Genomic DNA, 63,769 nt, shown 5'->3' with positions numbered 1-63,769 from the left:
CACAAGGGGTCATTAAAGACCCTGTGGATTACAATAGAACCCTCTTAGTTGTTCCCCTGAACCTTCTTGGTCGTTTCCCCGAACTTCTGTGCACATGCTGATCAAATAAATTTAGCAAACTGACCAAACAGAACTGCTACCTTCTGAGACATCGTTTTAAACAGATAAGGTAGAAATTTTCGGTTTTCAAAACCATATACAATAGTGTTCTCTTTCTAATTTTGAAGACACATCACAAATATAGACATGGCATCTACTCAGTCACATTCCTTATTTTCAAAGAGTTGAGGACACGAACTACTATTCATGAAGAATTCAACATTAAATGTTTCATGTCATATTCGTTTCTTTTAGTCAAATTTCAGATCTATAATTATCCAATCTAAAAACTGCTAAGTCATCCTTCACATAATTCCAGGCTGGGTCTCATATGCAAAACCCCTTCCAGTGAAGAGAACAAGTAAGAAAACAGAGAGGTAACACATCATATATGAAGATCTCATAGAAGAAACACCTAAATTCAGTTTAGGGAGATACAGAAAGTGGGGTATGAACTGGAAACTGAACAATGAGAGGGGAGTAGCCAGATTTTGTCAGAGGTTGGGGGAAAGAGGAAATTACCAGGTCAGAATTTTCCACAACCTACAAGTGTGATGAATACTGTGTGAATAGCACACCTTCTGTGTGAATAAGGGGGAAAAAAACTGATTAGGTTTCTCTTCATGCTCCAATTTTATACCTTGGAAATATTTATTGTCACCTCTGGCTCTTATACAAGCGAAGAGGGATATATGGCCTTGTTAATATAGGAGTGGGCCTGGGATATCTTTGAGGCCTGCCTTTGCACAGTTCAGGTGAGGAAACTGAGGCCCAGACAGGAGCCCCTCCAAAGGTTGCAAAGCCTCCAGAGAAAAGAGAAATTGGATAATATTTTGAGTTAAATACGGAGTTTGGAGGGGTGTGGGCAGATAATGGTAAAAGGGAAGACTGGAGAGGTAAGCAGGACCAGATCACAAAGAAAGGACACACTTGTTAAGCCTTAATTTCTAAACACTCTCCACATATATATTGGTTCTTCATCTAGTCTCCACAACAAACATGCTTAATGTATTGTCATTTATATAAAGAGAAATTAAGGCTCAGAGTTAAGTGATTTGTTAACATTTAATAAATGTGCTCCATATTCTGTTCATGAGACTGTTCCCTTGATACTAAAATGTCGGGTGGTTGGGGGAGGAATGTTAACAGCAGGTGTTTTTCTGCCTTTCATTCCGCAGCTCTTCGGTTGCTTCTAAGCCACAGATTTCCACACCCCTCTGCATAACATGTTAGGAAATTCATCCATGACTCTTGTATTTAGACCTTAGACTGATTCCCTAAGGGGTGGTCGGCAGAAATAAAAAGTGACTCATTCAACAGAATTAGGATCTTAGAATTCTTCCTTCTATTTTTAAAGGTATTAGATCCGGAGAATTCAAGTTATAATGACAAACTTTGTGGGTAATAAGGTAACCAAGTAAGAATGACAAACCAAATTTCCCTGGAGTGTAAGCCGCATAGTCACAACAACTTGGCAAGGTTAGGAGCAAACCTAGCACATCGCTGAGTAATGTGGCGACCTAGCTGTCCCCTCCCTATAAGTGACCAGTCACCAGGTATGACATGGTAAGCTAAATCCAGATGAAAGAAGCTTTTCAGTAATATAAAATTGACATGGTCTCTGTCTGGGTCTTTGCATTTATTGCTCATTCGTTCAAGTGTCTTTGCTTCATCCTTACAAAACAATACCCAACATTGTTAATATATGGCAACAGCAGGATTCCTGCTTTTACATCAAATATAATCCACTGCTTTATGCTTTCCCAGTTCTTTTTAGGTGCCTTCAAATTGGGAAAAATAAAACACTATTGAAAATAGTGAGAGAAAAAAATCTGGAAGCAGATCCAGATATTCAGGTGTGTTGAGATTTCTTACAGTGATCTGGGCTCTGTATCACAGTTCAAACATAGCACAGCTGTGCTTTTGGCAAACTGGTGGACTTCCCATCTAGAAACATTCGGGCTAGGGGAATGCAAAAACAAATAAAATCATATTCCATCTGAGAACAAATGTGACTGTGTGAGGCTGCATTTCAATAAAGAATTAATAGGCATGTTGGAACTTCTAGAAAATTAAGCTATAAAGCTGCCATAAACCACTTTAAGCAAAAAAACAAGCAAGCACACAAAAAGGAAGAAATTTATTGTCTGAAGTAACTGGACAGTCAGCAGGTCAGAGGAGAACAGACTCAGGAAAGGATGCAAAGTCACTGGGCTCTTTTTTCCATCTCTGGCTGAGCTTTTCTTTGCATTCTCATCATTCTTAGGTTCTTTCCAAGTGATGGCAAAGATGGTATCACGATTTGAGGCTCTGGTATCCTCATGGCTGCAAATGCCAGTAAAAGGGAGACCTTCTCTTCCTTACAACTAGAATTATCATTAATAACTAGTTTGAGTGACCTGACTGAATTACCATGTCAAATGCTTGACCTGATTGTTATGTGCTGAGCCAGTACACACCTTAACACCTAGGTAGGAGCACACCACCTTGAACTCAGATGAACGGTGAGTGGGACATTTGTTTTCCAGAAGGAAAAACTACAGAAAGAGTAAATAAATAAATAAGTTAGTTGCAGAAGTCCTCTCCTCAGGCAAATCAGAAAGCTTTTTTATTGCTAGCCAAAATATAGAAGCATCTCTAGAAAATACATTTTTACAATGCTGTTAATGCATTTGAAGAATATGTTATAAGGCTGTTAGAAGAAAAAGATTACATGTCTTTCTCTTCTACAAAGATTGTTTAAAACCATCAAAAAAATTTCACAGTACACTGTATTAGAACATTTTTAAGTTGACCTAATTAAGTTCAAATGTCTATCAATTGATGTATTATTTGCAGTGAACACAAAAACAAAAAGAACTTTCCTTAGAAGATATCTTAATGGAAGTTAGTTGGCTGATATAAAGGGTGAAAAAAAATCAAATGTGAATCAGAATGACATTTCAAGTATTGGCTAAATTAAAAAGCTAGTCTCTGTTTCTGAAATTTATACATTATGCTCTATGACCAGAACCCTTCTGTTCACAGAGCAGCCTATGGTATTATTAAGGGAAAATTGGCTACTATATGAGCTTATTGCTGAAAATTCTTAGGATTAGTCAAAACTTTATGTAAGATACTTTTAATAAAACATTGACAAATATATCTTTATATATAACTTGGGGGGGAAACACCTTTATTCCATTACTGTTAAATATTTTATTCTTAATCTTTTGTTCTTTGTAGCCAACTTTGAGAGTGGAGGCAGGGGGAAAATAGGAGTGGCAGGAGGGGGCAGAAGAGACTGCAAGATAGAAAACAGCTAGTATTTCATTTTAGGCCTGAAAGAAAAAGGAAGGAAGGAAGGAAAAAAGAAGAGAAAGAAAGAGAGAAAGAGAAGGAAAAGAAGGGGAATTCATGAAAGCTGGCACAGTACCAGACCATAAACAACATGCCTTCTGAAGCAGATTGGGTAAAAGGCATTTCAAAAGTTAAACCCCTAACGGTCAAGATGGTGAAAGAGACTAGAGACAAAAAGGAAGCAGTCTCTCTTCTGTCTTCATTGGTTAAAACAAATGCCCAGAATCTTGGAAGCTGAATCTCCGTCTTCTCTTGAGTTTGATTCTGAGACATCCTCCCAACCACTCATTCCATCTGCAAATGTGATACACTGTTTCTTATGAAATTAAAGGGAATTTTGTTTTTAACAGGTTTTATTCCAGCTTTTTATTAATGGGGCTATATTGTGGACTCTCCCCCAGAACTGGGCTTCACTGAGCTAGAAGGTGAGAGCTGCCAGGAAAGTAAGAAGAGTGTGCCAGGAGGGCTCACCCTGCACCCACACCTTCGCTGGGCAGGGGTAGTTACCATACTTCCCTCTACCTGAACTTCTTAGTCAAAGGCTGGTTGCTGTGTCAGAACTGCAGTCTGCGTATACCACTGCATCTTCAGGAGGATGTTTTGCCCATATGAGCTTTGATGATTTTATTTTGGAGAAGAAGACAGTTGAATGTTTTGTATAAAAGGACCACAGTACCCTTCTGCTCACAGAGCTGCCTGTGGTGTTATTAAGAGAAATGTGGCCAAGAACAGAGAAAGCAGGAAAAGTAAGGACATTGTCTAATGGCTCAATATCTGCTCATGCTGGTTTGCCTTGAATAGTTTTTAATAGTACCCCTTTTTACTCTCAGGAGAGTTCTGGTGTGGACAATAAAATACATGGTCACCCCACAAATAGCCTGTCTTTCTGCGGTACTGCAGTAGTATGTAGACATGGTTATATACTATGATGTACACAAAAGTTCCTCGGTAATAACTGATTAATGGAATTGCAATGAATCAAATGACTGGAAATTTCGTGTTAAATAATTAGTGGTCCATTATTTTGTGTAGTTCTAGAATTTCCACTTTACTTGCATGTCATTCCCCTAGGTCCACTACAATGGACAGTGGGCACTCAAGTGCTCAAGGAAGACAGGGCTGTTTGGGAGCCAGGGGAAAGCCTTGCACCAATCAGAGGCACTGGGGGTGCATCAGCCCTGGGAAGGAGCTCACATATTTGGGAATACAGAGGTCATTAAAAAAGTAATGATCCGGGAGGGATGGGAAGGGACAGTAGGAAATCAGAAGTTGCCTTTGCCTGGCTCTACTGCCCGTGTTGTCACGTCTTGTGGTGAGGGGTGGGGAAGTTAAAGTTACAGGTGTGGCCTCAGTCAAGCTTAGGATATAAACTTCCGTTCTGCCATCACACCAACCGTTTAGGGCAAACTTTCCCCATGTGCCCATCCTGCTCCCTCCATTTGTTTACTTCCAACAGTGGAAGGGGAGCTGAGGTGCAGTCATGCAGGTGGGAATCCTGGAAATGAGTTCCTGATAGAATGGTGGTCATGTCAGTGCATCTGTTCTGTTTCCTACTTTGCAATTGGGACACTAATAGTCACAACTCAAGCCTTGAGAACATTTAAAACCACAGTCAACACTTAAATTGCAGCAAGGAGAAAAGTATACAATTAATAAACATTTGTTAACCTGAAGAAAAGTACATCGATCAGTAAACCTACAGTTATCTGCTCTATAACAGAAATACCTAATTTTTTGAATAAATGATTCCTGGCTTTAAACTACTTTTCGTGGGGTTGAATATATTGTTACACATTATGAAAGCAGATCAATAAAACGAAGAAATCTACCTGGCATCACTCCTTGAAGCTATTTGGCTATCACACACCAAATGGAATCAAGGCCAGACGTTCTTCAAAGAAAAGAGGTTAATGACAGCCTCAGTCAGTGTAGAAGATGTAAATTCTCTAAATGTCTACTGCGTGTCCAGCGCCAGACCTGGTCTTCCTTTGTCTGGTGTTGCTCTCGTCAGTGGACATCCTGAACCAAGTTAAGGAAATGCTGTCCTCGCGGTTCTTCACAGGGGGTAGGCAGTAGGCTGCATGGAATATGGGGTCTGAAAGTCAGAGCACCTCTCACAAAGCCAGATGAGAGTGAGAACAGGAGCTGCCACCTGAAGGGCTGTTTTCAGGGAGGCTGGAACAAGTCATCCAGCAGCTGTCAGGCGTGAAGGCTGCTCGCCTTGTGCTCCTGGCCCGGCCATTCTCCATTTAAGGGTTGCTAAAACATTAACAGCCTTTACGGCATGCATTGTTCATGCTTTTGCCTACTTCGAGACATGATTTGAGAATGCTTATTTACAGAAAAGACACCCATCCATTTTAATCATTGAAAGGATAAAATAATAAATATTAAGCAATTAAGAAGGTAGTGAGTTGTTTAACCTAGTTTTATGCAACTGAGCATTAAATTTAGCTCTCTTCTAGCTCATAGTGAAGGGGGATAAAGGAAAGAAAGAAGGGGATGGTGAACAAGAGGAGTTCACATAGTTTCTGTCATTAGACAAAAAGAAAAACAGCCATTCAGAGATGCTTTATTCTTTCTCTAGTACAAAATCTTAAGAGGGATATATTGTAAAGATATTTCTATAAAGGGAATTCAGTAAGTAATCACTGTGCGAAGGACACAGATACATACACACAGCTTGCGGGTGTGTGTGCGCGTGTGTGTGTGCACATGTGCATGTTACAAAAGCTGAGGCAAATTGTTAAAGCTCTCAAAAGGTTTTCCTGTAGGGAGCCTCCATAGTGGTAATTGCTCCCACTTATATGTCAACACCATACTAAGGTTTTACATATATTTTCTCCAACAACACCGAGGGTAGATATTACGGTTCTTCCACAAGTTACGTTAAAAGGGAACTGAGAGGACTGAGGAACTTGGCCACATTGTAAAGCTGAGACATGAATCCAGGCCTGTCTAACCTAAAGGGCATATTCTCTATGCTCTACTTACCCAGATACATAGAATTCTGTTGATTTGATATATAGAGAGAAGGAGAACAATCTGGGAAATTCTAGGTATTATGTCCCTGCATCCCCAATAACCATCGTCTGAGTCCAGCTTTTGACACAATCCAGAAAGCAAACAATTTGAGTTTGAGGTTGCTGACAAAACCCCGTGATTCCGGAATCTTGCAGAAGAAAATCCAAATGTTTTATACACCAGATCTAGAAGAGGTATAGCTGAATTTCTTTTAAATAAAAATTAGAATCAAAATTCTATTGTGTATATCTTTAAATGTACATTCCAAAAAAACATAGTGCAGATGTGTGGAGTTTCCCTTTTTGACTGCCTGCCTGGGTTAAGTAGGCACAAAAATATCCCAGACACCTCACTGTGTTGCTGATAAATATATTCATCAAAATGGAGCTATATAGCATTATCTATACACCAAAATGATAGTTTGGGTATCATTGGTATTGATCAGGGGATATTATTATTATTATTATTATTATTTTACTGTCACCAGTCACTAGGTTAAGCTGGTCTATGAAACTATTCCTGTATTTTCTATAAGGATGTATTCCTTATTATTTGTTTTGTCAAGAGAGCATGCTTCTTATTAATACAACCATTGTGCCAATTTACTGACACCATTCAGGAATGAAATTAACCTATCAGCTCCTACCTACTCTTATTTTTGCATATAGTTTCATGATAAAGTCTCTAAATCTATATCAAAAGCCTGTTATTTTTATTGAAATTATAAAACTTGGTCCATGGATCCGTACAAAGTCAAAAGATGACAATAAATCAGAAATTAAGCAAAAATTCTGACCTTTTTTTTTTTGCCAAAAATAAGGAAGAGCCTACAGGAGCGACCCAATGGTAGACCAGTTCTACCTAACGGTGTCTACTTCTCATAGAGGAAAAGTCTGAGCCTAGCATTGAGAAGGAACTCAGTAACTGTTGTTGAATGAACTCCACTGAGCAAATGACTATAATTTAAGAAGACGGAGGGTTTCCCCCTTGTAAATACAGAGATAATTTGAGCACTTGCTGCAGAAATAAAGTAACTTATTAAAAGGAATTTTGGCTTTGAATTGAGTTCCCCAGGGGTCTATGTCAACTTAAATTGATTAATCAAATGCTCTAAGAAGTATCATTGGTTCTATTTAGAGATGATTCCATTATAAATTTCCAAAGGAAACTTGACCATCCAGAAACCTCTGGGGATTAAATATTCTAGAAGCCAACTAATGCAGTTAACTAGGGTTTACTCTTTTTAGCTTGAAAATGATTTTGCTGCATTTTTGTTTTAACCATGTTAAATATAAATTTTGATAAATACACACACTTCTATTTTCTCAAACAGAATTTACTGCACATGTCCACTTGTTCTTACATGACAGAATGTTATTATGAACATCAAGGATAGCACTCCCCTCAGCCAATCAAAACCTGTAGTCACAACACATACATTTTTAGTTTTTCTGTCTGAAATTTTCCTACCTTCTCCCCTTTCACCAGACTCCCAGGTAATTTTACACCTTGCTGATTTGTGTGTATGTGTTTATTTTGATCCTTTTACCGTATTTAAATTTCTGACCTCTATTCTATGACAGGTTAAGACATTAAAAGCCACATTCAAAAGCAACTGGGTATAAAATAAGAGAATTTAGGTTTAAAATGGTTCCAATGGCATCCCCTATGAACAAAATATGTGTGTTTTTGTTCCTGAGCATTTTGACATATTTTGAGGATTCTTTGGCCTTCTGTTTTAGTCTTATTTGGCTTCTGGGATATTAGCTATTTTCCTGGAAATCCATCACATGTGGCATCAATTTGTACTCCCAGACACCTGCTCCGCTGCTAATCTACTTCTACCTGCATATTGAGTATCAAGTCATAAGTTTCTGAATCACCACACAGTCTTACATTAACCAAAAAAAAAATTTAAGGTGTTCAGTACAAAACATAGGCCTTTGTAAACTTCTGCCGTTTGTTATTTCTTATTAGAAATGTTCATTGCCATTTGGGCTTAGATCCCTTTCTCTTCTATGTAATATGACTATACCTATTGCATGAATTTTATTTCATATAATATTCTTTCAAACTCTTGGAAATGCACATATATTCATAGGGGAAAACAGTAGACACATATACAGGATCTTATTTCAGAGTACTTAATAATTTAATAATTTTATGCTGCAGGGTCCTTATAACACAGTCACTTTTCCTACAAAAAAAGAATCTTCCCAGAGCATGTAGTCTTCAGACTTCTAGTATGCCTCTGTTCCCTATTTCCAGGGGAAATGAGAGAGAGAGCCAGGGCCAGAGTGGAGTCAGCACGCCACTGGACCAGGACCTGGCTCAGGCCAGAGGGGGGGCAGCCGGCAACTACCAGGCCAGATCGAGCCCGCAAGGGGGCGCAGCCGGAGGCAGACCGATTGGACCCCTCAGGGCAGAGGTCTTGCCCTGGCCCTGCCTTTCCAGGTGACCGTGCATTCTGAAAGTGGTTGTGTGTCAGGTGCCGACCCCAGTGGCATTGCTTTTCCTTCCCTTCCTCCAGGGCTTCTGAATGACAGTAAATTCCTTAGTTTTTGCCCCTTCAGCAGCTCATTCTGAGTCTAAACTTAATATTGATCAAACATTTCATGTAAGTCAGGGCAAACTGCACGAACACGATATCAGTAAGCAACTTGCATCAACTTCTATGAGAGCCGTGGGATTTCTTTTTTTTAAGCTTAAATGCCTTACCTTCCCAACATGATCTCAAACATTTTTTTTCTTTGATTAAAAAATAGTTAAGTCATGTTTCTTTCCTGTGTGATTTTTAGTAAAACCTTTTGTGGCATGCTTTATTATTGAAATGGGTTTGTGAATGAAATGGGAGACAAAACCATTATTCTCTAAATCACAAAGACAGCAAGATATTATAATATGCATGCTTTTTGAGATGTCTCTCAATCCAACTTTGGAAACTAAACTGTCTTCTAATCCACCTCAGTCTGAGTACCACTGTGAAAACATGAAGGGAGTGTGTTTCATTTCTCCTTCTAGGATCTCAGCTGGGGCCTCTCCCGTTTCACTCAACACCCTTGTCCTTGACCCACGAGTCCCTGATGCCTCTAAGGATGGGTTCAGGATACAGTTCCTAATTTCATCACCAAAATCCTCTTGATCTTTACCTTTCCTCTTCTCTCCATGTACCAGAGACTCAAAGTTTTAAATGATTTCATTGCCACCTGAGAAGTTGCAATTTTACATAAAAACAAGGAAATTTGATATTTTTATTAGCCTGTATATAATGTGTAGCAACTATGCAGAAATAGGACATAATGGTCCACCTCACTTAGAATTATAGATGGTGAGCTACACAACTTGAGAAAGAAAACATTCTAAACATTCTGAAAAAGGACATACTAGTTTCACATGGTATGTTGTTCTTTTTCATCCGAGGTGCTGCATCAAAGTGGTACAGGTGCCACACAGTCGGTTTGCTAAGTCCCAGCTGTTCTCACTCTGCAATCATTAACACCATGGCCTTGGACAAGCATTTAGTGTCTGCATTTGGTGTTTTCATTTATGTAATGATGGGTTAATCCTCTCTAAGGTCCAACTTATTTGCTCATCTTATTCCCAGAAGAGGACAAATACAGAATCAGGGGATATACTACCAGTTCTGTGTTGTGAGACCTGGATGAAGGGCTTGCTTAAATGCCTTTTGTCCCAATTTCCCCAAAAGCTAAGTAGGGATAACTAGCGTATTCACAGATTTATAGTGAAGTTACAGTGATTGGTTATAAAAATTGTTTGAAGAAATTAAAAATGTATTATACAAACATAGGGGCTCTTCACCTAAAATTAACTTACCTCAGTTGCTTTTATCAAAGATGGATTCCCCTGGCTTTTGGGGAGCAAGAACCCGCCTCTGGCAGTCAAAATAGCAAAGCAAAACAATGGTGTCCAAGCCTGAACTTCAAGAGTGAGGGAAGAGCAAAGACTCGAAAGTAAGAGTATTTTTCCTGACCTGGGGTGTGGGCCAATCCCATCCCTTCTGGCTTAGGGCACCTGCTTGCCTGAGACTGGAAATTACTGTGGATATTCCCTGGTTTGCTTGTGCCTTGGAATAAAGAGGGAATAAAATGGTCTTTCTTGACCAGCTCTCCCCTCAATCCATTCTTTTACCATATGCACCCCCATACCTGATTCTGAGATCCATATCTTCTCAGACAGCTTAGGTCAACTCAAGGCCCTCTTAACAGTGAACTTATACAACACTTAGATCAGATACATTGACTTTGATAGATTCACATTAAGGTCAGCCCTGAGCAGTACTAGCTTCTCTCTTTCTGAAGCTTGCTTTCTCCTAAAAAACAAATGTTTACCTTCTTTAATAAACATTAAAAGCATTTAACCAAGTGTGTGAAGCAGTTGAAAGTTATTCTTAGTGCTGAGGCTTCAGTCAGCTCTGCTTCTCCAAGGAACATGATTATGTGACCTCACTAAGGAAGCATATATTGCTATAATGTTTCTCTGCATAAGAAATGCTGGGAAATGGGAGAGCAGAATCAGGGTGTGGCCAGCTCACTGAGCGCTGCAGTGTCTGCGAGAGGCTCGGGGACTGAGCAAGCACCCAGAGAACATGATGAGGCATTTGGGTTGTAGTGACATAGGCCTTAATGAATGACCTGTGTGGGCTTGTTTTGAATCTTTCTATTTCACACTGGAAATAAATTAAGGATTTGATAAGTGACCTGCAAGCTAATTTAGGGTTAGTTTGGTTTTTATATGAGGGTGTTTGTTTTCAATATCTTGTTGATCAAAACACAGTGTGTGGGATTCCGGTCCTGACTAGGGTCTTGGCTCTGAAACTGATTTTACTGTCCTTCCTACTTGCAAAATATGGGTGATAGGAAAAGTCATATTCCTTAAGGAACATAAAACGCCAGTGAAGCTGGCTCCAGGGTCTCCGTGAAATGGATATCAAGGGCAATGAAACGGTTCTTCCTTTGTGTCCAGAAACTCGGTCAAACACAGAACAAAATTTGCCCAGGAATGTTGAGGCAAATCGAGCATGCTGATGTCAGAATTGTATCTTATGTGGTTCTGATTGCACTCCTTAGTGTGCAATTCAGGTGAAAAATAAAAAAGAAGAAACAGATGCCAGCCCAGACTTAGGATCATTGGGTTCTCACCAGAGTCCATAGGGAACAAATAGAAGGTAAACTTCCAGAGCTAAATTTAGAGGCTTTCACCTCCCCCCTTCAATCCTGTCACCAGTCTGAGGCACTGAGAGTCTCCCATTCCCATGCTTTAGATCTTTGACTACCAACTCTCCATAATCCTTAGAAATGAAATACTGCCTCTTTCTGGGCTATGTGCCTTTTAATAGGCGATTCTACAGGACCTCACAATCATCAAAGAAACACATTAGAGATTTGTGTCCTGTACAAAGCACTTGTCTTTCTCACAACTGCACAGACCTCAGACATCCCACCCTTGAGGGAGAGGACAGGAAGATACATTATCTCTCAGGGTTTGTTTTCCTCAAGGGGAGTCAGTCCACAGAGGAACTGGGTGGGAGGGGCATTTGCCAGACCCTAGCTTCAGCTTTGTAAGCTGATAGATATGGAGAACACTCTTACTCTTCAATCCATTGACTACTGGAGGAGAGGAGTAGGGAGACTCATCCTTGCTTTATAGGTTATAGGTTGTTCTGTTCTCTCATCCATACTCTAAATGACATTTAATTCTTCTAATGAGAAAACACCTATATCTGCATTTTTACTTCAATATTTATGTGATAGTCTTTCCTACTGCAGTGACTTGACCTACCTTGAATGATCACTTTAATTTTGATTAATATCAACTCAGAGTTACTGATTTGCTTACACACATCTTCTTTCTCCAGCCCCATCTTCCTTCCTCAGAACATGTCCTGAATCACTTGTATAGCTGAAGATGAATGGAAGTAGTGCTGGTTAATTTATTGATTCAGGAAATATTCTCTTAGCAAGGCAAATTAACTTGTCACCTCAGATATTTCACTGGAGTGGAAAATAATTGATTATGGACCTGGGGACCAACTTGCCCCTGCTCCCAGAAACACGCCAAGGCAGCTACGGGCAGGTGAGTTTCTAGCCCAAGGCCATTACGTATCCTCTCTCCCTTATTATCAAGCATAAAGTCAGGCGAGAGAAAGGTCTGTGAAAACTGTGCTATAATCTCAAAGTATAAAGTAATAACAATTTATGATTATTGGGGTAACACAGATGTCATTTAGCAAACATCTATTTAACATAAATTTAAAGATCAATGATTGAATCTCATGCTTCCCTCGATTCTGGGAATGTGAGAATAAACAAGATAGACAACACACCCTGCCCCTAATCCTCTTGGGGTTAGCTGTTGGCACTATGAGGCTTAACGGGAGGATCCAGCTACAAATCCTAATGGTAGGACCCAGCACCCTTCAGAGGCTCATCTCACAGATGGCTCCGTTGTTTCTTGGTTTCCCCAGGGCGTTTGTCACCTGTGCTCAGGAGTAAATCCACTGATGACCTTCTGCTTGGATCCTTCCTTACTGCCCATTGCCTCAAGAGAGAAGTTGAATTGCTGCCCTCTGTGGGGACCGGCTCCCCTGGCTTTCATAGGTCCCCTCCATTTGCAGGTGGCCACAGCTGTTGACTAGAGCTGCAAACTAATAGTACTAACAACTTAGTAATATCGTGCTTGTCTGATTCCAGCAAGGATGCTTCCTTTACTAGCTTGGCATTTAGCTGTAGGCCTTGGACTTTGCTACCACTGCGACTGAACAGAATACAGTAGGCCTGAAAACTGAATAAGGAGCTCATTTATGGGGTAAATTAACAGTGGTTTCTCCCAGATACCTAGCGTATACCAAAATTCTTTGGATAATATAAAATTTTTACATAGAGATTAAACATGATCCCCCAAATTGCTGTTACCCTAACAAAGTTACATATGTATTTATAGACAATTGATTAAGATTACATCTTTACTACCCCCACCTGAGAGGCTACCTGCTTATCTGCTCATGCACAAACTAGTTCCCCCTAGTGGCAGCTACCTAAAATATAAATACAGCTCCCTGGAGGCATTCAACCAAGCCTTTTTGGGAATAGAATCATTTATTTGTTCCTTTATTTGGTCAATGGACGTATGTTTTGTGTGTTAGGAACTATATTAATGAATACAATTTTCATAAGTCAAACCGTGAAACGTTGACATGACATGATAGATGATTTCAACAATGTCCTATAGCCAGTCTGTGGTATACAGTAGCAAGACCTGGGTCTCCTACTTTTACCAACACTGCAAGCTGCCTTGGTTCAAATTCCCTTGATTATTTCTATAACACTGCTAGGTTGATTTGGGGTTCTGAACATTATCCTTGGCAGGCTATAGCTAGATTACCATAAATTCTATGTTAAATATCATAGTCTTCATACTTGAAGTGAACTTACATGGGAAATATAATTACAGCTGTTGGATTCTAAACTGTGGCAAGCAGATGATTCAAAGTGGCTCTTTCTCCTTGTGACTCCTTAGAAGCATATCATAAAAGAGGACTGGTATTTCCCACCACAGTCCCAGCTGGTAATTCCGATTGTCCCATGATTTCACAGCTGCAAATCAGCCCTCACCTTCTTACATTTGTCTCTGGCCTGTGATGCTTTCCTTAATTAGCACATGACTTAAACTTTAGTCGGGACTTCTCTGTTGCCTTGGTCCCTGGGGTACAAGTGCAGGCTGGTCTAACTGGGAAACAAAACCTACTTGAACATTGATGCTATTTGCCTGACATTGAACAAAGGGAAGAGCAATTTGGTTGTTGAATTTGTTGTCTTTATCAACTGAAAATTGCATGTTCTGATGACTTCTCTTGTACTATCTGGTCTAGCGTCTAGGTTTTGTACTTCTACTCGTGGCGTTATTTTATTCTTATGGTTCTTATATCTTCCCCAACTTGATAATGGCCTTAGGAAAAGCCACTAGGAGTTATGCCTTGTCTAAGCCTGTGGGAAATGGCTGGCAGAGTGTGAAGCGAGGATGAGAGAGCTATAGGGCGCCCTTCTCTTTCAAACAGTAGGTAGGCCAAAGCTAGTACTGCCCTCTCCTCCTTTTTCACTTTAAATTCCCAGGATCCCTGTCACCTCTCTGGGGGGTAATCCACACAGATGATAGCCTTGTTCCATAAGCCTTTGTCAAATAATGTATACTAGGGAGGAGAGCATATTCTAGGAAACTTGTGATTCTTGGCATCTTTTATATGAACGGAAGTTTTAGATAAATGTCCCTGAAAAATGCACCAAGAGAAGTTTCTCAAAGGAGTTAGAACATATGACTGAAAATAAAAATGGGGATAAGATAAAGTGAGAGAAGTACAGATTTTGTTTCTGAAGGGAGAAATATTCATCAAGCATCTACAATATAGATAGCAGTACACTAGATACTGAGGGGAAAACACAAAGGCAACGCGAACATGCTTCCGTGGGTTCGGAGAACATCTGTAAGCTGACGTGCTTTTGTGAAACAGGTAACAGTGGCATGAGGTGCATATCAAAGTGCTGAAAATAGATAGTATGTGCCACAGAAGCCCCACATGGAGAACAAGGGATGAGAGCTGTATAGTTAACAGGGAGGAAGTTCAGGCACTATCATTGTATCAACACAGGTGACTAGAAATTGGATTTTGTACAGTGTTGGGTGGAAACTAAAAGAAGGAACCTAATCAGGCTAGAATGAAAATTTTACTTTGAGCAATTGAAGATAGGAGTTGGGACTTAACTCCATGGGCATTAGACAGCCATCATAGATAGTGTGAACAGAAAAATAGCAAGGTGAAATGGACATCTCAGGAAAAACTATGTTGGTAGTGTGTTTGAGGTGGGAAACACCGGAGGAGGAAAGACTAGTTAGGTAACAGCAGAGATTCATGTTTACTAGTATCTAGGTGATGGTAAGTAGGAATGAATATGAAAGACAGGAAGAAAGGAATTTTTAAAAAAATCTGGACATGGAAAAATATTGAGATGCAAGGGGGCAAAGAAGACTGTGAGGTTCACAGCCTGAATGACTCAGCTTGAGGGGGGTGCCCTAGTGTCAGCTAAGTGACTTAGTAGAGGGGAAAGCCCCAGATTTCAAGTAAGTACAATCATGGAGTCATGAGATTTTAAAGCTGGAAAGAACTTTAGAGATCATCCATTCTTGCCCCTTCATTTATAGGAGGGCAACTGGGGCAAAGGAAGATACAGGACTCAATCAGGACAGTGAGCAAAGAAGCGCAGGAATACAGCAGTACTTAAGTCTTTTCCACTAAGTCATCCTTCCCGCTTCACTGTCCTTTCTATCTAGTTCTCTGGATAGTTGCTCTCAAACTCTGGACTGATGACAAGGGCCCTCCTCCACCCAAATAAGACAAAATAATAATAATAATAAGACTGAATTTTCCAAAAAGCTGAGTTTATTCATATAAAGAACTTTTACTCTGTGATAATCTCCTTAATAATATAATTGGTGTTAAAACATCCTTTCAATGGGGATCAACAGAGGTGAGGCTTAGAACCTCCCCCGCCCCACCCCCGTTCTGAGAGAAATCTTCTGCATAGTGGATGTTTTATTGCCCTTGTCTAGCTTGGATTAACACATAGTCTACAGGCACACACCTGATCATCTACATTTGCTCTCTTACAACACTAAACTATGTTTTCTACCTTTATCTTGTATCTACCTACCACTTCAGCATTTTATTAAAAATAATAATAATAATAAAGAGAGAAATGTGGTATCCACATATAAATCAAGTATAAAAATCAAATGAATATTCATATTTGAACTGACTGTTTATAGTTCATAATGCATGATCAAAACCAAAAGCCTCTGTGATGAATGCCCTTGTAAGGTTCACCATGTAACTTATTCACTATGTAAGAATTTGTTCTCCATGTAAGAAATTGTTCGTTATGCTTCAGAAGATTGGAGACTGACGAAAATTAGGCTTGGGGTGGATTAATGATTGTGCATTGAGCATTGACCCCCCTATACAGAATTTTATTGTGGTTAACAACCATTTGTTCAATAAATATGAGAGATGCCCTCACAAAAAAAAAAATACACACTTCCAATTGTAAAATAAATAAGTAACTGGGATGTGATGTATAGCATAAGGAATATAGTCAAAATATTGTAACAACTTGGTGTGGTGATAGCTGGTACCTAGAATTATCATCTATATAAATGTTAACTCACTGTGTTGTACACCTGAAACTAATGTAATACTGTGTCAACTACCCTTCAATAAAAAAAAAAAAAAAAACATCCTTTCACTTCTGAAACGAAGCACTAATACGAGTGGTATGATTCGATTTTTACTGTCTTTCTTAGCAAAGCTAAGAATCTAAGTTCCTTCTTCAGGTTTTTTCTCTTTTTTTTAAACTAGTCTTGAGACTCTTAAAGTCTGAGAGTCACTTCTCTGCAGGATGGCAAATGATATGCGACCGACCTATCTTTTCTGAGACACACCACTTGGGGGTAAAAACATAGCCACAAAAAGGAAACACTTTTCCTGTCTCTACCCACATCCACAAAGAGGGGGCTACAGCCATCCTCTCTTTATCACAGCTCTCTTGCACTAGGACTGTGCAGGAGTCCACGGTTGGACCTGGGGTAGGTCCACTCAGTACTCTGAATCACTGTCCCCGTATTAGACCAAGGCTTGGTGGTAGTCACAGGGTAATGGACCCCAATTCTTTGATACGGCCATGTGTTATTTCTTCACTCCTCAGTCATTTGAAAAGTATCCAGCAGAAGCAGCTTCGAGCCACCTTTCCCCCTACACTGCGACGTCTCTCACAGGTAGACAACCTCGCTGCTGTGGTCTGTGTGCAGAATGCCTGTTTCTCGCAGAAGCAGAGGCAGATCTTGGTGATCGCCCCCCACCCGCTACCCCCACGCTCCAGAAAACCTTGGGGACGCTGAGGGCACAGTCTTGGCGGAGGTAGAACGCTACAAGGGTCCAGGCAGGCACGTAGGCCTGTGGCGGCGATCAAAAGATTCAGCGAGAGCTGCCCCGGGTCTTCCCACATGTGACCTAACGGGAAAAACGCTGCAACCGAGACTTAAGGGATCGGGGCTGCTTCTACTTTAGGAAGTAAACAAGTCACAGGGCTTGGGCCTGTGGCCTCAATCCCAAAACCACGGGCGTAGGATTCCTTCCAGGAATACAGATTCTAAGATCGAACAGGATTTGGTGCCACTGCCGACGAGGAGCGACGTGGGGCCCAATGGGAAACACCACGCGAGACGTGTGGAGACCCAGGTTCTCCAGGACCGGCTCTCCGCCACGCCCCTCCGAGGGGCAATGGGCGGCGTGCGCGTCCCCGCCGGGCTCAACGTGCGCGTCCCCGCCGCCGCCGCCTAGGCCAGGCCAGGCCAGGCCAGGCCGGGCCTGGTGGGAGGGGCAGAGTGGGGCGGGGCGCGCGAGGGGGGCGGCCGCCTGGGGAGGAGGCCGAGGAGCTGGAGGAGGAGGAGGAGAAGGGAAACGGCGGCGGCCCGGCGAGGCCGACCGGCAGGAGGCGGCGGGCCGCACTGGGGTGGGGGCGCGGAGCGGCTGAGACAGCGCCGAGCAGCCGGGAGGGGCGGCGGCCACGGCAGCCAGGGCCTGGGCCGCGCTCCAGCCTTGCCGGCCGGTGAGTATCGAGAAGCCCGCTGGGGAGGCCGACGCAGCCCGGGCTGCGCCGGGGACCGAGGGGCGGCCGGGCCGGACCTGGGCCCGAGGCCCCGAGGGGCGGCCGGGTGTCGGCGGGCCTGACCTGGGCGGAGCAGACGCGGCCCCGCGCCGGCCGGCAGGGCGCGCCGGGAGGGCGTTGGCGGCGCGGGCGTCCGCGCGGCTCCTCCGGCCCGGCAGCCGGGGACGCGGCCGCCAAATGCATCCCCGAGACCGGTGCCCGACCCTTGCCGCCCCGGCTTGCCGGCCTTTGTGTTGGGGAAGGAGTGAAGCGGGAGTCAAGTTAGGAAACCCAGGAACCTCGAAAACCGGCTTCTTTTTTTTTTTTTTTTTTTTTTTTGCCTTTTGGGAACTTGGGGGACAAACGGGTTAAAGGCAGATTGGGTGGCATCATCGACTGTCTCTACGGGATGAGTGAAGTCGGTAACTTTTCCATTCATGGAAGTGAGCGGATCGTAGTCTAGCCTCAAGTCCTTATTAAAGGGAAACTCCCTGATTTTATAGATCTGAGCGGTATGACCATTTCCAAGTTTTTTGTGTCTGTCCCGTGGCAGCCCATTGCTTGGCAGGGGGCCATGGGAGCGCACGTTTGAGTTCGACGTAATCTCCTTTGAGTATGTTTTTAGTGTGTGTGTTTCGGAGAACAGACAAAGCGGAACAGTGTTGTTTCCTAGTACTCCATTCCGTTTTCCCTCTCTCTTGTTTTTCTTTCTGAGTCATGTCGTAAATCTCAAGTAAAGGATGCTTGGGAAGGAACTGACCTTTTATTCCATCACTACTTGATTGACTCTGATCCAAGGCTAAGTTATTTATGGGTATACTAATATCAGTGTAGATTAACCTAGAACTGTTTTATAGAAACTCTGAACTTTAGTTTCTATTTATTACATTACTATACTGTTATGCCCTTTACTGGCCTAGTAATTATATTAAGATTTTACATTTACTCATATTTGTAAAGATTTTTCAAAGCCGTCCAGCCATTGACGTGGCAGAAACAAAAAAGCAGCATAAAATGTACGGTTAAGATTTTTCAATATGCAGTTTTCGCTGAGTCACTGTTTTTTCTTTTTTGAGCTTAGTCACTGTTTCTTACTACAGAGATTTAATTGGGGGTGACGGGGTGTTTTGCTAACTTTTTAAATTGCCGGCTTGTGTTTATCTGGTACTTTAATAAAGTGACAAGGTTTTTTTGTGATTCTGTAAATGTTAGTGGGTGGAGTTTTGTGAGTGTTATCAGAGAACTGAAGTTTCCTATATAGACAAACTTTTATGCATTACAACTGCACTAAGTGTTTAATTTCAATCCAGTATTTCTCCATGTCTTGCATTGGAGACTTAAAGAAAAGAAGTCCTAATAAAACATACCGTTAAAGAACAGTAATACATATTTTGAGATAATGTATATAGTTAAAAAGGTACTTTAAGGTCACCAAAATAGGCACTGGTTAATGTGTGTTTACTATCTGGTATACTGCGTTATTAAAATGTGACTTTTAATGGAGTAAGCCTTAGGTTATTCTGTATAGTTTTGGATAAATCCTTTAAGTTCCTATAACTGCCTGTTTCATTAAAAGGAATTAGAACATGCCATGAAGTGGCATTGTGTTTATAGAATTCTTTGACATTAAAAGTCTTCAGCCAAAAGGCTATATAAAATATTACTTATTTTCAAATTCAGTTTGATAAAACAGGTGAGATTGGCCTTGGGCTTAGTGGGTTTTACATTGTAGATAGTTACAGAGTTAAATACAGATAAGCAGGTACCAATTAAAACCCAGTCTCTGTAAAGATCTTTTACAAAGGGTGTGTCTTTTTTTGTTTAAGGCTGTATAATGTGAGTATTAGATAATTCCCCATATATTTGCTTTTAATAAGCTTTATATGTAGCAATGGCTTGGTACTAAGTTATACATAAAGCTTTGTGGATGTAAATATGGCTGTTGTGTAAAGTGAGGTACATCTGTTTTCTGAGGAATACATGTCTGTATCTATTGAAAGCACATAATTATAACCAATCTTTGTAGAGTTCCAGGCTGTTTTCACAGAGTAATTGCCTCAAGGTCACAGAGCTGAGGCTCCTTGGAAGCCCATTCCCCCTGTGTCATGTTGCCCATTTTAATGAGCTGAGTTCCACCATTTGGGTGATTATTTTTATCTCAATACCAACTCAAATAGGTTCTGATTTCAGTATTAAATATTTTTTAATATTATTCTGATTCTGATATAAGTATAATTCATTTGCTTATTTGGTGGAGAACACTACAAGTAGTTAGGATTTTCACTTTGGAATAAGCTAATCAGGACCATATTTAGAAATGGAAGGTATATGTTTTGATTATATCTTAACTGGAATGGTAAAAAATTGAAAAAAATCCCATATAATTATGTCATCATTCTATAAATAAAAAGTGTGAACCAAATTTAGTAAAAGAATGTATACAGTGTAACCCATTTAGCCATTTGGGATTCATCTCGGAAATGTTCTTTGAGTTGGGAGTTTGATAGTAGATTTTCAATCTTGTGTAGTCCTCCAGCTTTTTAAATCAGCGAATTAAAATGTTCAGCTGAGGTTATAGATTTATTTTGGTCTTTAACACAGTGCATCTGATGAGCTAATGGGTCGCAAGTGTTGTTTATTATGAAGTAATACCTCTGTACAAGAAGGATGGCACTTGCTCTAGAGGAGCTTACAACTGATTGATAAATTTGACATTTCAGTGGTAGGCTTACTGGTAATAATGGTTAACTAATTGAACAAACCTGTCTGTAGTCTGATTTCAGCCTTATACTGAAGCAACATTTTGTTGTTTAAGTAGAATTCTATTTTATCTAATACCATATTAATAATTGTAATAAGCAGTATGCTGATGCCACTTCCTTTTTTGAGCCTGTTTTCCTTACCCCACATTCTAGGCAGGTACCTGCAAATGTGCAGACACCTCCACCTCCGCTTTTTTTCTTGAACCTGATGCCTCTATATTCAGTAACCAGTAACTAGACTGCAGGGTTGATTAGGGAATTAAAATAGGGAACAATATACAGCTCAATGTTTCCTTCTGTGCCTTTTATTACGTTTATTATTTTTTTATTACTTTTTTTTTAAGATTTTAAAACAATGGAAGATTGAAATTGAAACTTCCTTTGATTTGCTTTTTTAATGGACAATTTCTTTTACTCCATATACAATGCCTGAGGCATATGACCTAGGTGCTAAGTAAGTATGAATGCACTATTGCCTTTCTAGCGGGTACAGTGAGGTCATTTTGGTTCAATCTGATTGTCTAGTACTAGATCTATAAGGTTATATTTATTCATGAAGTATGTAGTTTTCCCTGAAATGAAGAATCTCATTTTGTTTTGGGATCCATTTGATTATGTCTTGTATTATAATTCTTTCATTTATTCATGTTTTAAAAATAAGTGAGACTCTAATTGAAGCACAATTTGAAATACAGGGAACACAAGAATAAATGATAGCAATGGTCCTGCCTTCTTCATGGAGCTTATAGTGTTTCTGTAGAGATAAATGTTAAACAGGATAATGATTTACTGGTATTAGTAAGGAAAAATCAGTGTGTAATAAAGAGCATGTAGTACAATATGGGATTCCATACTTTTACCTTGGGTATGTGGAACATTCAAGCTGAGACTTAAAGATTTGAGTAGCAGTTGAAGAGGAAAAGGTGTGTGTGTGACTTAGCATATTCTAAAGTCTTGCTAATTTTTGATGTTTTATTTATGTATCTCCATACACATTTTAATGAATGTGGAAAAATAAAGAAATGCCTTTTTGAGGACAATATCTTTATGTCTAGAAATAGCCCTAAATAATAAGCCTCATTTCATTATATGGGAAAATACCATGTCGTAAAAAACTGTTTTTTATGGAGTGCTTATCAGCCAGAGTATGAGATGACCAAGACTTTCTTTTAGAGGAAATTGAAACTGTTGTAAAGCATTTAATCTTTTATAAATATTTTCTAGTCTAATGAAACTTTTTCATTCATTCATCTTTAAGTAAAATTAATAGAGATGTTGTTTGAAATATTAAGATTCTTTTTCAAGAGAGTTTTTAAGAAAACTTAATATTGAAAAGTTTTAAATTAAGCTTATCTTGAATTTGAAGCCTTAGGTAGCAACATGTTTATTAGTAGACCTGCTGTGTCACTGTTCAACTGATAAATGAGAGGTTACCATCTTAAACTTGTTGCCCAGGATTTATGGGCAATTGCAAAATACTTTATAGAGACATATTTAACTTTAACTTGATAATAGCAATTGTATTAGAAAGAGAATGGATCTGGAAGTTCTAAATTCTGAAGCTGAGGGTTTTATCCCCAGAATACTCTTTGTGTATTGTCTAGTGCAATTTCTAAACTTCTTAAATTAAGAAATATATTAAATATATATATATATATAACATGTAAAAATAATTTAAAACCCTTATATTCAAAGCAGAGTAATGTTCTATTAAAATTATAAAGGACCGAAAAGGCTTACTTGACCACAGGGGTGACTAGGTCCTGGAATAAACTACAAGCAATATTGTGTAATCTCCATTCCTCAAGTAACAACTTAAAATTGGATCACCAGTTGCTGAAATACTGCCTTATTTTTTAAACTTCTGTAAGTAAACTTATTTCCATCTGCATTGATCAGATACAGATTTAAATCCTAGTTCTGTCACTTACTAGGTCGATGTCCTTGGGCAAGTCACTTAGCTTTTCTGAACCTCAGTTTCCTGTGGGTTGTTATGAGGATTAAGTGACATGATTTGTGTAAGGAAGGAGAAAATAAGTACATAATTAGTGTTCCCTTTTCCTTCTCTCTTAAGTCTACTTCAATAAATAATAAATATTGTGGACTCATTGCTGTGGATGCTTTTATTTATTTTATTTTTTTAACATTTTTCTTATTCAGAGAATTAGTGTAGAAGAGGCTATTTTGAAGCTTCAGATCCCTCCACTTCCATCTTTCAAAATTATTGCTTTTCTGCCTTTAACTCAGATGTTTGTAGCAGTTGCTATTTTAAACACTTTTGAATTAAATGATGTTTTTGAGACGTGTTCTCCCTCGTGGGGTCATGTGATGTGCCCATAACATAAAGTGTTCCTGCAAGTTCTGAGAGCAGTGGTCACTGCTTTTGGAACGGCATGTATTTTTAGGTTTCTCTCTTAGTAACAGTCAAGCTTATAACCTTCAGCATGTGAGATGAACTCAGTCTAGTTGTTGCAAAACAAGAAAGCTACAGCTGTTTTCATAGTCTTATCACTCAGTGAAAATTGTCTTAATTCTTATTAAAGTTTCTCCTTGAATGTCTGCTTAATTTACAAATGTTTGTTATTATTCGTCTGTCATTTTTTCTATTTTGACTCAACATGTCTATAGATTCTGTGGAATTTATGGAGATAAACATTCAAAAGCATTTAACTCATTTTTAATTTTTAATCACACTTTAAATATAGTTTTGTTGCTCAATGTGTGCCTTGTTCCCCCCTCCCCTCTCTATATCAAGCACCATAATATCAACTCAGAACTTTTCTACTTAATCAACAAAAGCTCTGTCCGTAAATAGGTAGACTTTTATAATTCCAGTTTGAAAATTAAGCCTGGACTTGAGAAAAAGAAATAACAATTTGGAAAATAATTAGTTTACATTAACCATTGAACCACGATAGAATTTATGGAAAAATGTGTTAGAGAACTAGCCAGCTTTTTTGTGCTGAAGTGAAGAAAACAGGCTAAGAATTGTTTTTTTATCCAGACAATTATTATTACTACAGTGTAATTTAATTCGGAAAACATTGAGATGAGTTGTGTGTGCCATATAATGTAGAGATGTATAATAAGTAATTAGCTGTAGAGATCTGAAGTTTAGAAGAGTGGTCTGGGCAGAAGATAATGAGATTACAGTATGTGGATGGTAATTGAAGCTTCAGAGAAACTGAGAGCACCCAGGGAGAATATTATATAGAGAATAAGCAAGAAATGACGTGGATCCCTGAAGAAGAAGTAATATTTTAGAAGAACAGATTAAGAAATAACCAAAAAGGTTAGGGGGAAAATCAGAGAAATGTGACATCATGAAAACTAAGGAAAGATAATTCAAAAAGGTGGGATTAGTCAACATAATGATATAATCGCCAAGGAAGATGAGGTCTGGAAAAAAATGCCTTTTGAATTTAGCATTGAGGATCTCAGGAAAGCAGTTTTAAAGAGTGGTGGTAAACATAAAGCCATCTTTTCTGGCTGATTTCTATGGTGAAAGAAATGGACATGACCTGTTGGCCTCATATCACATACCCCTTATTTTATGATTAATTTAAATACACACTTGTGTAATGTAAAGGCATAATTGAAAAGTAATTCTATCCTGAAATTTTCATTACAAAATCCAAAATTTTAAATAATACCTAAAATTGGTTAAATCATTCTTTTCTTTTTTTTTTTTTTGTGTTTTACAATTTTTTTTTTTTTTTTTTTTTTTGAGAGGGCATCTCTCATATTTATTGATCAAATGGTTGTTAACAACAATAAAATTCAGTATAGGGGGGGCGAGGCTCAATGTACAATCATTAATCCATCTCAAGCCTAATTCTCGTCAGTCTCCAATCTTCTGAGGCATAACGAACAAGAGGTTAGTTTTATTTGTTTGTTTCTTCTGAAACTTGACTGCAAAGCCAAAAAGAATAGCAGAAGTAGGATATTGTCTTGAACTGTGGGGTACATCAAAATCAGTTTAATTGAAATTAAAAATGTAAAAACTAAAGCATTCTCTGAAATCTGAAAGTTAAATTTGGATTTATTCTGTTTTGCATTAATTTATATACTACACAATATACTAGAATTTAAGTATTACATTTTGAAATATTCGGCCTTTTAGGCATATTGTTATGTGGTATATAAAAATGAACTTTTGAACTGATACTTGAATAAAAGTGCTTAAGTTGTTTTAAGATGGATTGTAAAATAAAGCTGTTAAATATATTAATTTCATATTTATATACATGTGTATTTATTTATTTCATCCTAAAGTAAGCCAATACACCTTCATGATTTGATTAATATTATTAAGCAGTTTTTAAAAATCAACCACTTTTTGCCTAACTTCGTGTATTTTTTCTGTCTCAACAACTAGAGCTGGACTGGCCATAATGGAGGAGGAACTGCAGCATTCACATTGTGTGAATTGTGTCAGTAGACGGTGTATGACCAGACCAGAGCCTGGGATTTCCTGTGACTTGATTGGTTGTCCATTGGTTTGTGGAGCAGTTTTCCATTCTTGTAAAGCTGATGAGCATCGACTTTTGTGTCCATTTGAACGAGTGCCTTGCTTAAATAGTGACTTTGGATGTCCATTCACAATGGCTCGAAATAAAGTTGCTGAACATCTAGAAACGTGTCCTGCAAGTGTAGTATGCTGTACTATGGAGTGGAACCGATGGCCAGTTAGTTATGCAGACCGGAAATCATATGAAAATCTAAGCAAAGATGTTGATGAGGTGGCACAATTAGATATGGCCTTGGCTCTTCAAGACCAAAGGATGCTCTTAGAATCTCTCAAAGTAGCCACCATGATGTCAAAAGCGACTGATAAAGTATCAGAACCTAGAGAACAAATCTCAGTTAAGTCAAGTGTTCCAGAAATACCACATACTAATGGTTTGTTGTCTGTTGATGAAGAATCTTATGGTGCACTTTATCAAGCTACTGTAGAAACAACCAGAAGTTTGGCTGCTGCTTTAGATATCCTGAATACCGCCACAAGAGACATTGCCATGTTAAGTACAAGTCTTCGTGCTTCTCCAAATGAAATGAATGAAGAACAAAATGCCAGGGAAAACTTACAGAATAGAATGTTGAAAGACCAGGACCATCTTTACGAGGATGAGTTGGGAGCAGTAGGTGGAATTGACCATAATCATACAAGTCATAACACCCAGTCTGAACAAAATGGTTCAAGTGATTTACTGTGTGACTTGAATACCAGTTCTTATGGCACTTCTCCTCTTTGTAATGGCTTTCCTTTGGAGGATGTATGTACACAGGTCATAGACCAGAACCAAAATATACATGATGATTCAAAACAAAGTGACTTAACAAATGGAGAATGTATAGCATCAGATGACACTTTACAACCTTCCAGTTCACTTTCAGTAGCAGCACAACTTAGGGAAGTCATACCAGCTAGTGCTTTGCCTAATGGCACAGTTCAGCATATCCTCATGCCAGATGATGAAAGTGAAGGAGAATTGTGTTGGAGGAAAGTAGACTTAGGGGACTTGAAGCATTTGGATGTCTTATCTTTCAGTCATCCTCCTCCATTCAAATTTCTGTCTAATTCATGTTGGTCTAAACCAAAGGAAGATAAAGCAGTAGATACATCAGATCTGGAAGTTGCAGAAGATCCAATGGGCCTCCAAGGAATTGATCTAATCACAGCAGCGTTACTATTTTGTCTAGGAGATTCTCCAGGTGGGAGGGGTATATCTGATAGTCGCCTGGTTGATGTTTATCACATTGACTTTGGGACTCAAACTTTTTCGCTTCCATCTGCAATATTAGCTACAAATACAATGGTTGGGGAAATAGCCTCAGCTTCAGCTTGTGATCATGCCAACCCACAGCTTTCAAATCCAAGTCCTTTTCAGACACTTGGGCTGGATTTAGTATTGGAATGTGTTGCTAGGTACCAACCCAAGCAGCGTTCAATGTTTACATTTGTTTGTGGACAATTATTTAGAAGAAAAGAATTTTCTTCACATTTTAAGAATGTGCATGGTGACATTCATGCTGGACTCAATGGCTGGATGGAACAGAGGTGTCCTTTAGCATATTATGGTTGTACCTATTCTCAGCGTAGATTTTGTCCATCCACACAAGGAGCAAAGATTATACATGACCGCCATTTGAGGTCATTTGGAGTTCAGCCATGTGTATCTACAGTATTAGTAGAGCCTGCTAGTAACTGTGTGTTGGGATTATATAGTGACCATCTAAGTGGTCTTCCTTTTGAGGTTCTGCAACATATTGCAGGCTTTCTTGATGGCTTCAGTTTATGCCAGCTCTCATGTGTATCCAGGTTAATGAGGGATGTCTGTGGCAGTCTGCTTCAGTCTCGTGGAATGGTCATACTGCAGTGGGGGAAAAGGAAGTATCCAGAAGGAAATTCATCGTGGCAGATAAAAGAAAAGGTTAGTTTAATCTTAACTGTATCAATCCCTTATTTGATATTTAATAGGTACTTAATAATGTTGCTGAATTAATGAAATTAATATCTTGTTGAGAAATTGACTACCCTTAAAACTTATTAACCCAGTATGATGACAACCTTTTTTTGTAGTGATAATTAATGAAAAACAAAGACATATTGTCGTAATCACACATTAACAGCAGACATCCTAAAACTGATTCTAATATGGCAGAAGCCACTTCTATTTCTACAGTCGAGCAGTTCTGTACACATTCAGTTCTGTAACAACTCCCTTTGTTTTAGTCCATGTTTACCATCTTCAAATCTGAGCTCTATCTGAAATATTTTCACCAAAGGAAATGGAGAAAGCAAGGAGGCTTACAACTGACAGTTTCTCTCCATTAACAATTTCTTTCATAGAACTTGGTTGTTTCAGGTAGAACTTATATAGGGAGAGATGACAAAAAAGATAAAACTGCACCTACTAGTAAGTGACCAATGGAGTATTGCGGGGTTTGAGAATATACGTAGGTGGATGTGGAAATGTAATAGACTGAAGTGATGCGGGTTCCGGGGTTGGTACAGCGCAAGGGGTGTTGCATATTGGAGTCTTGGGCTAGAGTTTCAGCAGACCAGCAAACAAATCCTGGCTCCACCATTTTCTTCTGTGACCCTATTTTCACCTGGCTTCCATCTGAGGCACTATCTACCAGAAACTAGAAGGCATTACTAATGTCTTTCTTTGAAGATGTTTTTCAGTTTTGAATATTTATAATGTGCAACTTTGCATTTTATGAAGTGGAAAAAAATTAATATACTTCAGATCAGTTGCACAGGGTTCAAATTTCTGGCTACTTTTTTCTTACCCTTAGGTTTTCTCTTACTTTTACTCATCGCTCCAGTTTTTCAGAATTCTATACCTACTTCTTTGTTCTCCTGTGACTTTGACTAATAAATGAACATACTTTTCCCAAAAGGGAATTCTGGTGGCAGAAAGTTTCATACTTGCTTCTATCTGTGTGTATATAATATTTTCATTTTCCACTTGGCATATTTCTTTCTTTTGGGATGGGGCACTCCTCTGAGGATAGCCTCATTTTTTTCCTCACCCACTAGTATCAACCTATAAAGTATCCTTGGATTTTAAATTGCCATCATTTCTGTATTACACATCTCTATCCTGGCCATTTTCTCCTCTGAACTCCAGACCATTGTACACATGCATCTACTTGACATCTGTACTTGATAACCTCACAGTGTCATCAAACTCAGCATGTCCAACCTACCCCACTTACTAGGGATAGATGGCATTGTCTGAGAAGGTGGCATTGTCATCTATCAAACTGCCTAAACTAGGATTTGGAAGTTAGGGTTAGCCTCCTTTTTCCTCCTTTATTCCATATCCAGGTAATCACAAAGTCCTATTGGGTCTCCCTTTCTCATACCACTCAGGTTTGCCTTACTGTTTCCACTGCCATTTTCCCCATCTTAAGTTCTCTCCTGGATTAGTACAATAGCCTCCTAACTGGGTTTCTGTTTGCAATTAGGTCCCTCTCTAACACAGTCTCTACATAAAGCCTAGAGTAATAACTATCTTCTTAAATGTAGTTCTTACACTGCAGTGTTTAAAATATTTTTACAAGTTTGTCCATTGTCCTGGAATAGAGGTAAACTCTAATGAAATATATGAGTTTTTATAATCTTGTCCTTGATGTTTTCTTTCTTAAGGTCTTTAAGTATGCTGTCCTTAATATCTACATTTGAGCACTTGGAATTCGCTGGATAGTGTGCTAATAAGCAGTTTGCTTTTGTTAAATCACTTAATCTACTGTTTTGTGGGTGAAGAAACTTAGCTTTAGAGAGGTTAAGTAACGTGTCCAACTAATTCAGGCATTCAGACCTGGGAAACTTGTCTCTGGAGCTTGTGATCTTCATCTTAGGCTATGTCCTGCTTACTCTTCAGATCTTCCTTATGAAAGCCTTTTGGAACCACACCCTGGAGCCTTCTGAGAGGATACCCCTCTGTTCATGTGGTGTCCCATTACATGATCCTACTCGGTAGATCCCTACTAAAGCTCATACTGTGCTCTTTTAGATTCACTGTTCAATTGCCAGTTTTTTTTCATTTAACTGTAAGTTCTTTGAGAAGTGAGACTCTCTGAGAACCAAAATATCTGCTGCCTAGCACAGCATATACCATATAGCAGGCACTAAGTAAGTACCTGATGGATACTTTTGAATGAAAATTTGGCCCAATACTAAGAAATTTGGTCATCAGCATGTAGGAACCATCCTTTTTTCCTGAGTTTGTTTCACCAGACTCTTAGCTGTATGGAAGTAGGGAGACTCCTACCATTGATTGAGTCCTTTAGGTAATTTACTCTGCTGAAGCTTAACAAAAACTCACTCTGTAGTTTCATGGAAATGGGAATCATAGGGAGGCTAGTGACATCTATAATATCTATGGGTAGCTATTCTCACTGGGGCTTTCACTGACTACTTGGAAATGATTCCATATGAGGTAATAGATAAAAACCCTAAGGAGTATAGTGAGTAAGTATGCATAGTGCTGAAAAGTGGTGACTTCTGTTGCCACCTGAGAAATGAGTGTGTTCCCACAGAATTTGAAGGCACCCAGTCACATTGGAAGGCATTATTACCATCCTTTCCCGAGAGGCTCTAATGAGTGCTGGAGGCTTCCTTCAAATCCACTGCTATTTTCTAGAATGTCTGCTGTTTACCGTGTAATTCTGTGTTCTTAAACTAAACATTTGCCTGTTGATGAGCTTAGCTAGGACACCTAGGCCTGTTCTGTCCCATTCATCCCTGTTCCCCAGTTCTGTCCTGCTGTATTGCTGCTTACTACCTATGTTAGCATAACTTTATATTTTGAATTGTGAAGAGGGGCCACAGCGGTTATTGCTGGACTAATAAGATGACAGTGCTTCAGAGCTTGAAGTTGCTGACTGGTAAAAGGGGAAAGTAACTCATATTTTTACCAGCAGACACATGAACAGGGATAGCAAGTGAATATTTTGCCTATAAATGCATTTTGTAATATATAAAGTAAAATAAGGTTGATTTTACAAAAGTTTGTTGTATATAAATTTTCAGAAACATTTTGAGCAAATTGAAGCACCCTGTGTTCTTGAATATTACTGAGTACTTTAGTATTTATAAACACCGGGAAGATAAGATATGTTGTCATAGTATTAAAGTATATTTTTTAGTATACTTCACACAGTGTAATAGGAAAGGGAAAAAACCTTTGAAGATCATAAGTAACACTTGTATTGTCAGTATCTCCAGACTAAGTAAAGATAGTTCTATGTGGTTAGTTGGATAGGATGAAAGAACAGTGTGCAATACATAATGTTTTAAGAAGTAGCTCTGAATTCATGAGGCCATGATTTTTTAAAAATTGCTTAATAAGCTAGGTCGGATGTGATTTTTAATGTTGGATTTTTTCTTTTGGTGGGGGTGGTTATCAGATTTATTGAAGTCATAATGTCACAGAAATGATACATGTTATAAATATTTGATAAACAGATTTGTATCTAAATGGATTTACCACTTTTAATTTTGTAGCTAACTGCTTGAAACTTTATATTGGATGTTTCTCTAACAGTAGAAATATATGCAGTTAGAGCAAGAACTGTGTTTTGATTCATGTAAATTGACTTGTTTAAATCTGAAGTAGAATTTTCTTTTAGGTGTGGCGATTCAGTACTGCATTTTGTTCTGTTAATGAATGGAAATTTGCTGACATCCTAAGCATGGCTGACCACTTGAAGAAATGCAGTTATAATATTGTAGAGAAACGGGAGGAAGCAATTCCACTGCCATGTATGTGTGTGACACGAGAACTCACTAAAGAAGGACGTTCACTTCGTTCAGTTTTAAAACCTGTACTTTAAAACCACAACTCCACTTGTGCATACATGCAAGCACCTCGTATACTTTTTTGTAATATGTGACTTTATTAATGTATTAAAGATTTCAGCTAGCTAAATTTATTGTCACTATGTATATAACATTTTGAAGTGACATATATTTTTATAAAGTACTGTTTATTTGGAAAAAGTTGCCTTAATGTTTGAAATGTGTGAAATTTTTGGAACTTGCTGGACAGGGTGATTTAGCTTTTAGCTACATAATTTTCAGAATTCATATTTTTAATGGTGTGCATATTTTGGTTCTTAAATTTTTTGCTTCTTAAACTAACCAGATCCCCACCAAACAATTTATTCCTCACATTTTCTGTGGGTTGCAATCCATGCATTCAAAAAGCAAAACTTTGAGTAAAATTGTTATAACATAAGTTTCTTGGGAAAAAACATCCAGTTGCTTAAGCACTGCCATAAGATCATTATAAAGATTTTATTTTCTAGTGCCCTCCTTATATAATTGTTGATATGTAGATCACTAATATATAACGTAATATTTAAAATCATGACTGACGTTTGGTAATGTCATTTACCATGTTTTAAAAATAATCCACAGAAACGTTTTCACCTTAGGTATTTACAACTCTCGTACAAAGAGTACCACATGCAGTTTTCTTTCTTGTTGCCCTCCACATCCAAAGACACATGGCATGTACCATAAGGCAGGGTAAATCAAAAACAAACAAAAAGCCTGTGGGTTTATTTTAATTTTAAACTGCTTGTGTTATTATATATTTGCCAGGCATTTGATATTTGGAGAGGAAAATATACCTCATTTTAAGTTTGAATTGGACATATTGTGTGAATAATCAAATAGAATGCAAAGGGCTTAACTTGTTTTCATAAACATTTAAAATTTTTGCTTGATGTTTATAAAAATCACAACCATTTTAAGACATTTAAAAATGTGAAATTTGGTTATCTTTGTAACATGACAATCATGAAAATGCAGAAACCTGTCTTGGTTGACAATCTCTTTAAAACATTTCCAGGTTAATTTCCCCTAGATTTCTCCACCAAAATGGGTAAGAATTGCATCTTTGTATAAAGATCAAGTTACAACAAAAATATTCAAAGACCTATTTTTTTTTTTTTGGTATCATTAATGTACAATTACATGAGCAACATTATGGGTACTAGACTCCCCCCGTTATCAAAGTCCCCACCACACACCCCACCACAGTCACTGTCAAAGACCTATTCTTGAAATATTTTATTATAGTTTTCAAATTGATTCATACTATTACTAACTTGATGTGGTCAGTTTAAAAAAATGACTATATCAGTATTTAGAAATAAATCCAAGTGATGAGGGTATGCACTTAAATAATTTAAGTACCTCTGGCATTTGGCAGTGTGAAAAGTTGACAAGTGACTGTGTTTTAAAATGTCAAAACTTTGTGTGTCTTCTCGTCCTACATTTGTCCCTGGGAGTGCTCTATTGTTACTAGGTTCTTGATTCCCATATACTGCAGTCAGACTGGGCAAAAGAGTTCTTGGGCATTAGAAAATAATTCTGAATTGCATAACACTTCATTGGATCAAGTTCTTATTGCAGTTGAAAAATACAGCATTAAAAACTAATGAGTTGTTTTGTCTCACCTTCATTTTAATTAGTAGAATACTTATTTCCCAGTGCTTAAACTTTATTTTTCAACTGTGAGATTGAAATTACATAAACAGTGTCTATTTCTGTGAAAAAAATCAGAAATAAAGTATCAAATACTATAAAATATAATGCTACCTTTTAAAGTTTTGCTGAAGGATGTGTCTGGTTAGGACAGCACAAACATTAACTCTTTGTTTTATGGTTGTGCCTTTTTATATCCTTGGGTTTTAAGTCTAGACTTATTTTTCCCACACTGCATCATGCTGTAGTTAACATTTTCCCACCTTATATTTCTTTTACACATCTTTGGGTGTTTTTTGTTTTGTTTGTTATGCCGCCATAATAGTTTATCAAAATGTTTTCTTTGTGCAACATCTGTTCAAATTCTAATAAAATTAATATTTCCTCTTTATATGGCTCAGTAACTTAAAAAGAAGAGCGCTTTCATTTAAATAAAATTTTAGTACTTGTTTGACAAATTCCAAACGCAGTCATTGTTTTTATAGTGTGGGTTTTCTGCATGCTTTAGGTGTTGATGATCATTGCTTACCCATGTTTTACTGGTGAGCATTAGGATTTTTTTCCTAATTTGGAGAACTCATTACTTAGCTTTTTGTGCCCCTTTAGTGTGTTCTTGAAAGTAGGCCCACCAAGGTGTGTTGAAAGGTGGAAAATTCTGGCGGTATTATATTTCTTAAACTTGGAACAGTTTAGCCTTTTAGGCATGACAAGCTTTGTATGCTGGTGAGGTAATTTGTCATTTGAGAAGTCTTTGTTGATTCCTTAGTCTTTGCTAAGCCAGCAGGATGAAGGGACGGATAATCCAAGCTATCAGGAAGGAGGGAAATCGCTGCCTCCTTCCCCACAACTGCCTGTAGCTTAGTGTCCCTTCTACCGGGTTCTCTGTCTCATTTGGTCTTTTGAGGTGCACAGATCACTTGTAGTTGTCGTTCCCAAAGTGTGGTCCCTGGACCAGTAGCATCAGCATCCCTGGGAGTTTGTTTTGCATCGCTGCAGACTGGTGGGCACTAGAATTAAACTCTGGGGTGGGAACAAGCAATTTGTTTTAACAAAGGCCTTCAGATGATTCTGATGCACAGAAAGGTCTGAGAACTTAGAGGGCAGCCTGGGATATGCCAGCTGTGCTCCTGAATGGGAGTGGGTATATTTGTGTATATACATAAATGTGTGATCCAAAAGTAAGACTATTAGTAATTTATTATTAATTAATGGCTAAGTTAAATGATATGTATTGTCTCAATCTTAGAGCCATATGACAAAATACATTGGATACCATGGCACATTTTTTTAAAAACTAGTATTTTACTAGTATTTTAAATTTACTGTTACTGCTAGTATTTCACTAGTGTTTCTTCTGTTCAAGGTAAATTGCAGTGCAACTTATAGTTCATTAGCACTAACAATCTAGCCTAGTCATCATTCATTCTCTGTTTAGTGGTTGCTGAGTCATGTGAACATAATTAGATTTCTAGGATAAGCAAAGAGAGTAGAACTAGACAAATACTGGATTAAATACTACAAAAATATTTGTAGAGATTCTTTCAACCCTATCAGTATTAGGTATTAAAGGTTGAGTTTTTGGTTTGTCAGTAGTATAGAATCTTATCTAGTTTTTAACCTTGTGCTACATATACCATTAATGTTGATGCTGTTATTAACTATCCCATAACACTGGATGTTGGGATCTTATTAACTGTTGAAGATAATGGGATTTTTAACAAAACTTCTATATCCCATTAAGATATGGTAGTTTATGTTACTATGATAATAGTTTTTTACTCTGGCAGTTTGAATGTAGTTTTTGATGTTTAGAAGTAAAACAGATTTTGTATGTAAAAGTAGATGGATAGTTTTTAAAATGTTGTAGGGAATAGTTATGCAAACATTAAAAAATGTGTTTGTTTTCATGCATGACACACCACATTGGAAGGTGATGTGACTGGAATCTGCAAAGGTGGGTGTTTAGAATTGCGGTAGAAAGAAAGCATTTGGCCCTCATTCTCCCAGAAGACAGGACAAAGCCTTTTGATAGAAAGAATTTCTCAGATATGTGTTTGGCTGGTTATGAAAGTGCTGCCTAAGTAGTCTTACTTAACATGCTCCTGAGGCCTAGGAAGCAAGAGAATATTAGTTATTCCTTTAAAGAAAATCAACTCATCAGTGACTCATCAATTGTGTTTAAAATAGTTCAGTGATGGGTTTTTTTAGTTGACCTAAATCAGATTTCCAAACAAAAAGTTCAAGATGTGTAAGTGAAGGCCAACTCTAGTAAACCCCTTCCTGAATAAGGGAAGAGGAAAGATAGTTTCTTTTTAGTCATCTGTCACACAATTATTTTCTTTGATTTAAATGATCAAGGTAAGTTCAAAAGTTAAATCCCTTCAAGTTTATATTTTATGGATGAGAATACTGAGGTACTCAAAGTTTAGGTACTGAGGAGTTACATGGGAGTATTCGAGAGAAATGTGCATAGTTTACTTTTCTACTTTACAATTGCAGAAAGAGAAGGGACATTTAGATATAAGGAAATTACTTTGGAAATATTACTTTGGAAAAAATTACTGTCTAGAATATTTAATTCCTAATAGGTGTTTTGGAAAGAATTATTGGCTAATACCAAAAGGAAACAAAGTAGAAATTAAGCATGGTATGTTGCTCTGAAAATCCTTTGCAAAAACTAGGGTCTTTTGCCGAATTTTTCAAGTATTTTATTCTATCTGTGGTTGATAAAATTCTATAAATTTGTTGTTTATATTTATTTGCATATATGATCTCCATAAATTGGCCAAGCAGATTTGAATACATCTTGAGAAGTACTAATGGTGATACATCTTAAGTCGCGTTTTTATACCTTAGAACTTTTTAAAACTAATATTTTGTATGCAGAATGTGTGACATTCCAATGTATTGTGTGGGAGTGACTTTTCATCAATAAACTACAAAGAAATGGTTTACAAGGACGATTCATGAACATGCTCTATAGAAACGGTAAAAAATGTATTGATATGAATCTCCTATTTTATGAATCTTTTATCTTTTTGTCATGTGGTACTGAGGCATCTTTTACCATGAAGAGAAGTATTTCTGAAGCAAACTGATAACAAAAACAAGGGAAATGTTTCTTCTTTCCTAACACCAAAAAAATTTTAAACATCCCCTAAATGATTTTATAAACCCGTTTTCATGCAAATATTACAATAGGAAATACTTTTTCAATACATCGTTAGTTCTAGAGTATGTGTAATTGTGTATATGTTTTAAAGTAAGAAAACTGCATTTCTGTTGAACTCTTAAGACTGACCAATCTATCAGGTCAAATTGTCCTTTCTCAGTAAAAGCAAATTTATCATATTTAATTTGTACCTTTTTCTAATACAGTTGTTAGAATTTTTTTCTCAGACAAGATCCTTAAACAGGCAGATAGGTTGGTCTTGGTTCATTCTTTGGCAGAGGAACTGACTAGGGTTAGATTGCCTTCTATTCCCCACTTGTCACAAAGTAACATTACATGTTACATTATTATTCAGTGGTCTAATAACATAACAATAAAAATAATTTGTTATTATTCAAAACATTGAAGTTGAGAAAAGGAGACCCTGCCCTTTGCTGTCCTTAGAATATGTATTTCCATTGCAATGTTCTTTCCATTTTAACTATCATTATTGCTTATTGATCCTATGACTTCCATTTTCTGACTATCAAAAAACCTAGATTAATTACCTGTGGTTTTTAAAACTTGTTCTGTTAATTAGCATATGTTAAGCAGTTTGGGTCAGTAAGCTTAGATTTGATTAAGTAATTTCCTCAGCTTTTAAAGTCGCACAGCTCACCAATACATTCGTAGTATTGAGAAATTGAAGTATTAGCATTCAGGTTTAACCTCATTATTTGATTAAAAGAAATCAAACCATAGAAATGATAGCTATAATTGGTACTACATCTGTTCAAAAGTAGAATTACCCAGTGAGTATTAACCTTTAAAAATTGTTACCTGTGTTAGAGGTTTGGAAAAAAGTAGAGAATGGTACTGATACCCAGCAACATTCCAAACTCTTGACATATGGAATAAATTGCTTTGAGTGGCTAATTATTCAGTGGACATGATTTCTAAAGATGTTTATGCTGCATTTTAAAATGTTAAAAGCTGTTCATTTGGTCAATGTTTAAGCACCAGTCCATCCTGAAATCTTGAATTGCATTCTGAAAGGTAACTGAACTGATTCATTCATTTGCCTCAGATGTCATTTCGTTTCCAATATCTTTTTCTCATGATTTACCTTAATAGTTGGTTTTTTCTTAAATGTAAAAGGATATGGTATTTCTTGAAATATGCTGAGTGAAAGAAGCTATAAACACAAAAGGCCACATACTGTTATGATTCCATTTATATCAAATATCTGGAATAGGCAAACCCATTGAGACAGAAATCAGATTAATGGTTGCTAAGGGCTGGCAGGAAGGGGATGGTGGGAAGTGACTGCTTAATGAGTATTGGTTTGCTCTTGGTGGTGAAAATACTCAAAACAAGATAGCGTTTATTGCACAACAATTTGAATGTAATTGCCAACTAAATGACACTGAATTATACACTAAAAATGTTAGATGGTAAATTTTATGTGATGTGTATTTTAGCACAATTTAAAAATGGGGGGAGGGTACTGCTGTCATTACTGAAGCCAAAAAATACTGTGTTCTCAAGATTTGTGAAATGCTTCAGTTATGGTTTAGAATTAATTTACAGCACTAGTAAATGTGACAAATTCCGTTTAAAGTCTTAATAAAATTCATGAACACCATCACAGAAGTACCGCTGACAACAGCAGAAATAAAGTTGTTCCACACAATTTCCTTACATTTAATGCAACTTGGACTTTGAGTAATTGGCTACCAAGTCAAATGTTCATTTGTCACCTTTTACATTTTCTTGCGATTCCTTGTGGCACATCTCAATCACACTTTTTAAACTCCGTTTTTTTTTAATTGTGTAATTTCAGGATCATTTTTACAGTTTCATACTTTGTGTTCCTTTAAAAGAGCAAATGCAATGATGTATTAGATAAGACTAAATAAATTGAACTGATGTATATATTTCGTATTTTTTTTTTGTCTTTTGGGAAAAACATCTGAATCTTGGGATTGGTTGGTACTTCAATGATCATTTAGTCTCTCACTTTATATTTGGAGACACCAAAGCCGAGTTTGCCACTGTGTTCATTCATTTAACAAGCATTTATTGAGCCCTCATGCTAGGTTCTATACGGACTTGATTCTAGAAGGTTGTGATATACCTGAAGTTACACAGGGAATTACTACTGATACTTTTTCCTCCTCTTTGCCTTTCCCTCTCCCCTTTTTCTCTTTCCCACCACTGTGTATCTGGTAATTATGCTGCATATATGGGCAATGGACAAGTTCCAGAAAAGGAAAGGCTTTAGTCAGAGATTCACTTGAAGTGGTTCTTCACATAAGGCACTTCCCCAGACACTTAAAAGAGATGTCTTTTAAACTAGCACAATCCTTTTTTATGGCACTGACTGGAGTCCAGGCCAGATTTCTGTGAGAGCCATTTGTTTGACTGCTTCCTTGTTGAGCTTTTTCCTGCATCCTTGGTTATTACCTAAAAACTGAAAGTTAAGTCAAGTTAACCATTTTGACTTGACTATATCTTAGCTGATAATGTACTTATGATAACTCCAATACCTTTTTAAAAAACATTTGATGACAGAAGATATGTTACATGAAAAATTATATATCCAGATAATTAAAGTATCTCATTTAGTCAGCAGACTCAAATCGATCTTTATGACATTTTTTACCACAGGAGAAATGAAAGGTCAATTTGAGTTTTATACCCTTGCTTTTCTTTTTCTTCTCTCTAGTGGAGGTACCTGAGCAGTGAAATGGTAACACGGAAGAGCATCAGGAAGGAGAGAAGAAAAGCAATAGACCTTATCATTTACAAATTATGTAGTACATACTCTTTTTTGAATAAATACATTTATTTCATTATTGAGAATTTCAAAATATGGGGGTGACATTATTGAGACTATCAGAATAAGGACCTCAGATACCCGTTGCTCCATAAAAACAATGAGAATACTGGTGAATATAGTCAAATTTAACTTTTTTCAGAGATCAGGAAATTAACCTGCAACAATCCAGTCTTCAACAACTCAGGAAATATGGCTGAATCTCAATGAAAACATCAGGCTTTATGGCATTCAACTTACCCCATTTTAACTTACACTCTCTCTCTCCCAAGCCCTATGGAAAACTTGAAAACCAACAACTTGTAATTGCGGCAAAAGCCAGTGGCCTAGCTGCAACTAGAAGGGTCAGGATGGTCTTGAAGGTATTTCAAGGTCCCATTCTCAGAAAAATGTAATTATTTAACTTATCTGGTGGTTCCTTGGAAATTCTACTTTCAATGTATATGTTTATTTGACCTGACTCAGAGCTCACCCTATGTGAACAGCCTTTATGCAGGGGCATTTATTGAAAATAATCACTGGTTGTTTAACTTTGCAGCTGGCTGTGATAATAGCTGGGGCAATCAATAGTCTAATGAAAAAATTTAAAAGGAAAAGCTGAGTAAGGTTGGTCCATAGAAGCCTTTGTAAAGTTCTGATACGTGATTGGGATTCTATAAATCTATGTGCATGCACGTTCAGGGAAGACCTGAGGAGGCTCTAAGCCCTTATCTCTGTCCCACTTTGAGACTATGCAGGAGAGCTGTGTTGAAGTCAAGCCCCAGTGCACACACATGGACCTTTGAGAAAGAGCCTAGATGGTAAATCAAATCCCCATGAGGAAATAAAGAGCACTAGTAAAGGTAACTACATAGATAAATATAATAGTAAAACTAATTCTTTTAACTTTTTTTTCCTCCTAAGACAAGTGTATAAAGCAATAATTATAAATACGTGTTCATGAGCATACATTGTATAAGATGTAATTTATGTAATAGCATAATGGAAGGAGAGGGAAAGGAGATAAGAACTTAGTTTTTCTATACTCTTGATATCAAGTTGGTATTAATCTGAACCAGATGTTATATGTATTAATTTCCCAGGGCTTTCCTATGATAGTACCACAAACAGAGTGGCTTCGAACAATAGGAATTTATGCACCCACAGTTCTGCAGTCTTAAAATTTTAAATCAAGGTGTCTGCAGGGCTGAATTCTCTCTGAAGGCTCTAGGGAAGAATGTTTCCGTGGTTCGTTATAGCTTTTGGTGGCTTCAGACAGTCCTTGGAATTCCTTGGTTTATAGCTGCCTCACTTCAGACCCTGCCTGTTCTGTGGATGGTCTCCTTTCCTGCATCCATCTCTGCAGGTCCTCTCTTTCCATAAACACCAGTCATTGAATTTAGGGTCCACACTAATCCAGTCTGACATCGTTTCTACTTAAGCAATTACATCTGCAAAGACCCTATTTCCAAATAAGGTCACATTCTGACAAGCACATCCTGGGTAGACATGGGGGTCTGGGTGGACATTCAGCTTAACACTAATTGTAATCCCAGGGTAGCCTTTCAGTTAAAAAGATAATTAAAATATAATAAAAGAGACAAAAATAGAATAAAATGATGCACTGAGACATATTTAACATGAAGTAACAGAGGAATAGAGGAACATAAGAGACATAGACATTTAGAAGACAGTGAAATAGCAGACATAAGTGGTTTAACCACTTCAATTAGAAGGAAGAAATTGAAAAAAACCAACACAATCCAATGATATGCTGTTATAAGAGCCACCTTTAGGTTCAAAGACATACATGAATTAAAAATGAAAGAATGAAAAAATATGTATTACAGAAACAGTAACCAAAAGAAACCATTAGGCTATACTAATATCAGACAAAATAAACTTAAATAAAATATTGTTATTACATACAAAAAAGGAAATTTTATACTAATAAAATGGGCACTATATCAAGAAAATGTAACAATTATAAATGTGCTTTTAAAAAAAGAAACAAAATACATGAAGCAAAAACTATCACAATTTGAAGAGAAAAATAGACAATCATTCAACAATAATAGTTGAACTTTTAACAATTCATTTTCAATAATGGCTAGAACAGATATCCAGAAAATCATCAAATTTGTAGAAAGCTTAATTAACACTAATAATTAATTAGACTTCACAGTAAACAATAACAATAGCCATTCTTCTCAAGTGCACATGGAAATAAAAAGAAAGGAATCACAAAGGAAACTAGAAAATACTTTGAGATAAATGAAAATGAAAACAAAATACTAAAACATATGAGATGCAGCTATAGCAGTGCTACAAAGAAATGTATAGCTGTAAATATCTGTGTTGAAAAGGAAATAAATCAATAACCTAATCTTCCACCTTAAGAACCTCGAAAAAAAAGAGTAAACTAAACTCAAACGAAGCTCAAACCAAATAGAAAGAGAAATAAAGACAAAGGGAGAAATAAATGAACTGGTGAATAGAAAAAAAGAATACCAACCAAACCAAAGGTTAGTTCTTTGAAAAGATAACATTGACAAACCTTTAGCCAGTCTGACCATGCAGAAAAGAGAGACCAAAAGAAGGAATGAAACAGAGGACGTTACAACCTCCTTTACAGAAATAAAAACAGTTATATTGGGAACACTGTGAACAATTTTACGCTAACAAATTATATAACCTAAATGAAATGGACCAAGTCCTAGAACAACACAAATTAACAAAACTGTCTCAAGAAGAAATAGGATATCTGAGTAGACCTATAGCAAGTAGAGGAATTTGGTTATGTTAAAACTTCCCACAAAGAAACTCCAAGTGCTGCATGGTTTTACTGCTGAGTTCTACCCAATGCATACAGAAAAATGACACTAATCCTTCGCAGACTCTTCCAAAAAAAGATGGAGAGGACTCCAGGGGACTAGCCCTAATCTGATACCAAAACTAAATAAAGACATTTAAGAAAACTGCAGACCAATATCCCTTTTGAATATAAATGCAAAAATCAAAGTACTTCAAGCAATATATAAGAAATTAATTGAAGCAATATATAAAAAACAATAAATTAAATGCCATAACCATGTGAAATTTAGCCCAGGAGTGCTAGGTTGGTTCAACATAAGAAAATCATTCTGTGTCATATACCGATGTTAATACAATAAAGGATAAAACCCACATGATTAACTTAATAGCCATAGAAAAAGCATTTGATAAAATCCAACACTTTCATAATACAACTGCTCATCAAACTAGGAAAAAGGAACTTTCTCAACCTGATAGGGGCATATACAGAATATCCATATCTATCATAATACTTAATGGCAAAGACTGAAAGCTTTCTTTCTACATTCAGGAACAAGATAAGGGTAACTATTCTCACTATTCAACATTGCGTAGAGGTTTTAACCTGGACAGCTAAGCAAGAAAAAAAGATTTTTTAAAATCCAAATTTGAAAGGAAAAGTAAAACTCTCTCAACCAATATCTGGAAAGCCAGCGAGTGGAAACAATGTTTGTATAGGAATGAACTTTAAACAGTGCACTATTGTTAAACTTGGAATCTTTGACATTAATATCAATTTAGTTATAAGGGACACTCGAGCTGAGAACTTGAGAACAGTACAAATCTTAGGTTACTGAAATATTTACCTCTTAAAAATAGTATCTCTTGAATGGGTTATTGTGTTGGCGTTGCCATTCTCTCGCATTATTCAGTGCTGCTCTCCTTTAATCAATGCTTTCTTAGCATTGTAGTTACCACCTTAAGGAGGCAAACTTCAGCCCTGGGAACCGCTGGTACCAAAGGGTGTGCAGGAACTTTTAGCTCCTGCTGGTAAGACCAAATGGCAAAAAAGTATTTTCTAGACAAAACACTAAAGGTGATGCAGAGCCACTCAGCCTCTCTGTATTCCCTGGCTGTCTAAAGCATCTCCATCCTTTCATTCTGAGCAGGGAAACCTGCTTCTAGTATCACAGAAAACAGAAGACTCAGTAAGACAACCCAGCATTTTCCTACCCTTATTTGTCTCAACTTTTTCTGCATGTGTACTCAGTTGATTCCTCATCCCTATTTTTCTCCTTAAAATACCTATTTCCGCTCAGTTATGAAGTGAATCCCTTGTACCAGTGCTCTGGATTCCATCTTTCTCTCCTACACCTTGTGGAAATGTGCTCCATCAATCAGAGTTTATTTCTCCATACATTCAATTTGTATTTCCACACTAACTTCTCCTACCATGTCTAACTCTGGGGAGAAAATCCCAGGGCAAAATACCATTGAAACCAAAATCAGTCAAAGGGAGAAATAAAGTGGGAGAAACCCATTTATTTCTTAATCCATTTCGGCTCCCCCATGTCTCTCACGACCAGGCTGCAGAAGAAGAGACCCCCCACCCAACCTCTCCCATTCAGATAAGCCCTCCCTGTAATTACCTGTTGATATAGAGATGGACTGCTTCTCTCCACCCTGTGGAAACACCTATTGTATGGAGATGCACTAAAGGCAGGCAAGAGATTCTGGAAATACTGCAATTTTACCCACACCATGTAAATGTGATTATCTTCTCCATCTTAAATAGAAGCCTCCATATGTTTGTCACGGCCTCCTCACTCCCCTCCATCCCATCATGTCTCTTGGTTCTTCCTGTCAAGCCTCCTGAAAGAGTAATTTACTCTCACTCTGTATTAGCTCAAGTCTCATTCACTAGCCACCTTGAGCAATTTGATTCCCCTGCAACAATGGCAAAGAAACCATTCTCAGCGAAATTGCCCATGCCATTAGGGTATTTTTCTGTCCTCATCTTACTCAAATTCTCTGTGACACCTGAAACTCTTGCTTCCTATGTCTTCCCTTATACTACTTGTTGGGAGCAAACCTGTGGACCTTTAGGCAGACTGGGTCACAAAAGCCTTAAGACAACAGCAACGTTTGAGTAAAGTCTTTCCTGTAAAGTCAGCAACAATGAATCCATCCACGCGTTAGAAACAAGTTTTCCCCTATTACCAAGAAACACATTTAGTGAACTCCTAGGTTAGAGCTAGTGGTTAGGTTACCTCGCAACATGTGCTTTTCTAGGTTAGAGCTAGTGGTTAGGCTACCTCGCAACATGTGCTTTTTCTGTCCTTTGTTAATCAAGAAACACCCTCTGCCCCAGGGGAAAGCCCCTCCCTTAAAACCTCCCTCCCAAGGGCCCCCACCCCCAAAATGGCGAGCTCCCCGCTTCTCTTCCGGGTCCTCCGTTCCCGCCGGCGCCAACCAAGACCCAATCACCCCTCTACACCTCCCCGCCGGCGCCACCTAAGGTCCAATTATCTCCTGACCCACCCCTTACTTGCTAACCTGTATAAATTGAGCCTGCAAACAATAAACTGTGCCAGCTTGATCAGACATCCTGTCTTGCTGGTCGTTCTTTGTGTCCCTTGCCTCTCTCTCTCTTTTTTTTTTTTTTTTCAATTCTCTCCTCCAGGTCGTCGACCCCCGTTGATAGTCCTGCAGGTCGGGACACTACTTACTCCTACTTTTCCCCTAATTTATTTGGCTGCTCTTAACTGGACTGTTCAAGGGCACAGACCATATATTTGTCTTCCCATCACCAAGCTCAGCGCATCACACAGAGCAGACACACAAATACTTGTCAAGTGAATGAATCAATGCTCCTCGGCCTCACGGCCCTCCTTTAGCATGGCGGTATGCTAGCACTTCATCCTTGGCCCCCTTCTTCACTCATTCTGACCATTTAACTGGACAGTCACATTTACTTTTCACCTTCAGGCACTGCAGATTTGGTGACTTCTAAACCTAGTTCTCCTTTAAACTCCATAGTGATCGACCCAGTTCTCTTCTAGTTAACATCTGATGGCCTGCAAGTACCACAGTTCAACATGGACAAAGCTTTCCTCACTTTTAAAGAAAGCATAACAATCCTGACTGATATACCTAGTGTTTCAGCCTTCCCCAAAAGGCTACTTGAAGGGAACGTAAAGAAAGAGAATATGATGGGAAATGTTTTATAGGTTGGAAGTTGAGAGGAGGGATTCTTCTCAATGAGGGGATGTGTTCTAGCTGTCCCATGTCTGAGAGAGTTAAGGAAAAGCATCAAGATCAATCCCCACTTGATGGATAGGCCCCTGGGGGAAAGTAAAGTAATTTATAATGAGGATGATACATCTCTAACTACTGAGGATATGGAACATAGTTTGTATTTTATTGAAAATTGCCAAAGATGCTCTTCCTTTTTTGGATGAGTTAACTTGGAAAGAAGGCAGTGAAGAAGGCAGTGCCATAAATTCCTCTACTCTAAAAAATTTTAAGATTGTCCTTGAATAAATCCCAGAAAATACAGCTCTTGGAATATCTCAAGGGGGAGAGTGTGATTTAAAATGTGTATGATATATGGAGCCATTACCTTTGAAGAACAGTAGACAATATTCTGAAAAAGCTGTATAATTATATTGCTCACAGAACCAAAATACCACTGACATTTATTTTCTCAGAGGAAATCACTTCTCAATCACAGATTGCATATATTCTGGTGGATGTAATTCACACTTGAGGTTCTCCCATAGTCAGTTCTTTAAGAAGGAGAGTCAGAAGGAAGAGCATGGGAATAAGAGGAAGGTGTCTCTCTGATAACCATGTTTTAGGACTCTAGACTTATAGATGAAAACAAATAAATGAGAAGATTTTATAAGACCCTCAGTTTCCTCATTTATCAAATAAAGAGACTGGAGCACAATGGTCCTCTGGCTCTTAAAAATCTGCAGTTCATCGTCTTTTAAATTTTCTAACTCAGGGCAATGTGGTAAACAAATTACATTAAACTGACTGAATATTAGAGGCACTAATCTAGTGAAATACATTATGTTTTCATTTATTCTATGGAGTACTTTCCAAATTGATCATAGAATCAATTGCTATTCTACTAGGGACATAAAAACTTAATTAAACCACAGTTTTTTTTTTTCTGGTAAATTTAGTGGCCCTGCAGTGATTATGTCAGAGCTGGACATTTATTGAAAATTAAAGATCTATAAAATCAATCCTTTCCTCAAAGTGATAATAAATCATACTTTCTAAAATTACTGCATATCAAATATATTTATTTTAAAAAGTAATTGCATGTACCTAACCTAATACTTCAAAAAGTTTGATAGCTGAATGAGATTATTAAATATATACTAGTCTTGCCATGATTAATAATGTTTACTTGTTAAGTTTGTGGGTGGTACATGGAACTCTCACTGCTGAAGGTGATGAGAAAATAGATTATAACAATTTACAATGTACCAATTTCTACTGTTATTAAATCACATTATTGAACTCATGTCTTCGAGTTGAACTAAGGTGTATGAAATGGTTTACCTCTTGATTTTAATAAGTTTGACATCCTCTCTTTGGATACTAAACATCCAAGACATTTTGTTTTCTCTTTTATTTTTCTACTTCTTTATAGAACTACCATAACATGCTCACCTCTTTATCCATTATTTTTATTACAAATTGTGAAACATACAAGTTAAAGTGTGTAGTTAGTCAAAAATGTAATTGTTACACAAAATATATTTGTGTCATATAGTTATCTTAGAAAAACAATTTCTGAGATCTTTATCCTTTGTTCCTCTAAAATTACTTTCTTTAAGCATGCTTTGAGGTTTTCTGCCTCTCTGCTTTTGTTGATCCAGTTCCCTGACTTGGAATACCAGTGTCCCCACCTAACTCCTTTCTTGCTTTCTGTCTATACCAAGTTCTTGTTGCAAGTCCTTCATGACCTGATATAAAAACCCAAACTGTCCAGGTCCTGGTGTTTCAATCCTCTTCTGACCTATCATTGTTCTGTGACAAGTACTTTAGTATTGTTATGTTTTTTTTTTAAATGAAGTTTTTGCTGTAATTCAACTTTTCATATGTATTTCTCTAGCAACTATACCATAAACTCCTTGAGGGCAAGGATCATATCTTCTATTTTGGGTGAGTTCTAAGTTATCTAACCCAATGCTGTATACTTCAAAAGCATTTGATTTTCTGATATTAAATAGTTGTCCTTTTTTGAAGGATTTGAAAAAATGAGAAGGCTATTCTTCCCATCCTCCATGTAAATCAGTCAGTACCTTAGTGCATGCTAAAGGAAGGAGAGCAAATCCTCCAATTGTAGATTCTTAGGAATCAGGCTTAGGTGCATTTTCCTTCGAAAAGTTGGGGTTCAAAACTCAAAGGAGTTTTAAAAAGGGCTACACTAGCTGGTGCAATAATTCATTTGCTTTTTTTTTGTTGTTGTTAAGAGCTTTATTGAGATATAATTCACACACCATATAAGTCATCTATTTAGAGTGTACAATTCAGTGGTTTTCCGTATATTCACAGATTTGTGCAACCATTACCACAATTGCCTTTAGAAATTTCTCGCACTCCCTCCCCCCGACCCCCATACATGTTACCAGTAATTCCCTGTTCCTCCCATTCTCCCTCTCTCCTTCAGCATGCAACAACCACTAATTTCCTTTCCGTCTCTGGTAGATTTGCCTATTCTAGACATTTCATATAGATGGAATCACATAATGTGTGATCTTTTATGGCTCACTTGTTTCACTTAAGCTAACATCTTCAAAGCTTAGCCATGTTATAGCATATATCAGTTCTTCATTTCTTGTTATGGCCAAATAATATTGTATTGCATGAACATGCCACATTTTGTTAATTGAATCATCAGCTGATAGACATATGTATTGTTGCCAGTTTTGGGCTATTTGAATAATGTTACAATGAACATCCATGTACAAGTTTTAGTATGGACATGTTTTCTTTTCATGTGGAGGGGGGAATTGCTGGGTAATGTGGTAACTATGTTTAGCCTTTTTGAGGAACTGTCAAATTGTTTTCCAAGGTGGCTATGTTGCTTTACATTTTTATTAAAAGTAAATGAGGGCTCCATTATCTCTATATCCTTGCTACTTTCTTTTTAAGGCTATTATGAAAACTAACAAACAATAAAAAGAACTCTTAGAGGGTAAGGAAAGAGTAATTTGGCCTCAACTTCAGGGAGACAATTTGGATGTGATGGAGACTGAAGTGTCAGAAGTTCAAGTCCATTCAAAGAGGGAGTCAGTCTGCACCATCTCAAGCCCATTGTACCTTGAAGGTTGTGGCCCCTTCTCACCAAACCTGTTTCTTCAAGAGCAGATGAAAATTTGGATATTTCATTAAAATTTTATGATTTTTATAAAATAAAAACCCTTTCAGGTGTGGTCTGCTGTTCTGTGCCCCCTCCCAGTGGTTCCTAATGTTACAGACTACTGCCACTAAGCCACTCATGGTTCTTCCCTCAAGCTGCTCTTGTCACAATGCCTCCATCCCGCAGAACTCCTTCCGCCCTTGTTACTCTCTCTCCCATGGGCGACTGTGTAAATCCTGCAGGCCCTTCTCTGTGTGGCGACATAGAAAGAAGAGCACCTCATTCCATTTGGTCACATTTCTACCTGAAAGTGAAGGGAAATGTTCTTAGTCAGGTTAAGTCTTTGGCTTCCTTTTAAGGAAGAAAGTGAAAGGATTTTTGTTTCCTGTTTCACTCATCTCTTGGAGTCCCTTAAGCTGTGGAGTTTCTGGTGAAGTTCCTGCAGAACTCAATGTTAGCAGAGAGTGCGGAATGTCCCACGTGGCAGACGATATCGCCCTAGCAAATGTGTATAAAGTCTAGGCTACTGTTCTAAATCTACTTCGATAGATACATCTCTATTTGTCCAGACTAATACATGTCGTCTGCTTACAGCTGTAGTTTTGGGAAGGATCTCTCCCAAATACTGAGGTCTGCCAAATTATATCTAAACCACTGTCATCATTTCTTTTTTTTTACACTTCTGGAGACAGAGCTTTAGTTTATATATGCTTCTGTGGAAATGAAAAAAGTTCTCCTCAGAGAGAAAGAGGTAGTCAAGTGTGTCACCCCTGGGCACTCACAGCCCCCGTGGCTTTGTATAGATTTGTCCTGTAAGCAGTAGGCTTACCAAGGAGCAGGTATTTCATGGGAAGAAAAAGGCACCCAGAGCAAAAAGTTTTGCAAGTGGAGTGTGGGCTGAGTTTCAACCCCTACTGATCCCTTCAGCCCCAATTTTATGAGCAATATATGAGCTGCACAACTGCATGCTCAGGCCCTGCCTGGAGAAGCTGTTGGCTTAGACATGCCTGGTTCTGTCATTCATTAGCTGTATGGTCTCAGGCAGTCAATGTTTCAAAAATGTGTGTCCTTCTTCTGTACAGTGGAGATCATATCTATGTCATGGAAATGTGGAGAGAGTCAAGTAAGACACGTTAGTATCTAGCCCAGTGCCTGACCCATGGTAGTAGGGAGCTCAATAAATGGGACATTATTATTATTATTAAACATTGTTAAGAAAAAGTATCCAGAACTTAGAACTAAGGTGCAGGGGTAACCGCATGTCCTACAGCTGGAGCAGTGCCTACCAGGGCCATTCCAGTATTATTTCATTCTCTCCAGGATTATTTGTACCTTGGTTTATGTCACTAGTTACTATTAATTAGGGATTTACCCTCAGAGTTATATATTAAGTCTTGTAGATGTTTATTTGTTAAAGTTGCAGGTGATTTCTACGTGGTAGAATGAATGAACCCCAAGGTCACAGTTTTTTGCCTAGTAGGAAATTTTGTATCTAACCTAGTAATCTTCTAGCAGTCTTTCAGTTTCCATACATAGCTGACCTTTGAGCAACACAGGTTTGACCTGCATAGGTCCACTTACTCATGGATTTTTTTCAATAAGAATATTGGAAAAGTTTTTGGGGATTTGTGACAATTTGAAAAGCTTTCTTTTCTCTAGCTTACTTTATTGTAAGAATACAGTATATAATACATATAACATTCAAAATATGTGTCAGTTGCTTATGTTTGTAGTAGGCTTCTGGCTGACAGTAGGCTATTTGTAGTCAAGTTTTTGGGGAGTCAAAAGTTATCCATGGATTTTCAACTGCAGAGGTCTGTGCCCCCCGAGCCCTGCATTGTTTGAGTCAACTGTGTATTGTCTTGAAGTTTTTGTGAACCATTTTTACCATCCTGCTGTTTCCCTCATTAATTAAATCAGAGTCATTTTGGAAAATTATACTTTGACAAAGTCCATAGTGCATGCTTGAATAAGTGTATACCTTTGAATAAGTGGCTGGTTCCACCAAGTGAAATATGAGTGTGCCTTCTTCTCCTAAACTATTTCTGCATTTTCAGGGAGTTTCTGGGTTTCTGGTAGGAATGAGAGATTTGGGGGAAGCCCAGGGTTTTACTGAGCTGCTGCTCTATTTTATCCTGCCTGTCCTACTGAAGGTCAGTGGGGTTTCACCTCAGGTTTCTCCTTGCCAGTTACTACCAACTCTTACCTTCCTCTCTGGGATCCTCTTGGTTCTGCTGTTGGTGGTGAAGTCAAGGGATGCTTTTCAAATCAACTTTCTTCCTGCCCTCTTCTCCCCATTGCAGAAATAAACACTTAAACAGTTCCATGTCTAACATACTTTTACTCTTAATATAAATGCATGCAGTGGTTAGGGGATATAAGCAAAGGGTGAATTGCAGAGTGGTCAAATGCTTAAAAAGTACTTGTCAGGTTTTCCTCCTACTGCTGCCCTCTGCCCTACCTTAGCCTCCATTCTCCATTCTCCATTCAGGCCTCAGTGAGTCAGCTCTGCTTTCAGCTAACCTCTTTACTTTTTCTCAAACTCTTTGAAAGTTCCCTTGGGAGTTTCACATCATCCCTCTAGCCACCACTCTTTTATTCCTAGGGGCTGAGTTATCAAGACCTCTGCCTCCTTTGAGAAAGGTATTAACGAGCTGCCATTCGAGTTAGGAGGATCTTTTTACACCTGGAGGAAGCTCAGAGATGGTGTCCATAACCTTGAGGTTCAGGCAGTTGGCTTGGACATCTACTTTCTCTTAGGAAAAGTCAGTTGAGGTCATTGCCTAACAGAACCCAGACTTGACTGACCTGATGAATGGAGGATCTCAACTGAGAACAGCGGGTTGCAGTGTGCAAGGCAAGGGGCAGGTAAATGTCTTTTGAAAAGGCATATTCATTGTGGTTTTGTACTTGGAACTTAAAAAAAAAGTTTTTATAGTATAAATTACAGAGAAAGATGCATGACAAAACTGGCTGTTGGTGACACACTGCAAATGTAGTACTTCTCTATGGTAGGATGGGGTGGGAAGTGGAATTATTGGAATCTCCTGGACATAGCCGATTTTTATATGTATCAGAAGGGAACATGGATTTTTTACATAGTTGAGAAATGTTGTGGGATTTTTGGACAAAGCCTTGCTATAGTTCAAATCCATCCGCCACTCTAGATCCTCAGAGATTTCAAGCAGCCTAACCTACAGTTTTTCAGCTGCAATATGCAAAATTTCTAAGCTGTATTTAAATTCTCTCTGAAAGGTTTGTTTTTATTTTTTTAAGCTACAACATTGAAAATAGTATATGTGACACATTTAACTCTTAGTATGTTCTGACACGTAATAAACTAATACTTATAATGGTTCCTGAACTATTTGAATGAAATGATTTACATCAGTGAGTGTGGGTATACATATACAATATTATAAGGAAAGACTTAATGATAGTTCACTGACTAGTAAAAGATTGCTTCAGAAAACAAATTATGAGAGATCCAAGTAACAGCTTTCCCTGAGGGGGTTTTGAAAAAATTTACATTTGAATTGGATCCTGAAACTCTAAATTTGAATTTATCACACATTTTTCAAAAAAATATTAGAGAGCACTATAGGAATGAAATTCAATGACAACAAATGAATATGGTCTTTTAAGAATTATTATTAGAATTATGTTACTTTACTGAGGTGGTTCTTGCTCTAAATTCAGCATGTCTTCATAGCATCCAGAATCTGACCTCGAATGGATTTCATAAATAATTCCTTTTAATAAATTACCATGATTCTTTGAAATGTAAGAAGAAATCTCATGTAGAAAACTCAACCAGGAAAAGAGCTGGCAATAAATAGGGATAGGCATATAGAAGCATGAAAAGAAGCATTTTTTAGGTCCTGAGGTGAAATCTTCTCTAAATATCAAAATATTTATGTCTTTATAGACTCATTGGTCAGTTTAGATTACCATTTATGACTCATGTGTTCCATCATTCCTAAGGATTGTTAGTTACAGGAAATAAATATGGGATGTTCATTTTTTGTTAAAGAGCTAATGGAGAATAACTCATTCAAATATGTTGGGATTTAAATGCATTCTGTAAATGATTTCATCAGAAATCAACTTTTATATATGTGTGTATATATATATATATATATAATTATATATGTCTTTAATATAGTGGAATGGATGACTTTAAGCACTGGCTCTGTCCCTCCCTCACTGTGGGCTATCTACTGGACCTTTCTGCATTTATTTCTTCACATATGAAAATGGGGGTAACACTATTAGTTACCTCATAAGATTGGTGAGAAAATTAAGTAAGGAAATATCAGTATGAAACCCTGTGCTTGGCACATAATAAGGGCTCAATGGCTGTTATAACTTTCATGCTTAATAAGTTCAAATGATTGACAAAGAAGGATTGAGGCTTTGCAATGTATCCTTTAATCCACATTTTGGTGTTGCTCTTCTTTCCAAATGCATTTTACTTCTTGCACAACAGAGCCATCACATTTGTACTGTATTTAAATCCATGCCATAAAATAAGCTGTCACATATTTTGTTTAGGGTCTTCATGGGGGTACTTCCAATGTTAAAATTACTTTACAATGAGAGAGGAGGAAAGAAAATAATGTCTCTTGAACAAACATATTGTTTTTTATTTTTCCTTTTCCTTTTTGTTATTGTTTCATCTATAGAATGGGCAGCACTTCAGAAAAGCTGGTGGAAATAATGCCCTTTGGGAAGTCTACAGCACTGGCAGCATGACAGAAACCAAGAAAAGTCCTGAGCTGTCAGCTCCCAGGGTCCTCACATGGCCAAAATGCTCTTCATTTCCTGAAATTAGTCTAAGAATAATTTGTTACAGCTATTTGAATAAACGGACTCACATGCCACTGTGATTTAATGTCTGCTTTGCTACCGACCAGCTGTGTTTGGCCAGCCTTGCTGTCTTCACATTTTTCTTTGTGTTTATCTTTAAGCTTAGCAACCGACCAAACACTGAGTGGAATATCAATATTTAAGAGTAAAACATATTAGCAGCTACAGAGAGACTGAATGTGTGTGGTTTACATTTTTGTACTTCTGTTTTATTTATAATATTCTGAATGCATGAAATTTGGCTCCTCCCGCCTCACCCCCCCATTCACTAGCTTTAAATCCTGGTATAATGTGTGTGTATGTATCTTCAGTTCATGTAAGAGATTGTTAAGTGTTGGTGAATACACAAATGTAAGAACATGAGGATAATTCTATTAAAGAATCAAAAGCAACAAATGTATAAACAGGACATTTGGTTACCTTACGGTAGTAACAGTAATTTAAGGTTACCCCCCACCATGTAGTTTCTTTTGACTAAATAACTATATAGCTATGTTTCTTGATCCAAAAATGTTTTAGTTGGAAAAAGTGCCCTCCTGAAAGCAGATTTTAAACAAAATGTTTTATTTTCATGCCATTCAAAAAATGTCATGCATTTATAATACAAGAATTACAGTGTTTATTTCATCTGGAAAGGGTCCATTTCACATACAGTAAAAAAAAAATTATATATTTTGGAAAGAAGAAAGTGAGTTGTGTTGTTTTAGGCATCGAATTGAACTGGGCCTAAAAATATTGTGTTTCTGCATCAGCCCTGGCTTCTGAATGGCGCCTTTTCCACCCATCAGAGAAACCTTTCGAGAGGGCAGGGTCTTTCAAGATCATTATTTTATACCCTCATTTTAGAGATAAAGAACCAGGCCCAGAGAGAGTAAGTGACCGCCTTACGGTCCACAGGCCTCCAGATACCCAGTCCAGGATCTTTCCCCAACGTCACTACTATGGAGGCTGCTTTTCTGTATGACCCCCCTTTTCTGTGTGACCCTCATAAAGATAATTTCGAGGCTTCTGGAAAGATGACAGGAAAATCGCGGGGCTGGTGAGCTGTTTCGCCCCTTCGCCTGCCCGGTTTTCTTTCCTTTCCTCCCTCTCGCCGCGTCGCCAGCCGCCGCGCGGAGCAGCGGAGCCCTAGGGGCGCCGGGCCGGGCCGGCTCTCTGGCTCCGCGGCCACAAGCCCGGCCTGGGCGCCGCCCAAACAGGCGCAGCCGCGCACGTGTCCCCGCAGCCCGCGCCGCCCAATCGGCGCGCCGCCCGGCGCTCGGGGTTCGCGTCCGCCGGCTCCCGCCGCCATGCGGGTCCGCTTCGGCGTGGTGGTGCCGCCCGCGGCGGCCGGGGCCGCGCCGGAGCTGCTGGTCGTGGGGTCGCGGCCCGAGCTGGGGAGCTGGGAGCCGCGCGGCGCGGTGCGCCTGCGGCCGGCGGGCACGGCGGCGAGCGCGGGCGCGCGGGCGCTGCGGGAGCCCGGCCTGTGGCTCGGGGAGGTGGAGCTGGCGGAGGCGGCGGCGCGGGACGGGGCGGAGCGCGGCCGCGTGGACACGTTCTGGTACAAGTTCCTGAAGCGGGAGCCGGGCGGAGAGCTCTCCTGGGAAGGTACTGGCCGCTGCCGTCCGTCCCGGGCGCCCCGCCGGTGGCCCGGCCCGGAGCGGCCCGCGCGCCCCGGCTGCCCCTCCCCGGCCGGCCCGCTTCTCGCGACCGACCGCCGGGTCTGTGCTGTGCGCCGGGCGCGCCCCCCGCTCTGTCACTTTCCGGCCTGCCCCCTGCGCGCCGTGCGCGCTGTATTCCTGGTCGCGGTCCGCGCCCGTCCCTCCCCCCGGCGGCCCCCCCTGCACCCCCGCCGCGCCCAGGCCCCGGGCGTCCCCGCTGGCCCCTTCGCTCCGGAGGCGCTCCTCAGCTCTGCCTTGGTTTTTGCGCCCTCATTTTCCTGCCCTAGTTCACTAAGAAAGTGACCCAACCAGTGAAGTTACCTTTCTCGCTAATTGTAGCCTGCAACGTGCTACTTAGTGTATGGTAATTTTCTTCTTTTTCCCCTGGATTTTAGAGTGAATTAGTGAAAAGACCTTGGCTTTTTTTTATCCCAAATATATGACAACTGAGATATGCTCTGATTTCTTAAAATATACAAGCAATACATGCGAGTTGTAAAAAAAAATAGAAAAAGAAAAAATATGTATATACAAGGTAAAACAACCGTTTCCTGCACACACCTTAAACTCACTGCTCAGTATGTGTGTCAGTTTCACACTCCAATTGTGTATTATTCTGTATTTATCAATGTGTAGGTGATTTTTCGTTTTCCTCTGTTGTAAACAGTTAATAGCTTAATTGAAAGTCCGTGTGGACAGTTGAGCCTTTCGGGCTGTAGCGGTAGTTGGAGTCTGGGAATTGAGATCATTTGGTCAAAGTGTAGCCATATTTTCATTTCGGTAAGGAAAGCCAAATTATACCCTGAAAATGTAGACTCTGGCCAGCGACGTGTGACTTTACACAGCTTTTTCTTTAAATGAAATGTGCAGAGTAGAGGATTGGAGGGTGTGCAACTCAATAGTTGTGTAAAACTGGTGAAATGAATGTGTAGAAGTTTATATGACAAAAGTGGGCCATTTAGGCCATAATGATGTGGAACCAATGAATAACGTGAGTATTCTGTAATGTGTTTATATATTACCGTTCCTCTTTTTGTACCCCACTGGGCTTTATGGGCTGGTAGCAGTTATTGCCCTTTTGTATTACCATGCTAGGTATTACCATGCTAGAATTAAAAGGTACCCTCATCGTTTATGCCCTGGATACTACTCTTATTAATAGTAATACATGTTTTAAAAAATAATAACATAGCTGCTAATTTTAGTAAAGATTAAAATGGTTAAAAACAAGTCTTCCCTTTCCCCTGTTCCCTTTTTTTATTTTTTTCTGATATTCCTCCCAGTTTTAAATATTTTTTATATTTATATTTCTTAATGTATCACCTTTAACTTTTCTGTTTTTAGATTTTTCTTAGTTACCATATACATTATAGAAAACATTTTAAATTAAATTTATATTAAATTAAATGTCTGAATTTATATTATCTGTTGACAGCTGTTCTATGCCCATAAATTTAACCATCATACTTGCTATGAAATAATGAGGAACTTAGCTAGTTTATTCTCTCTCCTCCCTGTGGATTTTTGTATTCTTATCTTAAATTATACATATAATTTACTGTTGACTTTCTATTTATTAGACTTTCTATTTCATATTTGGGTGATAATGTTCTTTTACAACTTGTTTTAAAATTTCTAGTTAATTTTTTTTTAACCGAAGCAGCACATTGTTCCTCAAATTTCCCAGCTGAATTGCACTATTTAATGAATGCAAAATCCTTACTTTTTTGAAAACATTTTTTTTTTTCCTTGAAGAATTGGGCTTCTTGTTCTGATTTTCTCTAACATAGAGCTTTTTGAGCACAGTTCTTGGACTTTTTAAAAAAATGATCTACTGTGTTGCACCTCTTTGGATTCCATCTTCTTCTTTCTTGAATATCTTAATCAGAAAGAGTTAATGGAAGATAAAATATCTGAGTCCTTAAATTCCTAGAAATGTCTTATTTTTGCTCTCACACTTGATCATTTGGTGGAGAATTTTACTATCAAAATAATTTTCCCTTTGAAGACTGTGCTTCAGTGCCTGCTAGCACCCATTGTTAGTTAATTCTGTTGCCAAACTAAGTCCATTCCTTTGTAGGCAATCTGTTTTTCCTTTTTCCTTTTTTGAAGCTTTTAAAGTTTTCCTTCATTATCTTAGCAGAATGTGCCTGAGTCTTTTTGTTCCTGTCACTTCACAATTGGTTGGCTCTTTCAATTCTAGGATTTGTTTCTTCCAACTCAGGCATTTTTCTATTCTTATTTTTTATTTACTTAATATCTGTTTTCTCTCTTCTTTCTTTAGAAATGTCTCTTATCCATATATTACACCTTCTGTTTTATATATATCTCTTAACTTCTCTTGTATTTTCTACCTTTTGTGTTTGCATGGATTTCCCAGTGTTTCCCAGATCACTATTTGGTTTTTAATGCTAGCCATTCCATCATTTAGTTCTTACACTGGATTTTTCATTTTTGGCAGTCTTTATTTGTAATCTCCCACATTTTCCTGTTATTCTGCTATCTACTTTTTTTCAGAGCTGCTTGTTCTTCCTGTATTGACACAATTTATACCCAAATCTTTCTGAGGACATTACATAGAATTGATTAAAAGTTGTTTTTGTTTCACATTAACCTTTTTGTAAGCTCTGTAGTCAATTTTTTATGCTGTAGGTTTTCTCAGATATCTGGAAATCCTTGGACTAGTTCATTATATGAATAAAGGATATGTTGATTAATATAGGTTTCCTGTTAAAGTTGTTTATGTTTATCCAAAATCTTCAAATGAGAAGATCCTCATTAGATACTGTACAGTTTGGAAGATTTTGTGATTTGGCAGAAACTTTCCCCATTTTAGGGTGTGTGGTTGGGGGACCAGCAGGCTCCAGGTACTTATCAGTAAAAGGAAAAACAAACTGTACTATGCCTAGACATGTTTTAGTATATTTCACTCTGGAATGGAGTTGCCTGTTTCTTTTACCTCCATGCCTGTTTTGTGTGTCCACAGACATCTCAAGATCTGGTCCACCTAGATCTCTAGCCCCTGTCCCCCGTACTAGGGCCCTTTCCAGGAAAACCATTTCCTCTTGTTTTAAGCACACTTATTTCATGTTGGGGATAGGGTGGGGTGCAAGGAGGCAGGTGGGAAACCCGTCCTTCAGCTCTTCTCCAGGTTGGCATCTGTTCATTTGGTAGGTCTCTTCTTACACATTGCTGTTTTTAGAAGGCTTTCCTGTCTTCTTCTTATTTCTTATAGCACCTCTTCTTTCCTCCTACCTCATATTACAATTTAAAGTCATAGTAGTTATATTGGCTTGGACTCTGGTTGCAAGTAATAGAAACTGAGTATGAATCAGCCTAAAAAAAGAATTATTATTAACTCATATAACCAAAACTACAGGAGGCCTAGAGTTCAACCTCTCTTTACTCTCTTGCTCTCTTGCTCCCTGTCTTCCCCTTGGGTTTGCTTTACTCAGGTATTGGCTTCATTTTCTCAGGCTGACTCTAGTCTGTGGGGAAGGCTGGCTTACATACTTGAAGCCAGATAGGAAAAAAATTCTTCCCTTTCAGCTCTGGTTAAAGAAATTTGGGGGTAGGACTGGAAATCACCTTGCTTGAAATAATCACTCTTGCCAAGGAAGTGGGAGCATAATGCGGGGCACTACCAACAGCAAACACTTTTTGGAGGGGGAGAGAAATACTTAGTTCCTCCTGAAAAGTGTGTACATTTTCAGAAGCAGGTTGGAATGCAGTGGGCTGCAAGTTACAGAAAATGTAACAAATAGTTGCTTAAAAAAATTAGAGTTAATTTTTCCTCTATTAAAAGTTCATAGGAAGGTGGTAGTGGTTAATGGTGTATGGCTCTTGGATGTCAGGTGAGATGTCTTTTCATTTTCTTAGCTTTTCCTTCAAGGCAACTGCTCTGGCCATCACATCTGCATTCAGTGGAGTAAGAGAAGAAAGTAAAGGGTGGAGGAGTCAGTCCTAGGTATCCCCTTTTGTCTGTAAAAGAGTAACTTCACCAGAATCCTCCCCTGCCACCAACATACATACTTCTACTCATGTTCAGGACTGGATAGAGCTGCTGTGTTCTCCCTCCTGTGTAAGAGGCTGGGAAAACCTTTTTTATAGTCCAGTATGTTGCTGTCCTGAAGAAAATTAAGATTCTGATTATCAAGAATAAGGAGAATGAATTTTAGGTAGGCAGTTATCAATGTCTGCTACCTTGTAAACAAAAGATATAAACTACAATATTTATATTTTATGTGTTTAAAATATGCCTTTCTACCAGATTGTGAACTTTGAGTGTAGGTTCTATGTCTGCTTTGTTCACTTTTTTTTTAAATCCTGCAATTGTAGTTGGCACATAGTAGCTGCTTAATGAATATTGGTTGAATGAGGGAGCCCCAAACAGACAGAGGTGGAAGTTTTTTTTCTTAAGTGTCTGTGATGTGCTAATTACTTCTTAGGTGCTTACAATTGAATTACCCATTGTCCTCCAACAGCATTGTGAGGAGGTAGATAATCATTTCCCTGTTACACTAATAAAGAGATTGAGGCTTTCCTGGTATCTAATCCACAATCTGCCATCTGGTGTTAATTCCATGCAGTGACATTTTCTTTACAGTGTTGCTTTTTCTTCTCTGGAAGTTCCAGTCAGTATTCCTCAGCATATTTTCCTTTTGTTCTCATTTAGTGTTTGTTTTATTTAAATTCTTGACTACATTGAACATATAGCTAGAGTCTTTGTCGTCTAGTTCCCTTGTATTTGTCAAATTTGGGTTTGGTTTCTATTGAGTGATTTTCCTATTGGTTGTGAATAATAATTCTCTTTCTTTTCCTGCCTTTTTCTTCTGACATAACTGAGCACTATTTGTGAATTTTGTGTACATAAATTGGATTATATTGTATATATTTTAAAAAAATAAACTATATTTGGAATAGTTTTAGATTTAAAGAAATGTTGCAAAGATAGTACAGAGAACTCTCACACCCAGTAACTGGGTGCTCCAGATTCAGTTTCTTCTACTGTAAACGTTTTATATTAGTATGATACTCTTGTTAAAATTAACTAACCAATGTTGACACATTATTATTAATTAGGGTTCATAGTTAATTTGGATTTCATTTTCATTGATCTAACATACCTTTCTCTTCTAGGATTCTATCTACAGGACCGCATTATATTTAGTCGTCACAGCTGTAGAAGTTTCTCTCACTTTCTTTGTTTCTGAGATGACCTTGACAGTTCTGAGGAATATTCATCAAGTATTTTGTGGAATATTCCTCAGTTGGGGTTTTTATCATGTTTTTCTCAGGATTAAACTGGGATTGGGGGTTTTTGGAAGGAAAACCATAGAGATAAAGTGCCTTTCTTATCCCATTTTATCAATAATACATATTATCAGCATGACTTACCACTGTTACTATTGACCTTGATCACCTGCCTGAGGTAGTGTTTGTTAGTTTTCTCCTCTGCAAATTTACTCTTTCCCCCTCTCTTTCCATACTGTACTCTTTGGAAAGAATTCTGTACAGGCTACATTTTAGGACTGAGGAATTATGTCCACCTGTTTGACAGTGAAGCATCTACAGAGATTATTAGGAATTCATTTGCCTGGGTGATTGGTCTCTTACAAAAAAATAGGTTTTTATTTAATCACTTTTTGATTTTAGTATGGATTCATGGGTTATTTTTATATTTTGAGTGATAAGCTGTTAGTGTTTTATTTTTATTCAAGTATAATTGACATACATTATATTAGTTTCAGTTGAATAACATAACAATTTGGTATTTGTAATATATTGCAAGATGATCACAGTAAATCTAGCTATCTGTCACTAAATATCATGATGAATTTTTTTTCGTGTGATGAGATTTTTGAAGATCTTTTCTCTTAGTAACTTTCAAATATGCACTACAGTATTGTACCATAGTCACCAGGATGTACACTGCATCCTCATACCATTTATTCTATAATTGGAACTTTTTGTCTTTTGACCCCCTTTACTCATTTTTTCCACCCCCACCCTCCTTGCTTCTAGTATTTTATTTTGTTGTTCAATTTGATCCAACTTTGGCTGTGAAGAGATCTTTCAGTGTCTTTTTGAGATGCCGCCACGATTATGTGTGTGGTTTGTTTGTTTTGAACACTTCCTTACTTTTTGGCACCACTAGGTGCTCCAGGCTCATTTTTTTAAACTTAAATTTTACTTTTTTATTTCCTGCCCCCACTCGGAAAACAGCCATTTAAACCAAAATCTGGGCCCTGAGTATGCTCCTTGCTTCTGGGATGTTTTTGCTTATAGATGCTCTTTGCTGGCAGAACAAAGAAATGTGTGTATGTGTGTATGTATGTATATATGTATGTTTGTTTATTGACCTGGTATATATACATAGGAAACAGATACACTGTTTGTAATGTTATATAGGTTTTCAAAAATGTATAGTGCCATATATTCACCATTATAATACCTAGAATAGTTTCACTTCCCTAAAAATTCCCTTGTCTTTTTCTTTTCAACCATCCCCCATCCTCAAATCTCTGGTAGCCACTGCTTTGTTTACCATCACTACAGTTTTGCTTTTTCCAGAATGTCATATAATTAGAATAATACACTGTGTTGCCTTTTCAGACTGGCTACTTTGACTTAGTAATATGCATTTAAGATCTTCCTATGTCTTTTTATGGCTTGTTAGATCATTTCTTTTTACTGCTGAATAGCATTCTATTATATGGATGCACCACAGTTTCTTAACCCATTCTCCTATCAAAGAATATCATGGCTCCTTCCAGGTTTTGGTTATTTTGAATAAAGATGCTATAAACCTTGATGTGGAGGTTTTTATGTAAGCCTAGAGTTTTCAAGCCTGTTGGGTAAGTACCTTGGAGTGAATTTGCTGGATCGTATGATTAGACTATATTTAGCTTTGAAGAAACTGCCAAACCATCTTCCAGAGTGTCTATAGCATTTTTCATTCCCACCAGTCATGAATGCTCCATATTCTTATCAGCAATTGGTTTTGTTCATTTTTTGGATTTTAACCATTTTATTAGGTGTGTAGTGGTATCTCCTAGTAATAAATTATGTTGAGCATAATTTCATATGCTTTTTTGCCATTTGTGTATCTTTACTTGGGTATCTATTTAAATCTTTTTAAATGGAATGGTTTGTTTTCTTATTGCTGATTTTTAAGAGTTCTTTATATATTTTGGATACAAGTTCATCAGAGATATGTGATTTGTGAACATGTCTGTGACTTGTCTTTTCATTCTCTAAAGAGGATCTTTCATAATATAAAAACTTTCATTTTAATTCAGTCCAACTTACCATTTTTTTCTTTCATGGAGTATGGTTTTGGTTTTGAATAAAAAAACTTATCTTGAAATCAAAGATCATCTGATTTTCTCCTATGTTATCTTTTAGAAGTTTTACAGATTTGCATTTTCCATGTAGATCTATAATCTATATTGTGTTAATTTTTATGTATGGTGTAAAGTCTGTGTCTAGGTTCTTTAAAAAAATAATTTTTTCATATGGCCATCCAATTGCTTCAGCACCATTTGTTGAAAATACTCCCCCTTTTTTTTTTTGGAGTTGCCTTTATCAAAAAATCAGTTGATTGTATTTGTGTAGGTCTCTTTCTGGGCTCTGTATTCAGTTCCACTGATCTAAGTGTGTGTTCTTTCACCAATGTCACAGAGTTGGTTACTATAGCTTTATAATAATTTTGAATAGTGCAGTGTGAGTCCTCCAGCCTCATTCTTCTTCAGTGTTGTGTTGGCTTGTCCTGGTCTTTTCCCTTTTCATATACATTTTGGGAACAGTCTGTTGATATCTACAAAAAAGCTTGCTGGGATTTTGATTGGGATTACATTGAATCTGTACATCAGGTTCAGAAGAATTGACATCTTAACAGTATTGAGTCTTTCAGTCTATGAACATGGACTGTATCTACATTTAATTAGACCTTCTTTTATTTCTTTCATCAGTGTTTTATAGTTCTCTACATATAAATCCTGCACATATTTTGTTAGATTTTTATGTGTGTGTGTGTTTTTTTTTTAGGGGAGTGTGCTATTTTAAATGGCATATTTAAAAACTTCTCAATTTTAAATTTCAATTGTTCATTGGTGGTATATGGGAAAGAAATTGATTTTTATGTGTATTAATTTTTATTTGGATGCTGGACATTGTAGTTTTACATTGTTTCAAAGAGTTTGGATTTTTTTTTCTGGCAGTTATTTGTGGATTAGCTTGCTCCTTTTGAGGTTTATCTTGAAAGTTTGTAAGGGCAGGTCTTTAGTAGCTTTACTATAGGGCTAGTTTGGCTCTACTGCTAAGCAAATGACCCTTCCAGGTTCTCTACTGAATGCCCCATGTATTAGACAAGCACTCCTTGCTCTGGTGGAAATGTTTCCCAGTTCTGGGTGAGCTCTGCCAATTCTTTGGCCTACAATTGTCAGAAATTGTTCTTTTCTTGTCATTTATTCTTTGTATGGCTCTTTCAGATTCCAGCTTAGCCACCCACACATTGGCAGGAAGCCAAAGATCCTAAGAGCCCTTTATGCAGATTTATGGAACTGTTTCTCTGCATGGCTTTCTCATCTTTGGAATTTGGCCCCACAAATTCTAGTCCCATTGTTCTCCCCAAATTTGGATTTCTGTTTTCTCAGTCAACGAGACCATTGGATTCTCTGTGTAATGGTATGGTTCAGAAATTCTCCATAGTAAGAAATCTGTGACATTCATATGGTTCACTTTGTTTGTTTTCCTTATCTCAGAGTTCTGCACTTTCTTTTGTTCAACATCTAAAAATGGTTATTTCATATGTTTTTCATTTTTCCAGCTGTTGCCTTTGTAGTCAGGAGAAGTATCTGATTTTTAAAAGTTTGAAGGTAGATATTTTTCAGTATATTCTTAAAAATTTTGCAAAAACAATTCCTGATTTTGTTGTTTAAATTATTTCTAATATGTACACCCACATATTATGTGTATATACACACATTAGAAACACACATATGTGTGTATATACATACACACAGGGATACAGATACACACACACATACATACATGGATATAGATATAGTCTAACCTAAATTTCTTGTTAAATTTAGGTTGTTTTCTTTGCAAGTATCTTCTTTCATGTTGGAGATCCTTAACTCTTTAATTATAACCTGGCAT

The 63,769-nt window shown here is 37.9% G+C and overlaps 2 protein-coding genes across 5 annotated transcripts in view; both read left to right on the top strand.

Moving 5' to 3' along the window:
* The first annotated feature begins 17,954 nt into the window (after positions 1-17,954).
* On the top strand, positions 17,955-33,337 carry FBXO30 (F-box protein 30). 2 transcript variants are annotated; one of them, XM_037022038.2, is made up of 3 exons: positions 17,955-18,137; positions 25,317-27,372; positions 31,085-33,337. In XM_037022038.2, the coding sequence occupies exons 2-3, from the start codon at positions 25,333-25,335 to the stop codon at positions 31,286-31,288; spliced, it is 2,244 nt and encodes a 747-aa protein (XP_036877933.1). In that variant the 5' UTR covers positions 17,955-18,137; positions 25,317-25,332; the 3' UTR covers positions 31,289-33,337. The 2 variants fall into 2 exon arrangements, with proteins under 2 accessions (XP_036877933.1, XP_073075814.1); XM_073219713.1 differs by lacking the exon at positions 17,955-18,137 and adding an exon at positions 22,206-22,804.
* A 20,192-nt stretch (positions 33,338-53,529) lies between these two features.
* Positions 53,530-63,769, top strand: part of EPM2A (EPM2A glucan phosphatase, laforin) — a 72,727-nt gene continuing 62,487 nt past the window's right edge. Inside the window, exon 1 of one of the 3 annotated variants that reach the window (XM_073219712.1) lies at positions 53,530-54,551. In XM_073219712.1, coding sequence (XP_073075813.1) covers positions 54,254-54,551 — 298 coding nt within the window. In that variant the 5' untranslated portion in view covers positions 53,530-54,253. The remainder of the gene's footprint in view (positions 54,552-63,769) is intronic. The other 2 variants (XM_073219710.1, XM_073219711.1) reach the window with 2 other exon arrangements.

The sequence above is a fragment of the Manis javanica genome, chromosome 13, assembly GCF_040802235.1.
Source record: "Manis javanica isolate MJ-LG chromosome 13, MJ_LKY, whole genome shotgun sequence".
Lineage (NCBI taxonomy): Eukaryota > Metazoa > Chordata > Mammalia > Pholidota > Manidae > Manis > Manis javanica.
Note: the sequence above shows the minus strand (reverse complement) of the source record. Positions and strands in the feature narration are given on the sequence as shown.

Coding starts and splice junctions, on each gene's coding strand:
- FBXO30 (XM_037022038.2), top strand. CDS start 25,333: ATGGAGGAGGAACTGCAGCATTCACATTGTGTGAATTGTGTCAGTAGA. Junction 27,373..31,084: donor CGTGGCAGATAAAAGAAAAG/GTTAGTTTAATC, acceptor ATTTTCTTTTAG/GTGTGGCGATTCAGTACTGC.